The sequence below is a fragment of the Melanotaenia boesemani genome, chromosome 14 (assembly GCF_017639745.1).
Source record: "Melanotaenia boesemani isolate fMelBoe1 chromosome 14, fMelBoe1.pri, whole genome shotgun sequence".
NCBI classification, from domain to species: Eukaryota; Metazoa; Chordata; class Actinopteri; order Atheriniformes; family Melanotaeniidae; genus Melanotaenia; species Melanotaenia boesemani.
The window spans coordinates 29,684,048-29,747,739 of record NC_055695.1 but is presented as its reverse complement, the minus strand read 5'-3'; the positions used below and the strand labels follow the sequence as shown (position 1 = coordinate 29,747,739).

The 63,692-nt window shown below is 38.5% G+C and overlaps 3 protein-coding genes across 4 annotated transcripts; 2 read left to right on the top strand and 1 right to left on the bottom strand.

The window, feature by feature from the left end:
- Positions 1–9,852: 9,852 nt before the first annotated feature.
- LOC121653409 lies at positions 9,853–15,084 on the bottom strand. Of its 2 annotated transcripts, none has more exons than XM_042006884.1 (8): positions 14,874–15,084; positions 14,144–14,268; positions 13,404–13,487; positions 12,915–13,079; positions 11,253–11,349; positions 11,027–11,142; positions 10,493–10,697; positions 9,853–10,301 (listed from the first exon to the last, which is right to left on the bottom strand). In XM_042006884.1, the coding sequence occupies exons 1-8, from the start codon at positions 15,082–15,084 to the stop codon at positions 10,198–10,200; spliced, it is 1,107 nt and encodes a 368-aa protein (XP_041862818.1). In that variant the 3' UTR covers positions 9,853–10,197. The 2 variants fall into 2 exon arrangements, with proteins under 2 accessions (XP_041862818.1, XP_041862819.1); XM_042006885.1 differs by having other exon boundaries at positions 12,915–13,076.
- Positions 15,085–15,445: 361 nt separating this feature from the next.
- Positions 15,446–20,968, top strand: LOC121653393. The gene is made up of 7 exons (XM_042006852.1): positions 15,446–15,541; positions 15,642–15,722; positions 15,804–15,881; positions 16,061–16,195; positions 16,417–16,542; positions 17,477–17,551; positions 17,670–20,968. Exons 1-7 carry the CDS (start codon positions 15,446–15,448, stop codon positions 19,848–19,850), a joined length of 2,772 nt encoding a protein of 923 aa, XP_041862786.1. The 3' UTR covers positions 19,851–20,968.
- Positions 20,969–21,337: 369 nt separating this feature from the next.
- Positions 21,338–47,791, top strand: tprg1 (tumor protein p63 regulated 1). Its single transcript, XM_042006896.1, has 5 exons — positions 21,338–21,844; positions 24,528–24,619; positions 27,411–27,587; positions 41,728–41,881; positions 46,847–47,791. Exons 1-5 carry the CDS (start codon positions 21,638–21,640, stop codon positions 47,039–47,041), a joined length of 825 nt encoding a protein of 274 aa, XP_041862830.1. The 5' UTR covers positions 21,338–21,637; the 3' UTR covers positions 47,042–47,791.
- Positions 47,792–63,692: the final 15,901 nt, after the last annotated feature.

Below are 63,692 nucleotides of genomic sequence, written 5' to 3'. Positions count from 1 at the left end.
AACCATCACACACTCAAGTTTATTACAGTTTGGGAGACACACAAACACAATCATACTTTCTCCCCCTCTCTCTCTCCCTCTCTCTCTCTCTCTCTCTCTCTCACACACACACACACACACACACACACACACAAACACACTTATATACACAAGCACACACACACACACACACACACACACACACACATTAAGCAACAGTAGAACCCCCCCAAACCTATTCTAGACAAACTAGATGAATACAAAATCCAAAAAGAATAAACAAACCTGATATAACGGTACTTAAAAAGGTCATTTGACAAACAAACAACCAAATCAAACTCAACTGAAGAAACATGATGGCACGTAAGGGTAACTGCAGGCTCATTCACACGGTGTGGTATTACTCCGTGGAACGAGCCAGGTAAAGCAGAATATCTGTTTTCAGTCCTGGCCTGTTGATGAGGTTGGCTTTCTTCTTCTTCAGTAAAGGCAAAAGGCAAATTTATTTGTATAGCACATTTCATGTACAAGACAATTCAAAGTTCTTTACATAAATCATAACAGCAGGGTGCAGACAAGTGCATTAAAGAAAAAAATAAATAAATAAATAAAGATTAAAATAAATGCAATTAATGAAATAAAAGCAGAAAGAATATGCTAAAATAAAATAGATAAAATGCAAGAAATAAAGTTAAAGACAATATTAAAACATGATTCCAGCTTAAAAGAACCAGATATAGATTTTGATTTCTAAATAAAAACTAGTTCCATGCAGCAGAGAACAGGTGGGTCTTCAACCTGGATTTAAATAAACTGAGTGTTTCAGCTGATCTGAGGCTTTCTGGGAGTTTGTTCCAGACATGTGGAGCATAGATGCTGAATGCAGCTTCTCCATGTCTGGTTCTGACTCTGGGAACTGATAAGAAACTGGAACCAGATGACCTTAGGTTTCTGGCAGTTTCATAATGGGTCAAGAGGTCTCTGATGTATTTTGGTTCTAAACCATTCAGCGCTTTATAGACCAGCAGCGGAACTTTAAAATCTACTCTCTGACGAATAGGCAGCCAGTGTAAAGACCTCAGAGCTGGACTGATGTGGTCCACTTTCTTGGTCTTAGTGAGGACTCGAGCAGCAGAGTTCTGAATAAGCTGCAGGTGTCTAATTGATTTTTAGGTAGAGCCTGTAAAATCACTGTTACAATAATCAAGCCGGCTAAAGATGAAAGCTGGACTAGTTTTTCCAGGTCCTGCTGAGACATCAGATCTTTTACCCTTGATATGTTCTTAAGGTGATGGTAGGCTGACTTTGTAATTCCCTTAATGTGTTTTTCAAAGTTAAGGTCTGAGTCCATCAGTACACCCAGATTTCTGGCCTGGTTGGTGGTTTTTAGGTGTATAGACTGAAGCTCTGTGGAGATCTTTAATCGTTTCTCTTTGGCTCCAAAGACAATCACCTCAGTTTTGTTTTTGTTTAACTGAAGAAAGTTCAGACACATCCAGTCATTAATCTCCTCAATGCATTTACCAAGAGCCTGTATGGGGCCTCGGTCTCCTGGTGACATTGTAATATATATCTGTGTGTCATCTGCGTAGCTATAGTAACTAATTTTGTTTTTCCTCATGACCTGTGCCAGTGGGAGCATGTAGATGTTAAACAGAAGAGGCCCCAGGATGGAACCTTGGGGAACTCCACATGTAATTTTTGTCTGCTCAGATGTAAAGTTACTGATTGACACAAAGTACTTTCTATTCTCTAAATAAGATTTAAACCAGTGTAGCGCAGTGTCGGAGAGGCCCACCCAGTTCTCCAGTTGTTTAAGCAATATGTTGTGGTCGACTGTATCAAATGCAGCACTGAGATCTAGTAAGACTAAGACTGACATTTTTCCATCGTCTGTATTCAAACATATGTCATTAATGACTTTGGTCAGAGCATCTCAGTGCTGTTGTGCTGTCTAAAACCTGACTGGAAGACATCATAGTAGTTGTTTTGTGTTGAAAAGTCGTTGAGTTGATGAAAAACGGCTTTTTCAATTATCTTACTTAGAAAAGGAAGATTTGAGATCAGCCTGTAGTCAGGCACGGCGCCAGGATTTTTTTTCTCCTGGTGCTAATGAGGGACTTGACCAATACGTGGGGGTGCTAAGAAAATAACAGATTTCCATGACTTAGGTAACTTTTTACATAGGTTATCGATTTTTTCAATAAAAGTGGCTAAGATACACAGCAATTTAACTGAATTAGCCAAAGAACATTCAGCAAAATAACCAGGCCTACAACGAGCCACAAAGCAACGGCAAAAATGTTTTCACGTGGAAAGGTGCAAGATTCAGCACCAGACAGCGACCATGTGATAAACAAGCAACACATACAGAATGCAACGAACGCATTTATTCTACATGCATAATTAATGAAATCAACTATGCATTGCTTTTATTGCTTCGGATCACAACATAACTTAAGAAATTAAACTGATTGCGAGATAAATTTAACATACTACACAGTGCAGGCGCAACGAGAAGTGCAAACAATTTGTATCTAATGATTCGGACCACCTCAGCCTAGCGTGAGTTTCAACAAAAAGTTTCCGCCCGCCCTCTGTCCCCTCTTAATCAGTGCACAGAAGAAACATGCAAGCGGAGAATCTCCGCAAACTGTTTTTAAACTAATACATTCCTTTATTATAATATTATATATAAATTCATAATTATATTTTTTATAATCTAATTTCTTGGGGGGGCTTAATGGGGCTACACAGATTTATCACGGGGCTGTAGCACCCCCTAGCCCCGGTGTGGCGCCGTGGATGCCTGTAGTTGCTCATTTGTGTCTTGTCTAGGTTGTCCCTTTTTAGCAGAGGTTTGATTACAGCTGTTTTTAGAAGTTCTGGGAAGACACCTGAAATTAAGGACAAGTTCACAATCTGTAACAGATCTGGCTCCAGAGTCTTTGAGACCTTTTTGAAGAAACCTGTGGGCAGGATGTTCAGACAGCAAGAGGAGGAGTTTAGCTGACATAAGATGTCGCCCAGATCTTTGCTGTTAATGGGATTAAACTGTGTCATGGTGCTTAAACTGGTTTTCAATGGACACAGTATGTCTGTTGAACCTGCTGTTGATAAACCAACTACTTGTCTGATATTTTGGATTTTTTCCATGAAAAATTTGACAAACTCATTGCAGCCTTGGTGGAATAAATTTCAGGTGCTATTGACACAGGAGGGTTTGTTAACCTGTCAACAATAGCGAATAAGACCCGAGCATTATGATAGTTTTTGCAAATAATGTCAGAGAAATAGGACTTTCTTGCATTCTTCAGTTGTAGATTATAAGAGTGAAGTTTCTCTTTATACATGTCATAATGAACCCGTAGATTTGTTTTTCTCCATCTGCGCTCGGCTTTCCGACACTCTCTTTTTCCATGCTTTACCAGTGTGGAGTTTCTCCATGGATACTTTTTCTTTCCAGAGACAACTTTCACCTTAATAGGAGCAATAGCATCCATAATACTTAACATTTTAGCATTAAAACTAGTGACAAGCTCATTGGCTGAACCGCCTGACAGGGCAGGTGTTGAAGAGAAGACCTGGTTAAACATCCCAGTCGTGTTTTTAGTTATACATCGTATTGTGATCATCTCTGTTGAGACATTTGTGTGAACAGAAACTGTACACTCAAAGAAAACACAGTACTGATCAGACAGGCCCACATCACACACAGTAACCTTGGAAACATCCAAACCCTTCGAAATCACCAAGTCTAGAGTGTGTCCTTTAATGTGTGTGGACTCTGTTATATGCTGAGTCAGCCCAAAGTTCTCCAGACTGTTACCCAGATCTTTAGTCACTTTGTCCTGAGGATTGTCTACATGGATGTTAAAATCACCAACAATAATTACACAGTCAAAATCCAAACAGATTGTAGCCAGCAGTTCACTAAACTCTTCATAAAATTCTGCGCAGTGCCCTGGTGGTTTATAGAAATTTAGATATATTATTTTATAATAAGCTTTCAACTGAAGAGCCACATAGTCAAAAGAAGTAAAACTTCCAAGAGAAAACTGCTTACACTGAAATGATTCATTAAATAAATCTGCAACCCCCCCTCCTCTCCTGTTCAGTCTGACCTCACTGATAAAACTAAAGTTGGGAGGGGTTGACTTTATCAGAGCGGCTGCGTTATCTTGGTTTAACCAAGTTTCTGTTAAAAACATAAAATCAAGGTTGTGCTCAGTTATAAAATCATTAATTAAAAATGTTTTCCCTGCTAATGACCTAACATTTAATAAAGCTAACTTAATAGGTTTGGAATTGTTTACCCTATGTTTGGGCGCACGCTGTGGCTCACAGGGTATGTTAACTCTCCTTAGAAACCTTTTAGAAAGCAGCTCTCTGTGTTCTGACCGAGCTACTTTTCTCCTTCTGTTGCCAAACAGTACAGATATTTTTGAACCTTCTAATAAACAGGGATTCAGCTGGTCCTGGGAAAAATCACGACTGCCGTTATCGACACAGCCTGGAGTGGTTTCAGGGATCTACCAACTCTAACAGCCAGTTACTATAACGTTGTCCATGCAGTTTGGTCTGCTGGAGTAAAGTGCTGTGTGAAAGCAAACTGAACCAGGTCCCATGAACTATCCTGTGTTAATATGTTATCCAGAACATTAACTTTTTCACACAGCACATCTGGATTTTGCAGTAGGTTTTGCTCAATACATTTATATACAATGTAAAATATCACACACTGCTGGTCATTTGAGGTTGTATTTACATATATTTACAGATATTTTTTATTATGTTTTGATACATGCAAATGTGTACTTACTTCATACCATGACTTTCTATGTTGTGTCTGCAGGAAACACACAGGAAACCATCACGTGATATTAGGTTACTGGTAAAACAATAACTACACTCAGCTTAGAAAGAACACATGCTGCCATCATAATGACGAAATATGCCGTTGTTTCACCTAAAACATTCCCCGGCATTATGACATGTATTATTTAACCTATTATTAATTCATGGTCAGTTCCAGCTTTGATAAACATGTATGTCTTTGGAGAGCCCTGCAAAACTACGTGGAGAGGCTGAAACTTAAGGAGATGTGTCGCGCAGCAGTGGAAACTGAAATAAACACAAGAGTAAACACATCTAGATATGCAGTGTTGATTACTTGGCCTAGATACAACAATGCAGATTACTCTTATCTTCACTCCTCCGGATCACATGATGCATCACAGGGCAAAGTTGACTCATTAAATAAAGTGCACTTTAGCTGAAATCCCATGATGGTTTTCCTTGAAATGAACCACCAGACCTGTGATTAATTTATGGTCAGGTCTTTATGTTTATTATCACAGCATTAGCAAGCATATTTCAGCATTTAATGGGACTTTTTAAGAAATCCTTCCTGTGCTTCTCTTGAACATTCATTGCTGAAGTGAAGGACCCTGGACGTATTAGAAGTAATTACTTGACAGCAGACCAGAAATATATTCATTAAAAAAAAACAAATGATTTCTGGACTGAAAGCTAGTAGCCATTCACACAACACATATAAGCATGTTGATCTCAGCCTGCAGTCCGTGGGAGTAGCTAAGCAACCGTGCAGAAAGGACGCCTTAAGAAATCCGTCTAGATTCCTTTGACGACTGCAGATTATGACTGGATCAGTTTAAAACTCCCAACAGCACACAGGAAGAGCTCCCTGACAGAGCTGTGTTTGGGAATGAGTGGCCTTAACAGTATGCCATGTCAGAAAGCATTAGCACACACACAGCCTGATGTTTAAATGGTGATGCTATTCAAGGATTTGTGGGTGGAAAAAGTCTTATTCTCATTCAGTGGTCTGGTTCATCCTACAATTGTTTGATTGTGTTATTGTCCAGCTGAATCATCAGTGCCATTTACTGGTATTTTTAGGAAAATCTCAGGATAGAAACAAGTATTTAACTGAGGTAATTCAAAGCAAGCAAGACTGTAGAGTCCACAAATCTTTTTGGTTCATCTAAGCATCAGTCAGATTTTTGTTAGTAAAGCTTCAAATATAACCTCAAGCAATGTCAGTGTTCAGCTTTTGATTGAAATCAACTACATGCATCAAATGGTATAAATAAATCCGGTCCAGGCTGCATCTCCTGCCTCGTGCCTGGTGATGAATCGGATAGAGGAGGGATGGAAAATGAATACATGTGCTGTATTTTATAATTCTGTAGAACTTTGCGGCATCTTCTGGTTAAACATAGAAAAAATGTCTCAAGATTGATTTGGGTTAGTGAGAATGAGCATGCATCCAGAAAAGTGCAGAAAGGAATTGCACAGTTCTGCAAGTAATCTATTAATGTTACACGGATATTAACAGATGCAAACATTTCATATTCAGACCGAAGCAGCTCACTACAATGGCAGCTTGTAAGAGGAGGCAAGGGAGGCAATGCCTTCTCTGGAACCTCAGAGGAAAAGAGTAAAAAATGAAAACAAACCAAAACTTACACAATAAAAATATACATCATTTACTTTGATTTACTGTGTTTTTGCTCAGGTTATTGACAAGTGTCTGTGTAAAGCTGATATATTCATTAAGTTCAGATGAGCATCCTTAATAGGGGGGGGGGGGAACAAACAAACAAACATTGGAACAATAATTGTTCATTTTAAGAAGAAAATGTAATTTTAATACTCCAATAATCTCAGGTGATCACAGCCATTTGTTTAGAAGACATGAAGTTATGAATCTAGACCAGTAAAAGTGCAGAATGGGGCCCTGGAAGTCCCAAAGCCATGTCTCAAAATGCAAAACTAATTATAAAAGTTTGTCTCTACTTGATTACATGCATGTAAAGTTTCTTATGAACACAGACTTTCCTTTTGTATGAAGAGTACATGTATTAGTGAATGCAGTTACTCACCTAGAAACGTCTATCTGCTTTTAAGAAATAACTTGGGCTCAGGTCTGAGTATTTAATAATGGGCATGGTCCTAGCTAACAGTTCAAACCACTGCCCCAGGCAAAGCTAGTGGAGCTATTTTACTGTTGGAGACAGTGAAGCTAATGCTACAAGCCAACTTTTCCAAGAACGTCCGAATAATGAAATTGTGTACATTAGTCAAATAAGTTGATGAGTATCTTGAGGCAACTAGCAGAGGTTTTGCCCCCTGGATGCACACATGTTCAGTAGTAAGCCAGAAACTCTTAGCTTCATGTTTCAGTGGAAACTGACGAATTGTAGTGGTTCAATCAAAATATGAGTGGACTTGATGACTTTGAAACCCTGGGAAGCTATTGTACTGATCTTTCATTTAGTTTTAATAAAGAAGCTAATTTAACAATGTGGTCAAACCTCTCAAACTGATGCTTGTAGTGTTTTAGCTTAAAGTTTTTATTTACTTTTAAACTGGTGAAAAATACACTTACTTTATCAGGTCCAACTTCTAGTATAAAGTTTGACCACTTTTTCTTCAGAACTGCCTTAATTCTTGATGTCATAGATTCAACAAGGTGGTGACAGCATCACACCGTTACTGCTAAATCTCCCGTTCCACCACATCCCAAAGCTGCTCTACTGGACTGAGATCTGGTACTTCCAGAAAGTAGCTGTAGATGATCTGAGCTTTGTGACATGGTGCATTATCCTGCTGGAAGTAGCATCAGAAGATGCTCCACTGTGGTCATAAAGGGATGGACATGGTCAGCAACAATACTCAGGTAGGCTGTGGTGGTTAAACCAGACCATGTTGTTACTAAGGGACCCAAAGTAGGACAAGAAAATATCCCCCAAACCATCACACCACCATCCAAGGCAGGATGGATCCATGTTTTCATGATGTTTCCCCCAAATTCTGAGCCTGCCATCTGATTGTGGAGCTGAAATGGAGACTCATCAACGTTTCTCCATCTTCTATTGTCCAGTGTTGGTGAATGTGTGTGAATTGTAGCCTCAGTTTCCTGTTCTTAGCTGACAGGAGGCACCCGGTGTGGTCTTCTGCTGCTGTAGCCCATCTGCTTCAAGGTTGGACGTGTTGTGTGTTCAGAGATGCTGTTCTGCAGACCTTGGTAGGAACCAGTGCTTACTGGACTTCCTGCTTCCTTTAGCATAAAGACTGATAAACATGGCATGTTAAAGGGTGGAAAAAAAGTCTGGGTTTGCATTTAATTGTTTTTTATTCATATTCATAATTTCTGAAAAAAAAGAGGTTCCAGTGGCCACCACCCGATTACCAGTCCACCCTGCCAGTGAAGATTAGTGTTAAGTTGCAAATAACCAGAAGAAATTATCAACCAGCAAAAGCAGCAAAGCTGGTTTCTTATGCAAACACAGCAGGATATCAGCACAACAATGATTCTGTTCATCAGGAACTTGTTGCAGCTGTTTGACTGATTTAAAAAAAAAAAAAAAACTGATTGATGAGGTCGTTGTTTTTCTGGCTTTCATCGTTCTATCAATTCTTGCTTCCACATAACATCATAAGACTTCACTCTTCAGCTTAATGACATTTAAATCTCTCTTAATGTAATGTAATTGGGAGCATGCACAGGCACTGTAAGAAGTTTTGGTTTTATCTCTTCTTGTAAATCACTTTGTGACAGTTTTTTGGAGATTATTATTTTTATATTTTACTTACTGAGAAAAGGTGGCACATGTAGTATCTTTTAAAAAAGAAATATAGATTTTAAAAAACAATTAACCGATTATTACAATTATAGTGATAAACTAATATAAAATATAAAGCTAAATAAATAAATAGGTATTTTTTGAGGTTTTATCATGCGTTACATGCCTCTCATCACTGATGTACAAAAACATTTCTGTCTTTCCCCTCCTCCTCAGTGAGACTTCCACCTTCCACAGTCATGCCAAGACCATATCAAGAGCTAAATGTAGGATTGTATTTTATTTTATATTTAAATAATGATGCATTCAGCAGTAAAATTCCTTCTCAAAATCATTGTAAATCACATTTCTGACTAGTTTAAAACAACAGGACCAGCTACAAAATCACTCCCCTCTTGTGGGCCCTTCAACAGTAACTCTGTCTTCCATCTTAAAGTTATTCAGACCTGAGGTTATTACCCAGGCGAAAAAAAAGTATACTTGAACATACTAAATTTAAGTACACTTAGTGTACTTCATGAGCACAAAAGTATTGTACTCAAAGTGTGTTATTTTCGAGTACTAAAAACGTACTTAGTATACTAATGATATGTCATTATTGCTACTTAAGATATACTAAAATACAACTTAGTGTACTTGACTGTACTATTTTGAGACACCATTAAGATCAACTTAAATATACTTAAGTACACTTTCCTCTACTAATACTGTACTTATTTATAATGTTCTTTAGTTCGATTTAAAGTATACTTTAATCAACATCTCAGATTACTATTAATAAATTTAGAATATACTGGAAATGTATTTCTAATGTAATCATAATGTGTTGCCATTGCATTTTAAATACATTTACAAAAATTAAATAAAAATGTAAAAGTTGTACTTAAGTATACTATAGTTCATCTTAATGGTGTCTCAAAATAGTACAGATAATCACACTAAGTTGTACTTTAGTATGTCTAAAGTAGCACTCATGATATATCATTAGTATACTACTATACTACTACTACTATACTTTGCACATCAAAAGTAATATACTTTGAGTACACTAATTATGTGTGCAGAAAGTACACTAGATGTATTTCATTAAAGTACACTTCAACAGTACACAGAAAGTATATTTTTTATATAATTAATTTGAATTTTAAATTACTTTTAAGTAAACATAAAAAATAATTAGAACATACTTGAGATAGAAAAAAAGTTTATTTTTAACATGCACGGCATTACAGGGAAAATGTGCATAATAAAGTACATTTAAGTACATCTTTAAAAACATCTAAAACAACATTTTCAAACAGTTTCTCTTCATCGTAACATTTTTATTCAAATTTGGATCATCTGACCCCAGAGAATTCTTTTTAGTTTTAACAACTTAACTAAAAAACAATAATAAAAGTAAAAAATAAAAAGAAACAATAGCTGTGTAGCACTACCCTGCTAGCTGTGCACTGCAGAGAAGCTAGTAATGACAGGGATGAACATTAAACTGACTCTTGAAACTTTTACATGTGAAACATTGACACAGTTTGTTAAAACTCAAAATGTATGTCCACCAAAAAACAAACAAACAAAAACTATTACAAACAGTTACTGATGTTACTGCTTACTGTTTCTTTTTGCTCACAAAATTCTCATTGTTACATTTTCTCCGAATCACTGCCCTCACATCAGACACATTTGTTCCTGGAAATTCAGCAATAACTGTATCTGTAAAATAGAAAAGGACAAATAAAATGGTGTTACAAATCATGCTTTTCCAGAGTTATCACATTAGCAAGAAGGGGGCATACATACATGAGGACAACCTGAAACATGTTGCTTCTGGCTATGGCCAAGGCAAGGGTAGAGGCATAAAAACAAAATGATAATAAGGAAAAATAGACTTAACCAATACTTACCAACGAGGGCACTCAGCTTTTCCGGATTTAGCTGCTCTTTCGCTGTTCCAGTAGGCCCTGGTTTTCCTGTGAGAGTCGAGGATGCCAAAACATCCCGCCCAAAGATGAGCACAGCTAAGTCCTGTGTGAACAGGGACATTCTTGTTCGGTTTAGTCTTAGGAAACAGTTTTTGCTGATCTGCACCCCCGTGTTGCCCAAGGAAATCTGTGTCCAGGAAATAGAGTTAGTCAATTATTAGAAATGGTATTAGGAAAGCATTTCTTAAAAGACAAAGCCGAACTATTGAATGCCAAATATTAGTTGAGTTCTAATTTCTGCAAGTGGTCTTCAATGAATTAAAGTATAATTTCTGAACAACTGCATGCTGAAATGGAAAAAAAACAGTTTCTATCAAATACAGTTCGTGCAAAATGTGGGTCGAGACTACAGAGACAAAACTGCTAACAGTCAAGTAGTTTACAACAATTTTGGATGAAATGTTTCCTGTAATAAAAAGGCAGTATTTACAAAACGTGTATAAATGCAAAACATACCATTTCTGGAGCTGGACTGGAAGAACCAGAACTTGTACTGTCAGTGTCCATGACAGGTGGCATTCTCTTCATGGTTGTAATAAGATCTCTGACACACTTGACTAAGGCTGGAATTTCTGCATTAAGGAAAAAAAACACAAGTCACAGATATATGAGAGATAAGACTCCTATCGATACAATTACTGACAAAAAAAAAAACATAAGCAATTCTTCTTTGTATGAATACCTTTCAGAGCATCCATCACGTCCTGTTGCATGTCAACACTGGATCTGGACTGATCCATCAGGACACTCTCCTCTTCACTTTCCCCTTGGCCCAGGTCCTGCATAAATGAAAATGTCAACAATGCTATGTTAGTATGACTCACCTGGGGTCTCATTTATAACCGTTGCGTACGCACAAAACGAGGCTGAAAGTGGCGTACGTGACTTTTCACGCCAAGGTTGTGATCTCTAAAAAACAAACTTGACGGGAGAATGTGCGCAGCTCTAAGCTAACTCTGACCCATGCGTACTTATTTTGCGTCGGGCTGATGTTTCAGAAACATATTCTTAGAATCTAATTTAATCACCACCATCTCTCCGTCATATTGTCCACTCCCAGAGCGCAGGAGGAAAGGACAGCGTGGCTGTATGGAATAAATGCATGGTGTAAAATAACTATATGTTCCTGTGATACTGTGTGAACATATAATCCAGAGTCAATTAAATCTCAAAGCCTGGAAAAAAATTCCAGTAATCGTTCGCACAATTGTTACATTCTGTTTTCTTGTAGGAGAAGTGTCAACTGATTATTCAAAGTTTTATCAATTGGTCTAATTACTGTAATTTACAAATTACTAATTACTGTACTGTGAACTGTACTGTACACTTTGAAAGACGCAGAGACTCTTATTCATGCCTTTGTAACTTCAAGGTTAGATTATTGTAATGTGCTTTTATCTGGGCTGCCCAAAAAGAGCATTCGTGGTCTGCAATTAGTCCAAAACGCAGCAGCCCGTTTGCTGACTGGACTATCCCGCTATGAACATGTTAGCCCTGTATTGGCCTCTCTTCATTGGCTCCCTGTTCGGGTCAGAGCCGATTTCAAGGTGCTGTTGTTCACTTACAAAATTTTAAATGGTCTTGCTCCAGTCTATATGTCAGACCTTGTTAAGACTTATGTACCTGTACGACCTTTGCGCTCCCAGACGATTGATTATCTGAGTGTCCCAAAGGTGAATAAAAAAAACAGCAGGTGAGCGGGCTTTTTCCTTCCGCGCACCTATTTTGTGAACAGTCTTCCCTTGGACATCAGGCAGTCATGTTCAGTTGAGGTCTTTAAAGCCAAGCTTAAGACCCACTTGTATACTGTCACGTATGAGTAGGTGTTTTTGCCTTTTCTTTCATTCATTTCTGAATTGTTGTTATTGTTGTGTCTGTTTTCACATGTTTTTTAACCTTCTGTAACTGTACAGCACTTTGATGGAAAATGCTCTATAAATAAAAATTATTATAATTATTTTTATAAATGTATAAATACAGTGGAAAGCCCTGTGCGTAATTCTGCACCGTGGCACCGCTGGAGGAGAAAGGAGAGAGAGTAAGACCATAATGAATGGTTAATAACTCGTTTCAGATTAGAACTGTTGTCACTGTTGTAACTATGTGCCGAACCGGGTCCAGCATGTGAGAGGGCAGCGCACTGAAACAACACCGCGTGAGATCTGTGCCGCTGACACCGTTAACAGCATTTCAGTCAAATTATGTCATTTTCCGTGATATTCAGTGTTAAAAAGTAGATTCCGTTTTTATTGCTCAATTCCGCGATTCCGTCTGCAATTCTGTGATCGCGGAAACAATAGGGCCCTAATTCTAGTTTTATTTCTTGTGTTTTGTAAATACTTACAGTTGATTCTGAAGCCTGAGGTGGGTCAAATAAGTCCACATTGGTGTCTATGTCTGTATCAACATCACTTGTCAAGGAGGTGGAGGTTGTTGGATTTCTTCTCAGCAGCGAGGATTTCAGTTGGGAAAGGGCTCTGTCTCTTGCAGCTTTTGTCATCTTCGGCTTCTTAAACAAAGGGCAGAAAAAGTAAAATGTTAAACTGCAAAGGCAAGAGGGGTAAATATCCATCTTTGTAGATGTTTGTAGAATCTATCACCTACTGTACAGCTTATTAAGGTATTGTCAGACCATATTTCACTAGAGTAACAGTACTCACTACTCACAATTTTATCTTTTAATATCATACAATGTGTCAGTATTTCAAAACTAACACAGCTGGAGTGCCACAAGCCACTTCTGCAACTGCACTGCTGTCAAACCTAAAGCCACTTATAAAGGAAAATATGTCTTATCCTCCCACAATATTCCCTTATTCCCGTAAATACTTACATTTGTTTGAAAAACTTGTGATGGGTCAATCTGTGTTTCATCTTCATCTGAAGTGAGACTGGAAGTTGCAGTAATTCTTTTTTTCTGTACAGAAGAGAAAGAATGTATTACATGACAACAACATATGAACTTTACCATAGACGCTTTCTGGTGAAGAGATTTTTTAGAAAAACATTTCAACTAAAAAACATCATAGTATTACAGTGTCATAAATTCATTAACGATTTTATGTGTTACAATTAAAAATACTATTTGAGTTTAACTAGTTTACTAGTTAACAATAGTGAATTTATTCCAGTGCATGATCATCTATCTGTTCACGATACTTCAGTTACAGTCGATGCAACAGCCTGTATAAACAGTTTTTTAACATTAGAGGCAGATTTGGATGCACATTGAGGAGCCTCTTGAAATAAACGCTGGTCAGTCAGTTTAGTTTAACTTAATTTAAAATATTTTTTATATTTTGCATATATGTAATAAATTCATGCCATCATATATATGCAAATTAGCACATGACGTTATCTAGAGACATCCAGGACTTTTCCTGCAGGCTTTTGCTACTTCCCACTGAAAATAGTTGGCAACACTGTTATCGACTTTGTTATGGACAAAATTGGATGCCGTCAGAACTATCTATAAAATTAGTGGTATTGTGGCATCCCTAGTTGCAACACAATATAACTATTAATTAAAGTGTGTTTTCTAAAGAAACTACCAACACAAGCAACAAAAATAACCTTTGGTTTGCTTCCATCACGTGTTGTGGTACATGGTGTGGTCCTTCTCCTTGCAACTGCCATGTGCCAGATGTCCTCATCCTTGAGGAAGGCTTCTTTTTTCCCCATCAACTCCTTGTAGTTGTCTGTAACCACAACCATACATCAGACAAACTATCAAAACCATGTTTTTTTTCCCTCTTTTGCTCAATATTTTAGGTATTTTGTATGTCTCGTGAAATGCACCACAGTCAATCTAATATTATACACAAGTCACTTTAAGTCTTTTTTATAAACATAGTTACATAAAAATTAAATTACATACAAGGTTAACGTTAACAATCATTAGCATGAGCCCCTGGCAAATTATTCACTAACACTAACAGCACTAACAGTAGGCTAGTGGCTGGCAAGTGCTAGCATAACAAATTTGTACCAACAATTTTTTTCTTTTTATTTTCTTTACAGTGGGCAATTTTGCTAAACATTCTCCACACAGCACGCTCACAAATGTTCACACAAAATCTCATCTGAAGTTGCAGAAGTTACTAAGTTAGCACCATTTACGCTAGCATTAGCTGCCGTCTGCCGCTAACAGCTAGCTAGCTAGTTATTAGCTAATGCAGCTTGTGAATGATAAGTTTGCCTATTATCTTGTTGAACTTAGTCATTAGTAGAAAGAACAGTTATTCAAAAGATATTTTACACCATGTACGAGCAATACAAACCTCCGAGTACGAGCAATACAAACCTCCGAGTAAGAGCAGTTTCGCGGCCACCTTGTTTTTAGGTGCTTTCCTGGTGCCCCAGCACACTTGTATCCATCCGTCTTCACTGGAGAGGTCCGGCCGTTTTAATACCTGAACGAGCTGCTGTCTGTACTGAGGTGTCACAATGTCAGTACTTTCGACGTGAATTGTGTTGTCCCTAAAATAAAACATCCCGAACTTGAACTGCGCCATTGTAACTCAACTGCGACAACGCTTCCCTCAGCATCTACTGTACATTCAAGTGCGTTGCATTCGGGGGTAACCAATCAGCGGCAGCACAGCGCCACGAGTACTTTAGGGTCAATTGGGAAAATGTCCACCACATTCAAATTTTCCATTTTGACATTGAAAATGGTCTGTCAGACGCAGACGTTCTTGCAAAAAAAAATATATATATAATTACATTTTTTTTTAAAGTCTGTGTACACCGTAATGTCCATGCACGCATGCGCACGTTTACGATGACGTTTTATCCAGGACACTGCGCGCGCCCTCTGCACTTTACTTTACCCATGGATGTATTTTAGCGGGCTTAGAGAAACCGCCCGCAGACATGGCACCCAAAAGACATTACAAAGAATATCTGCTGAATGAGTCGAGCCAACCTTCAAAGGCAACCAAATACAGACGGCTAGCAAAGGAGAACGAGGTATTTGAGCTTTCACATTTATTATCAACAACAGCAGTGATTATAGAATAAGATGAATAATTCTTCATTTTAAACGCAAGAACTGTCTTGTTCATTGCAGAATACTTTAAACTGCAGAGGAAATTACAAGAAATACCTCAGTGCATCCTGTACAACTAACAATAGAGGAGTCTTGAAAGAGGTAGACCATTTTTTTCATTTGCAACAATATGAATTGCAGATAGTGTTACATGCAAGTTGACATTGCAACTGCTCTCCCCAGATTCCACTTTCAAATAACGGTGAACGAACATATTCTCTGGAGGAATATCCAGGAGACAATCCCACAACTAACAAACAGGTAAAAACAGTGATCATTATGTTTTATGTTTCCATTCTGAAATAAAATGAAGGGGTTCACAAAATACATATTACTTTCCTCTAAAGCTTTTATTCATCCATAATTTTATTTATGTTTATCATACCCTAAATGTTTACAGTATTATAGTTAAATAAATCGATGTGCTGTCTCATGATCAGAATGTTCCCGATGAGGGCCTTGTTGCAGAAGGACCAAGCGGTCAGTCATCTTTAGAATGTTTGAGAGGAAAGCATCTTGTCACTCCAATAACAGAGCATCTGCTTCAGGACAGACCAAACAGAGATTCATCAGAGGTATTAAAATACCAGCAATTGAAATTGTAGATATTAATTGCTGTGTTGTACTATATGTATAGTTTCTGTATAATAGTCATTTCAATTAAATTAAACGTGATGAAAATAATGATTGTCCTAGCCTCTATAGTGTATTTCCTTAAAATGAGACACATACATGTATTATTGTCATTAATACTTCACTTGAGAATTTCCATGTATTATATCTTCATTATATGCAGCCTGCCGGAGAGGGGGTCTCCAGAAATACCCACCCAGTGCTAGAATTGCCACCCTCCACCTACTCACACTGCACTTTTCAATTTTGTGGGGATCAACAAGATATGCAAATCGGACCAGAAGCACAGGTACTATAGTTACAAGTTACTAGTTTTATTTTTATCCTAAAAACAACCCCTTTAATTGATACAGAAAATGTGAATAGAGTACTTTTTATTTTTCTAAACCGACGTCTACAAATAGTAATATAGGCTACCGATAATAAACATGTATTGAAAGTGAACACCAGCAAGGTCTCATTTGGTCACAGAATTATAACTACAGTGTACATATAACTATTTAAAAGTATGATTGCATTATTCATTCATGTTTAATTTACATTGTGATTCAAGCAAATTAGTAGTTCCACATGAGGCTAACAAAGTTTCTAACAGGTGGCTGACTTATAGCCTACATTGGCACTTGATGGCTACAGTTCTTCAGTATGTGAAGCTGTAGTCACCATTTTCCTGGATATTATCCATCTGTTAGATCTTCACTGCACATATAATGCAAATGTGGCTTAACTTGCTTAATGTGACTTAAATCTGATGTTTTTTATTCCGCCAATACAACAATTTTGTTTTTTATTAAGCATTATTATGCAGTTTTGGCTTAATGTTTGAACTCACTGTCTTGATAGAAACAGATGCCCTGTCTTGCATCCACCCAAGGATTAGTGCTTTTCAGTATTCTTGTTTCTGATTTGTTAATAGAGTTAATTTGTTTTCTAGGTTTGGGCAAGGAGTTACACATTTTGTATATTTACTGAATACAGGCACTACATTCATCCTTTCCCCTGAAATCACATCAGTTTTATATGAAGCTAGTGTATATTCCATTTGCATAACTCTCTGCTAACAACCCCAGAAGGCAACATGGCAAATTCTTTAAATGTAAAAACTACCATATGACTTGTAGTACCTACCACTTATCTTTTGGAGCACTAGTATTGTTTTATATGTCAAAACTATAAAGGAAATGAAAATGAAAATATTTATGCTTCCATTTATATTTTGCCAGGACATGTTAGAGAAGCAACCAGGATGCAATGTGCCTGCTACTCCAACTGATCAGCAAGAGACACCAAACCAACAGGTTATTAACATGTATTATTGTACATTATGTTTTCTCTGTAAATCTGTAAGCAATCTTTTTTAATGCAGATGAATGTAACAGTTTTCTACAGTATCTTGTCTTTTTTATGTCTTCGCAGGCAGAGACATTTTTGTTGGATGGAGATGATCCAGCGTATCCTGGAGCTCCACTGACAAAGGGACAAAGTTTAATCTTACTGATGTCTTATGTACTAAGGCACAATGTGACAGGTGTGGCACTGGAACATCTACTGAAGATTGTTAATGAACATTTCCCTGGAATGGTACCAGTAACCACATACCTTTTTCACAAAGCTTATGGACAATATGGAAATTATGTCCCCCATTTTTACTGTCCAGCATGTGAAAACTACTTGGGGGTAAATAATACCAGTGAACTACAGTGTGGAGCTTGTAATGCAGTAACTGATTCAGAGAGCTGTCTCAAAAGTGGGTGTTTCTTTCTAGTGCTTAGTTTGGATTCACAAATCAAAACATTGCTTGAACAAAACCAAAGTTTAAAAAAAGACTGGCAATGTGCAGATGTCATGTCAGATATACAGTGTGGAGAAGAGTACCATAAACTCAAAGAATCAGGTGAATTAGGTGAGGATGACATAACTTTAATTTGGAACTGTGATGGAATTCCAGTTTTCAGGAGTTCAAAGTATCAAATTTGGCCCATTCAGTGCCAGGTTATAGAACTTGAACCTAAAGAACGGAAGGCAAATATCTGTCTTCCTTGTCTCTGGTTTGGCGAGAAGAAGCCAAACTTCTTAACATATTTGAAGCCATTTGTTGATGAACTGCAAATTTTAGAACAAAATGGTATTAAATGGAAGGACTCAGCAAATGTACAACATGTCTCCAAAGTGTATGCTCTGATATGCAGTTCAGATTCAGTTGCTCGCCCACTTCTAAGAAACACCAAACAGTTTAATGGCTTTTATGGATGTGATTTTTGTTACCATGTTGGTGGTGGTCCTTACACAAACAAAGGCCCAAAACCACATCTTAGAACTGAAGCTAAGCATTTTGATCACGCAATGGCTGCAACACCAGACAGTCCAGTAATGGGAGTAAAAGGACCTTCACCATTAATGAAACTCACAAAGTTTCAAATGATAAATGGATTTGTTCCAGAGTATCAGCATTGTGTCTGCCTTGGTGTGACAAGGCAATTAGCAAAACTGTGGTTTGACTCAAGAAATCATGACAAAGAGTGGTACTTAGGAGCAAAATCAGACCGCATTGACAAAGAGCTCATTGCAATTCAACCCCCTGTTGAGATAACAAGAGTACCACGATCTGTTGCAGACAGAAAATATTGGAAAGCATCAGAGTGGAGGTCATTCCTGTTATTCTATTGCCTGCCTTTACTGAATGGGGTCTTACTAAAGAAGTTCTGGAACCACCTTTTTCTGTTTGTGTTCGCTATGCACATTCTTTTGGGAGAAAAGGTGAAACGCTGTGATATTGAAGTAGCTGAAAGAGCTCTCAAGAAGTTCTCACTGCAGTTTGAGAAGTTATATGGTGCAGCAAATATGACATTTAATGTCCATCTTCTGACACACCTTGCAGCAAGTGTTAGGAACTGGGGCCCTTTGTGGGCCACATCAACCTTTTCCTTTGAATCATTTAATGGCACTTTGTTACAGTACTTCAATGGGACAACACATGTTCCAGAGCAAATAGTTAAAAGGTTTCTTTGCTGGAGGAGTCTAACACAAAAAGCCGAAAAGTACATGGTAGATGCTAATGAAGGGGTGAAATGCATTTTTTCACATCTCCTAAACAGCAATGTATCAAGTTCTAATTCATCTACCCTGAATGAAAATGTCAGGGTTTTTGGTAATCCCTGTCATCACAAACTGTCAGCATTAGAAAAACTTGCTATCAAAGACTTGCTAAGTGTTACAGTCGAACACTGTGTTTGTTTTCACCGTTTCATTGTAAAAGGCGTACTGTATCATTCCAGCAGTAACAGAAGTCTAAAAAAAAGGATCAACTCAACAGTGGAGTTACAGGATGGAAGATTATGTAGAATTCTTTGCATGTCAGTATTCAGAGCAGGCGATTTGTCATTGCACTGTATATTGGTAAAGGAGCTTGTGAAGACTGAGGGACAGCTCTGCAAGGATAGTCAACTGAACATTGCTTCCACTTTTATGTCTGAGGTGTCAGAATCTAGGAATGTTTATGCGGTGCCCACTGACCTGTTCCACAGGAAATGTGTTTTGATCCAATCAAGAGACAAACAATATGTTATTCCTCTACCAAATAATGTAGAGAGAGATTAAATAGTTACTGGGGAAGTTAGAGAAAAATTGCTGAAACCACTGCCAAATTGTAAGAAATAGGGATTACATATCAGTGTGTATTCTTGGTGTGCCTTAAAACTAGTGGACAATGTCCAAAAATGGCAACTTCAGAGGATTAAGTCTGTAAAAATGATAAGGCATACATGGGCAAGCACACAAAGACTGTGCTGTTAAACAGTTAGTATAACAGTTGTGGTATAACAAAACACAAACAAAATTGTAGGGGTGAATACTTTTGCAAGGCACTGTACCTGGCCTCAAAATGTTGAACTTTAACAGACTGTTTTCATGCAAAATCAAAGACTTTCAAAGGATTAATTTTTCTGTCAAGCAGCAAAGCAAATTTCCTGTTATCTACACATCTTAATATGTTCATAAGTGTAATGTGTTTTCTGATTGCTGTCAAATGTAAGTGAAACAATCCAAGCTTTGGAATATGTACTTTCCATGTGATGATAAGAAATACACAAGGTTGTACTGTTTTCTTATTAGAAATACTGGTGACTACTGCATTATATAAAAGCACATGGTCAATTGAAAGGAACTCTGTTGTTGATGTTCATGTTTATTCAAAACTCACCATTACATTTGGAGAATGGATGGATCTTTAAATATTGCATAAAAACAACTGTGCTGTTGAAATAGTCCAAATACTTTATAACACTAATTGCTAACATTTTAAAATTGAAATAGAAAAGTAAGGATATTTTTTCAATTAGAAAAGGTATTGTTACATAACAGCATTGTTGCATTTTGCTGGTAAAATACATTATTTTAAAATATTGAAGAGAAAAGGTCAGCTGCAGAAATTAACTGTTATTGTACATTATTTTAAAATGATCTTAGCACACTAAAAGAAATGGCTACATACTGATGAATTTGTTCTGGTTTATAGTGTACTTATCAAGAATACACTAATTTACCACTGAAGTAGTATTCAATTATTAATATACTTATTTTAAGTGCACTTTAACACTGCTGTGCTAACAATGATATAAAAAAAAGTATTATAAAAGTGAACTTATTGAAAGGGTGCTAAAAGTGCACTTGATAAAAGTAGATGCAAATACACTGACATTAAACTTATATTTAACACATTCGAAGTACATAATAAGTAAATATACTAATAAAACACTTATATATATTTCAGTGTTAGTATATTTTATATGAATATACTTAATATGAATTTAAGTATTAGTACTACATAGTGTACTTTATCTAAGTAAACTGAAGTACTACTGAGGGAATAATATATTTTTAATTAATACATTTATAATATATTTTTGGTTTACTTTATTTTAACACATAAAGTCAAAATGTGCTAGAAATGTACTTTCTGAAAATTAAGTACATTTTTAGTACATTAAAGTATATTACTTTTTTACCTGGGTATTGTCAGGATTTACTTCAGATCAGCTCTTTAATCTAGTATTTCAGAAGATGCAGACCGTAACCCAAAGCTGCTGCAATGCTGCACTTTTGCTGCTGCCTCTCTAAACAAATACAGGAGGACACGGAAGAAGGAAGTACACCTGCTGCTGCCGTCCGTTCATCCAGCTTCCAGCATCCGCCTGCCTCGGTAATCAGTGATTAAGCTGGCTGGTTGTTTTCCGCAACTTCAGTTAAGTTTCGATGCAGAGGAAGTCAGATAGTCTCGACAGGGAAACTTTCACTTTTGGAGAAGAGCCGTAAAGAAAGTTCAGAATCAGCCGTAAAATCCTGCTGATACCAGCCAGGTCAACTCGGAGTAGTTCTGAAGCCTGAACATGGCAGACAACGAGGAAGCAGCGCAAACTGAGGTCCAGCTCACAACCTCATCCAGCGGACCAGCGGACACTCAGCCAGCTGCTGGCCGCAAGGGAGATGCGGAGGAACCGCAGACGGATCAAGGAGCGGCCCAATCCCAGCGCGGTGACCCCGGCGTGGACTCATGTGTGTCGCAGTTCAAAACCAGGAAGTTCTTCGTGTTGCGGGTAAAAGAGCAGAAGCATCTAACTGTGTAAATACTGGTATTCCCTCATGTTACAGCCAGCTCGATTTGAATGACTGGTGATAAAAAAGGAATATTTTGGATGTCTGGTGTTTATGGGGTGATTTTTCCTAATTCAAAAACAACTTTTGCCACATTTGATGAGTAAAGAAAACAGATAAAACAGATGGCCGACATTTGGCCCTCAGATGAGACACAATTTCATTCACTTGAGATTTGATCTTTTAGGAGCCCCTTAGCGGACACAGGGACAGTTGTTTCTTTGTTACCACCATCTCACAACCTCCTCCAGCGGACACTCAGCCAGCTGCTGGCCGCAAGGGAGACGCGGAGCCTGTTCAAGCCGTTTAGCTCAGTTTTTTTTAGGTGTTTCTGGTCTGCATCTGTACATCACAGCACATACACATGACATTATGTCCATGTTAACAGAGGAAGTATGTTGTTGTGATGTAAAGGATTCATTATACGTGCAGATGAAGAGGTTTGCTGTAATCTGAAACAGTATCCAGCATCTTGCTGCTTTATGTTGTGGCTGCATATGTTTAGACTGTAAAGTGACATTTACATGATTTATTGGTAATGTAGGCTATTAAATAAACTCCACTTTCCATTCGTTTTCATGACTGTCAATTTATCTGCTTAGTACAGCTTATTAAGAACAAGACGTTAATTCTGTCAAAAAATCCATTTTAATACATAATGTCTTCTCTTTTAGATCTTCTGGCTCAAAAAGGATAATTTAATCTTCTTAAATTTAGTCTGCACTCAGAAGTGTCATCTGACCTGACATCAGCTGTTTTCGTCCCTGCCGCGAGTGTTTTTGACCCGCTTTCTGATTCTATTATTAATGTTTTGTGTTTGCTTGTTTCTTCTCCGCCCTGTCTGTCAGAAAACCCAAAACTAACGCAAAACTTAGGTCCTGTTTACACCGCAACGCTGAGGCAGTAAAGCGCAGAAGTTTTGTTGCGTTGTGGCCTCGTGTTTACACGGTAACAGACTTTTAGTGGATAAAACCGCAAAGATTTGACAACGGCCTCGCGATGCAAGCCGAGGCCCGTCAGTGTCAACTGTAAGTGGTGTTACCCATCAGAATCTGTGACCACAGGGGGGCGATAGTGTATATTTCTCTGCATGTACGTCTTGCAGACGAGCAAATAAGTTTAGGTCTGAGTTCATTGTAATGCATGTACAGTAAAGTCACACATTCTGATAGCTATCAGAGATGGTGACCTCTGTGTTCTTGGCTATATGAGGGTCACATATTATGTCAGAAGAGTCCAGAGTATCAGACGATAATTTCTAAAATCTATGAGAATGTGTGAGTTTACTGTACCTGCATTATAAAGAACTCCCACCTAAATAATATGCACATGCATAGAAGTGTACACTATCGCCCTCTGTAGTCACAGATGCTTATAGGGCACAGATTTTGCTGCACTAACAAACGTTCTGTGTGGTTTGGAAAGCAAACTGCGATTAAATGCTTTAATGTTTTTAACACATAATTTTTTTGTAATTAATTAATGTGTTGAAGTCATCAAGTCATCATTCATCAAAATCTAAGAAGATGTCTTATATATATACAATTTTAAACTGTTGCTTAAGTCCCGATTAAGAGCAGAAAAGTGGACCACATCAGTCCAGCTCTGAGGTCTTTACACTGGTTGCCGGTCCATCAGAGGATAGACTTTAAAGTTCTGCTGCTGGTCAATAAAGTTCTGAATGGTTTGGGACAAAAATACATCAGTGATCTCTTGGCCTAATATGAACCCAGCGGACCCCTCAGGTCATCTGGATCCGGTCTCTTATCAGTTCCCAGAGTCAGAACCAGACACGGAGAAGCTGCATTCAGCTTCTATGCTCCACATGTCTGGAACAAACTTCCAGAAAGCCTCAGATCAGCTGTGAAACACTCAGTTTATTTAAATCCAGGTAAAAGACTCACCTGTTCTCTGCTGCATGACAATAGTTCTTATTTAAGTTAAAATCTATATCTGTTTCTAGCTTGAGTATTTAAACTTGATTGTTTTAATACTGTTTTAATCTAATGTTATTTCTTTTCTTTTTTGTTTTTAATTTTAAAATATGCTTCTTATTCTGATGTTTCAATGTTTCCATAAAGCTCTTTGAGTCACTCTGTTGTTGAATTACACTATACAAATAAACTTACTTTGCTTTGCCTAGATTGCTTATGCAAACCTGCCAGCTCACAGGAACGTCCATCTCAAAAGAAAGCGTTTATTACAGACCTGGTGTATTTGACTGTAGTGGGAATACATCCTAAGTTAATCCGACTAGCTCAACAGCAGCATCAGATTATAGTCGTACAGCTGCAGGATCACAGTAGATCTTTAGAGTTCTCAAGCTTGTTATTGATATAATGAAACAAAGCTCCAGGACAGAAAAGTGGAAATAAATGCTTGTAGTTGACAGTTTTAATGTGTTGAACACAGATTTGTGCACGAAAGCTTCCCTGTGTGTGTTACTCGGGTTTGGCATTGTCAGCTTTCTTCCATATCAAAGTTTAGGTTTAGTGAGATATTTCTTTTTTTAACCCAGACACGTTGACATTGTACTTGTCACAGCTACATGTCTGCCCCAGAGATTACCCTTTAAGCTTTGTGTGCACTTATGATTGTGATACTTGTGCACTTGTGTCTCTGCAGCCTGGCACTCTGGATGAGGCCATCAAAGATGTCAAAGCTCTGGTGAATCAAGAGGAAGATGGCAACGTTCAAAGCATCTGGCTGATGGCAGAGTGAGTTCACCAAACCGTGTTTCTTTGTATTTGTGTCATCACCAGGTGAAATCCTCGAACGTGTCTTGCAGAACGGTATTTGCTTTCAGATTTTACCTTCTTTCTAACTAGCGCTGCGTTGTTGTGTCAGCCCACCCACACTCTGATCCTGGATTCCTGCAACACCTCTGTATTACAGCGCTCCTGCTCAGTCAAGGTTAACTCATTTCATTAGTCCCTTCAAAGCTTTTCACTCACACCTTCTCCATGATGCTTTAGCTGTTCAGTGAACTGTCCTCTCTGGCCTATCGCTGTCAGCTGCAATCAGGAGTGTTTCACTGGGAGACGGCCACGTGCAGCCGGCTCAGCAGGCTGTAAGAAAGAAGGCCACTCAGAGCGAATCCAGGCCAACGTGATTTCACTGTGTGTATACAACTGTCTGGGATGGAGTGTGTATTTGTGTGTGAAAAAGGCAAATTATGCTTTTTAGTGATTTTAATTATTACAGCAGAAATGTTTGAACACATTTTAAGATCAGATGAGAAAGCTAATTTTGCTGAGTTGCACTAGAGGGCGTTTCTAAATTATTATTTCTTTTTTCACCTTTTTCTGTAAAATTTTTAGTGATTTTTAAAGCTTGCATGTATATTGTATGATCCTTGCCCAGGGCACTTTTGGAAATTGTGAAACTTTTACTGTACATAATTGAGCAGCTTTGCAATACATGTTTTTGTATGTGTGTGAACTTTCAATAACCTTGAGCAGAATTTTACCACCAAAACCTCACCACAGAGTAAAACATTCCTCACAGCATCACTGTCCGGTTAGGTCTCTAACAATCTCTACAGCCATTTTCAGTTAATTCTCCTCACATAATATTTTTGATTGCTCTAAGATTATCACTTTTATTTTTCTTTCTTTGTTTCTATGTTTATTTTATTTTATTTTATTCATTATATACAGTTCAGGTGTTGGGCTTCTAACAATTTCTTGTCCCGTGATTAATTGATTATTATTAACTGACCACTTCAGTGCATCCTTTCAAAGAGGAGTGAATGTTTAATATACAAAAACTGAAATAAGAATGCTAGATACAAAGCACAAGTCGGCAGAATTTTTAAGAAGCAGGCAAAATCTAAGTGAAACAGTTTATTTATTAAACGTTGGCAGAAGAGATTGGAGGCAGATGCTGGTGGAGACTAGCTGTACCTGAGTTAGAGAAAAGGCTGGTAGAGGACCGTAAAGGAGTTCAGTTAATGACCAGGCACATTTCCTTAAAAGTTAGCAGCAAAAACAAAGTGCATGTCATGTCTAGAAAATAGGAATGATTTTTTTTTTTTTTTTTGGTGCTGCGTTCTTAACCCCTTAAAATGTGATTTTTCCTTAGAAGGACTGGAAAGGTTAAGCATATAATCATCTACTAAAAGATATAATAAAACTGAGGAATAGCATTTATGTTCAGCTGTTGCTCAATGTTTAGACAAAATGTTCATAAAGTGTATTTTTGTGCAAACATTAATCTTTAGAAAAAAATTTTTTTGCTAAAGGTGATCGATGGAATCTGTGTTAGCATGGTGACAGGCTAGCATAAAAATGTCACATATTGCAGTTCATGCAAGAAACACAACATTTCTGATACTGGAAATGCATTCTCTGATGTCTCTAGATGCCACTAAACACCAAGAACATGAATATTAACCTTGTTATTGCGGAGCAGTTCTTCATTGCTTTTTAAATTCGCATCCATGCAGGTAACTGGCTTTGTTGTTAGTACCCAGATAGCGGACACATTTGCCCTAATCTGCGCTACGTTTGACACTGATGGCTCAGGCAAGTGTTGTATGGACCAGATGTGGTCCAGATGTCAGTTGCCAGCGTGGATGTGGGTTGTGTAGAGCTGTCAAAATGAATGTATTAATCCACAGAGATTTTCTGTAATAAAAAAATGCATCGACATATGAACAACAAAGTTATTACTCATGCCATATTTATTTGGCATTATCTCGGTGAGAGAATCTGATTTTGGGCATGAAGGTGCCATGACCCGAATCCACCAACAAACTCATCCTCCTTGTTTATGAAGATTCTGGCAGCATTCAACATTTAGTTGATGGCTTTAGGATGACCATTTTTGTTTATTACATAATTACCTACTAGACCTTGTGGCCCACACTCCTTACCCGCTGCACAAGAAGGGAAGCAGGAGCAAGGCATGGTGCTCTTCGCTGTGGTAGAGGCATAGAAGGCAGACACAGAGAGCCAGGTGGCTTGTTGGAAATGCAGCAGCATGTACTGCATAGAGGAGAGTAACTGAAGCTAAAGTATCAATGTTATCTCATTGGTATCCATCGATATCAATCCATACGATGGTATCGATATTGTCGATATTTGGATCATTTTGCCCACTACTAGTCGTGAGCGTAATTGTGTGCACAGACTTGCTTGTGTACTAAGCTTGTTAGCAGGAGTCCACTCAGGGGCACATTAGAGAACTCAGACCAAATGGCTTTGCTGATTCTGAAAGAAAAAATAAAATTAATAAAATCATAATTCTGAAGGCTTTTATTTTGCCATGGTGATGCACCACGATCATCATGCAGCGGAAACCCTGAAGTAAATCCCATCTCTGTAATTAAGTTGTTTACTATCTGTTTTATGAATTAACAAATCTTGATGTAGTGATCTTCTTATCTTGCTTAACAGTGACATGTTCTGCCTTTAGTGAAGATTTAATCCGCTGCCCAGCTCTACTGCTCTCTGCCCTTACAGGGAACAAAGCATCAGCGTCTCACTCACTATCTGGTTGTTTCAGGGTGGATCACTGGAACAATGAAAAGGAACGTATGTCTGTCATCACAGACAACTCTCTGCTGGTCTTCAAGTACGACTTCATGATGCTGAACGTTGAGCAGATCCAGAGGATCCCGCTGAACTTCGTGGACCGCATCTGTCAAGGGACCTTCACTTTCCCAAAGCACTCCCTACTTCAGTAAGTCCTGTCTTGTTCCCATCCATCCATCCATCCATCCATCCATCCATCCATCCATCCATCCATCCATCCATCCATCCATCCATCCATCCATCCATCCATCCATCCATCCTGCCATCCTGCCATCCTGCCATCCATCCATCCTGCAGCTTTAAACTCAGAAAACAAAACTGAATTTGTGCTTGTCTCATAATGAGGAAGCTCAGACTCTGACACTTTTTAATTGCTCTTTTTTGGGTTTAGTTGGTAATTAAAAAACTAAAAACTCAGCTTGGAGTATTACAAATATTAACCCTAATTATCTGCGCTGTGCTCTAATTTGTTTCACAAAAGCTAAATTCCCTGTGAGAAAAGTTCTGGTAGGACTTGCTGCGATACATACCTAATCATATTTTTGGCCTGGATATTCTAGTTTTAGGTCTCATTTTCACTTTTTTCCATAGAAACATGTTGTCAAGTTTAAAGATACATTTGAGGATGCAATAAAAAATGTAAGATGTGTGTCGTGCAGAAGGGCAAACAGGAATAGGAGAGCTGAAACAGATGAAGGGGGAAAGCAAAGCTGTCACTTGGAGCTGTCTCTTAACTGATTAGTGGCTAAATTAATGTAGTCTCTTCATGTAAACCTTTTAAAGACGGCTCAGGGGATACCAAACCAACTAAAACTAATTTGATGGATAAAATGTAATGCACTGTGAAGAGCTTAGAGAGCGTAGCCTTTATTGGAGGTTTTATCTCTGCACATTGCATTAAATTATACATAAAACATCCGTGAAAGCCACCCGGGAGTCCAGCAGTAAAGAGAGGGTTTCAAATAGAAAAGACTGGAGCCTCAAACATTTCCTCTTTCTGTTTTCATCTTCAGATCCCTACTTTCCTCACATTCCTCCCCATCTCTCCCTCAGGAAGTGTCTTCTTTTTTTGTCGAGGTCATTTTGTCTTACTTTTGGCAGAAATTGATCCACACCAACGTTCGTTTATATTTGGAAATGAATCCTTTCTTCCTGTTTGAACACTATGCAAAACTTTCCTTTCACATCACAGAATCAGTGTGAGGAAAACTAAGAAGTTGGCTGAGGAGATGAGATTATTTATTTAATACCACATTCATTCATTTCTTTTCACTCCTCCTGTTTGTATCAAATAAACTCAGAGGAAAGACTCTGCACAAACAGATGCAAACAACCAACAAAAACCTCTGCTTTTGTGAAGTGTTTGTCTGCTCATTTCACTGGGTTTTTTTTCCATGCATGAGAGAAGAACTGCTGCAGTAGAGGGGCTAATAGTCTATACCAGGGCTACTCAGTTCAGTCCCACAAGGCCTGCAAACCTGCAGGTGTTCAGTGTTTCCCTGCTCCAACAGACTTGACTCAAATAAATACAACAGCCTATGATGTTCTGCAGAATGACTCTTTAATTTGAGTTCTTCCTTATTAAGATTTTAGCAAGCTTGTTAACAAGGCATTCATTTCATTCAGGTGTGTTGGAGTAGGGTTACCTCCAAAACATGCAGGGCAGCAGTAGGCCTGTCACGATAACAAATTTAGCTGTACGATAAATTTTCTCAGAAATTATCGCGATAAACGATAATATTGCGCAGAGCACTAATGTGTCATTTTGAGACCATTCTCAACTAATATAGTGACATATGCCGTAATAATGCAAGTACACATTTTCAAAGGTCAATAAACTAAATAAATAAAAGCGCCTTTTTCACTGTTGCATCTTCAAATAAACTCCAGACAAGTAGACAAGCATGCCGGTTTTAATGACGAACCAAACTTAAGCACTTTACATCGAACAAAAACCCGTGTTCTTCTTCTGCTCTTCAAAATCTACTGCTTGTGAAACAAAGTCATTCTGCCCTCTGTTGGCCTTATAAGTAACTACAACCCAGCAGTTAGCTGGGATACCACATTCACATACGCCGGGACACCGGCCCAAAAGTTATGCGGCCCACTGGGAATCCTCCCAAACCTCTCGATTAGCCGGCATTGCTCTTAATGTGTATTTTGTCATATACGGTAGTATATAGGCTGATTCTATTTGCGTAATGTGCCTGCGGATTACAGGGGTTATTACGGTAGACCAGGAAGTGGGGGCTTTGTACTGACGTCGTAAGCTAGAATGTGTGTGTTCTGCTTACATGTGGGAAGCAGCGAAACAATAAAAGAGGAGATGCTTGCATCTATTATTTACATATTTCAGCATGAGAATCGGAGGTTTAGCGCGAGAGCGTGAGAAGCCACTTAAATACGCAAGTCTCACGGCCATTGCGTGTTGGCAGCCGTGCAAAACAAATGCGGCTTACCGGCTCGTGCTGCAACATGCTGCAGTCAAGTGTGACACTAGAGAGATCACTCCGCAAGAAACCAGAGCGTTTAGTCGAAATACTCCATAGTGAAACCTATTGTCATACACAGTCTATGGTAAAGGGGGGACGAAAAAAAATTATCGCGGCCGGCAAACTTATCGTGCTCTTATTTTCTTATCGTTCAATTAATTGACTTATTGCTTATCGCGACAGGCCTAGGCAGCAGGTCCCGAGTAACACAGTTCTAAAGCATGCTAATGTAAAGGAGACGTGGGAGTATGTAGGCTGTGACGTTAGACATGGACGTACCGATAAACGCATGTAATTGAAGCATAAAGAAAGCTTATGGTGTTGCGTCTAGCGACAACTTTATTTGGACATCATGTTCAGTAACTAGTTGTTTGGTCCATGTCTGAGTTTTTATCTCCAGACAACAGATACTATGTCATCATGTTTAACCTCAATGTCTGCTACAGGTTCACTTTCTGAACTTTCTGTGTCCATATTTACCGCTCAGAATCTCCAGTAACAGCTGCTCTGCTGCAGGTTTACTGGTGCAGCAGTGAAAAATCATGCTTTATGACCTCTTGACTGGATTACTGTAATGCACTGTAAACTGGTTTGGATACTTTTTGTCTGTATCGTTCGCAGATTGTTCATAATGCTGGAGCTCGTCTTTTAAAAGCCTGAGAACATGACTCTTGTCTTGGCATCCCTTCACCAGCTTCCCTGTCCATTTGCAAATTAATTTTAAGATTGTATTGCTTACTTTTTAATTCTTAAATAGATTAGCTTTAAGTTATTCAGTAGATCTTCCACACTTTTATTTTTAAATGTGCTATGAAGAAACTTGACCATAACCTACTGGGTAGGAATGTCCGTTTCACTCTCATGTCTGTCCTTCATTAAGAAAAACTGTAGGACATCAAGACTGCTGGATCCATCCTGCCTTGGATCAACGCTTCAGGCTGCTGGTGGTGTAATAGTGTGGGGGGATATTTTCTGGGCCACTTTGTACCATCGTGGCCTGGTTTAACCACCACAGCCTACCTGAGTATTGTTGCTGACAATGTCCATCCCTTCATGACCACAGTGTAGCATCTTCTGATGCTACTTCCAGCAGGATAATGCACCATGTCACAAAGCTCAGATCATCTCCAGCTACCTTCTGGAAGTACCAGATCTCAGTCCAGTAGAGCAGCTTTGGGATGTGGTGGAACGGGAGATTCTCATCATGGACGCAGCCGACAAACCTGCAGCAACTGTGTGATGCTGTCATGTCAATATGGAGAAAACCTCTGAGAAATGTTTCCATCACTTTGTTTAATCTATGACACCAAGAAGTGAGACAGAAAAATTCAGAGTGAGCTGGACAGCACAACTTGTGATGAGGTTTTCCAGCAAATGGCTGAGTTGTTGTTCTGCGTAACACAAATAAGTGACTTCGCGATACTTACTAGCCGCCTGGTTAAGACGACCCCGCCCTCACTAAACTTGTCCACAATTGCCCTCTATTGTAATGTGAACAATTGAAACCAGGGTTGTGTGGTGTCGACTGAATTGTAGGGCTAAGATGGTACGAGTGGGAAAGGGCCATAAGTGGTTTTATGGATTTTTTCTCCTTTATTCCACACACAGCAGCCTGAGATCTGGGATGATCTCCTCACTTCAGGTCAAACCACACTGTATTATTTTCAGGACTTTAACCTCCAACATTAGAAGAAGGTTTTATACATTTCAGAGCTCATCATTACTCACCAGGCCAAATACAGCAGAACAGGCCAGAAACCATGATACTACCACCACATGTTTCATAGAAGGGATGGTTCTTTCCAACAGAAACTATGTTGGAAATGTTACTGACAATTCCAGCAGCTGATGTCAGTGTTATTTTTGGAATACTGTTTTTTTTCTCTAGAGCAATCAGCACTGCCATTTTTTTGTGTTCTCCTGAACTCTGACAGCTATTGGACTCCTCACCCTTGAATTATGTGCCTCACATTGTTCTCTGGGGGTTTTCTAACTTTTCAAACCTTCATTACAGCCACAATGCACTTTTATAAACTTGTGTTGTGAATGATATACTTTGATTTTACTTTGTTTAAAAGCTATTATAAGTCTAGAAATCAGACACATATGTATGGATGGAGTTGTTTGCTTATTCTCCCAGGCGGCGGACTAACACACCCACCTGAGCGGTTTTCTTTTGGTTCCTGCATCTCTGAGGATAAAAGCCAGCCGACAGTTGTCATTTGACCACTTGATGTCAGTGTGCACCCTTCATAGAGAAGGTTTAAGTTTATAGAGCCCCTCATCACTTTGTTTTGTGTCGTCACTGATGAAGATGGGATGTCATTGTGCGTCTGTTGCTATTTAGGAGCTGAGATAATTAATCTTTGTGCTTGTGTTTGTCTTATTGTTTGACAGTTGCTTTTAGAGGTGGGTAGTTTCTGCTTCTTGCTTATTTTCCAGTGAAAATGAGTTTGGTCTCAATTTAATTTGGCTGTTATATGTGTTCGTCAGAGGTTAGAGAATTGTTTCTACATCATATTTTTTAGCACAAATTAAACCAAACTTCCTCTGCTGAGCTCTTCCAGGGCATCAGTACACTTGCCTTGTTGTGTATCTGATTGTGTTGTTTATTTTCCCCAAACATCTTTGCTGATGCCAGTAGAATCTGTGTTTGTGATTTTAGTCCTGATTAGGTTTTTTTCTGCATTTCATTGCTTTGCATATTTTCCAGGTGTGCCTATGAAGAGATGAAATGCATTATATTTAGTATATGTGGGGAAATATGTTTTAATTGCCTTCTTTCCAAACTGTCTAGACTATATAATTACCAAACAAATCATCCTTTTTTCTTTTTTCTGTCTGAGGGAGTTGGGTGTGGAACTTTAAAGAAGATCTGCTTGAAGATTTCTTCAGCAACAGCTGTAAAAATGTTTATATAATAAATTTATATGTGATATATAATATGTAATAAGCAATCACAACGCTGCTGTTCTCTGTGTTCTTTGGGGTTTTTCTAATCAGCTGGAGTTTCATCTCTGAGTGTTTAGTAAAACTTCAGAAGAATATCTATTACAATTAAAGTCTTTCTTGGTCAGCTGTTATGTTCACACAAGTGAGGCCATTAACAGCTGTTTTAATAAATTAAAAGGTTGTCAAGGCTGGTTTATTGTAGCCGCGTGGTCATGCTGCTGTCTTTATGCGCACACTAAAGCAGCATCAGGCAGCACAGGGCAGTGAGTCAACACAAAGAGGCTGCCACCATTATGAGCGAAGTCATCAGCAAAGTGACCAGTTAGATTCCTCCAGAGTCAAACAGAGCAGCAGCTGTTACAGGGTCATTGTTAACATTTGACTTTAAAATTTTCTAAAACCTTCACATTTGTTATAAAGCACAAAAAAAGATCTCCCTTGAGCAAACAGTCTTACAAATATGAGGGAAAAAAAAAACTAAGAAAACATATTTTAAACATAAATTCTCCCATGTGTGTTGAAACCGGGGGACAGTTTCATCTTAATGGCTGCTCTGCTGCTCAGAAAGTGTTGGCTTAATGTCTGCTGGTGCTGCAGAAAACAGTCAGCCAGAGGCAGCCAGAGGCAGCCAGGCCATCTGGATCTCCTGGAAATGTCCAGACAGTCATCAACTAAGCAGATCAGAGAGCTAGGAAACTGTTTGAGGTAATTAATACAGCTATTAATGAATCTTTTCACCCACAAATCTAATAAACACTTTTATTTACACCTGCAAACCTTAATACTATAAATGCAGCCTGTTTTCAACTCTGTATTTGTTTTGCATGCCATAGTTTTTCAAATGGTTTCATAAGTAGCAAATCATTTGAAGGATAATTAAACACTGAGACGTTACAAACATAATCCTCTAGATGGAAGTGTTAACCCGTCCTCTGTAAGCACATAAGCAGCAACCTGAGCACAGTGAGGCATTCATGAAGTTAGTTCATCTGATTAAGTGGTCGGTTATGGCTGAGTGATGTATATTAACTTACCAGCAGTCAGAACCTCAGATATATATATGTGTGTGTGTGTGTGTGTGTGTGTGTGTGTGTGTGTGTGTGTGTGTGCATATACCCACATATACTGCACACAGATTCATATAAAAGTGGAGTATAATAAAAAGGAAAATAATGAATAAATAATGAGGGAGGGTGATGGTGAAAAGAAGAAGGTTGCACAAGCTGCTAAACACAAAGCGAATCTCTGCACAAAATACAAATAATAGAACAGAAGCACTTCAACTAGAGGCTTCTTCATCTCTGCTGCAGTAAGGACTGGTTCAGAGATCATTCCTGCCCACAACAAAAGTCTGGCATGATAAGTCTTTATAATGACTACATTATTTTGGTATGTAAAGTGTTTGTTCCTTTTTATAATTTATTTACTTTATTTAAAAATTATTTATACAGCTACATTTCTCTTTGCTTACAGGCTAACACAGACAAAATGATGCTCCAGATCTTTTATTTTTACACTGTGGGTGATCTAAATCCTAACAGAACTACAGCCTAACCCTAAAATCTACATTTATTTAAAAAGCAAGATTATAATTTCTTATTATAATAAGGTAAACACATAATATAATATATCTTTATGGTAACCTACTTTTTACATCATTGCTTCCTCCAAAAGCCAAACATGTATACGTGTTAAAAACCATTTGATGATCAACTGACTGTAAAAGCTTCTTAGCATTGAAAGATATTTATATTTTACTTTTGCTTAATGTCACATTTGTCATTTTCCACTCAGATTACTTCTGTTCAAATATGATAGTAAGAAGGTATTTTGATATAAAAATATTAATGTCTTTAATATAATTTCATGAAAGGATGTTTGTTTAGCTCATTGGATACTAGGTCTGTGGGGTTCACTTGTGCCTAATTCAGTAAAGCTAATTAATATTAGCTTTACTAATATTATTGTCTTGTATGTAGTTAAACTTATTCTAATATTATCTAGACTGATTATATAGTCACATCTTTACTTGGTAAAATGGAAACACAAGATGAGGGTTTTCATGTGGAAAATTTTATTCAGAATTTAAAGAACTTCACATAGAACCAAAGAACAAAAATTAAAATTAATAAAAAAAAATATAATTCATCAGTTCTAATTGTTATTATTCATTATCAGACCATGAACCCGAAACTGGATCTACCAAAACCACCCGATAACCGCTGCTCTACAATTTCCTTGGGAAAGAAAACTCAAAAAGTGGAATAGACTTCACTATGGAAACTTACACAACCAACACATTTGAACTTTTGGCAGTTTTCAGCCACACCACCTCTCTGGTTCTGTTAATGGCTCCATTTTGCATGTTGTTGGTGAAAATGTGTTTTTTTCGTCATAGAGATCCATCATGATGATGAGATCAAACACTGCTCTGATTTTACTTTTAGTCTCTCTCATTTCATCCACTTTTCATTCATCCATTCGTTTGGGACGGCACTAGTTTGAGTCTGACTCTTTCAGGTCTCTCTTTTTTAAAAGTCTTTTATGGAATCACTCCCATCTATTATCTATACATGCTTATTCTAATGCAGGGTTGCTGGGGGAGGGGGGCTGGAGCCTGTCTCAGCTGCGATAGACAAGGTTGACTCTGGACACCCAGTCCATCACAGGTCCAACGCTGAAAGACAAACAACCACTCTCACTCACCAGTTAAACTAACATTCATGATTATTGGACTGTGAAGCGCAGTGGAGGGACCTGTGGAGAACCAGCGCATACACGGGGAAAACATGCAAACTCCACACAGAAAACATACAACCTTCTTTTTGTATCAGCTGTACATTTGCATAAAGTACAGTGTGATAAAATGTGCTTAACACAGTCGACACCATCCATCAACTTTCCACATTTTATCGGTGTGAAAAGATCAACCTGTACCTTAAAAGATCCGACTTTCTTCTCACTATTTATGCTTTCAATCAGTACTGGAGCTCATGCTGACTTAAAGGTGGGAGTAGAAACATAGATTAACCGGTAAATAGACAGATTTACCTTTTGGCTCAGCTGTCTTAGGCAGGTCTGTATAAAGCTCCACATCACTGCAGATTCTTTTCAATCCCCTCATTTATTCTTCTCTCTCCCACTGACAGAATCCACATCTGTACTTGGAATCTAATTAGATTTTATTTCCATTCATTTCACTGGTTTGGCTTGTGTCCCATTTGCTAACATCGAGGTGTGGCTGGTTTTGACCTTGTTATGCATCTTACCACCACTTTCACTCCAGAATTTTCCACTGCAAAAGAACTGAATAAATAAATAAATAAATAAATAAAATAAAATAAATATTCTCTGGAGAATATTTTTTATCACCATTCTGGCTGCAACTGTATATCTAAGACAAACAAGGAATGCTAACAAGGCCCAAAAACAGGCATGGATGAAGTGTGCACACAGGCCGCTCCCATACAACGAACAGTATGAATTCCCAACCAGCAGTAGGTTCCTGATGTTTTAGGGTATGCATCTGTAGATTTGTGCACCCTTGGAGAGTTTCCAGCTTGTGGACTCTGCCTTTCTGAGGCAGATATGTCTGCCAACTGCCTGCAGCTATAATATCTCAGCCTTTTCACTGTGGTGTTACAAGCTTCACAGGTTGCAGAAGTAAGAATCACATAATTAAGTTGCATGCACCTCCTTAACTTGACTTCTTTTTTTCTTTATTGTAAACCTGTGGCATGTTGCATGTCGGAAGGTTGCATGTATGGATGGCTGACATCCCTGCAGGCTCTATTAAGCAATCGAAGCAGAGTTGTTTGTGTGTGCTGAGACAATGTGGGGCGCTTGCCATAACAACTAGAACTTGGCTTGATATTTATCTTGAATGTTGACTTATGAGTCCAGAAGTACTTGGAAACCAGAGGAGGATTTAACAAATGTTACTTGGCCTTAAGCGCAGTGTTTCTCTTACGCATTTGTGCGTTTTGCAAAAACATTTTGGATTAAATGAAACTGTTGTGAAGAGGTCAGCCGAAGGCGCCTCCCCAGTTTGACCTCTTGACTTTGATTTGACGCCAGCATGTATATAATCCTTGTGACCTGCTTTTAAGATTTCTGTACTTTTATGTATCAGAGTGAGGTGCAGTGAAAGTCCAAACCCCAGCTCTGCCACATAAACACAGTGAAAACTACCGAGGCCTCTGTCTGGAAAGCCCAGCCCTGCTCTGCCTGTTTGGGCTGGTCCTCTGAGTGATAGCTTCCCTGAGGAATTCACCAGAGCTTGTTTTTTTTTTTTTTTAATATCCCCGCTTATTCACGGGCAATAGCTGTGTGCTCTTACAAAAGACAGTGTGTACAAACGTAACTCCACCATCCTCACTGGCTTTTGCTGAAATACAATCAGTCTTTTAGGCTGGGATTTGCTTTTGTATCAGTTTTTTTTTCCAGGTTTTTGTCTTTCCTCCCTCTTATTCTCCCTGCACTACATTTGCTCTGGAGGGGGCACAAAATGTTCAGCATTCTCATTCTGAAAGCACTTGTGTAAACATGGATTGAATTATGGTGCAGCCCCTCCCTGGGACGGTGACATATCAACATCTACTCTGCTATTGTTTAGCCTCAGGTGTTTAATTCTGGTTGGCAGGAAGCGCTCTGTTTCACAAGGCGTATGGTAAAAATGAGCACATAACCATGGCAGGTCATTAAGAGAGTCAGAGCAGAGTTGGGAAATATCCTGCATCCTGATTTATTTGTCTTTTCTGGTTTATGCCGTGAAAACCAGCTGATACTTTACACCGTTGATCAACAAGGACCGGTGTGTGTGGGTTTAATGTTAGTCCATATTTTATATTTTCTGCTTTAGTTTAGTTTTTATTTAGTTATTGGACAGGGACCATATATGTACAGTAGCATTGATCACAGAGATAAATATGCTTTGTACCAGATTGTGGCTCTCTGAGCTAATTTCATCTGCAGTCCCAAAAACATGCAGAAATGCATTAAAAATAGAAAATACAAAGCACACATACAGATAGTAGCAAAGATAAAGTACATTGCATAGTAAAATACAGTAAAATAGCACAAAATAATTACCATTTTAAAATAAAATAAAAAACATAAACATAAGTAATAGTAGTTACATTAATAAACACGAGTTTACCAGATTTAACCCTCCGCCCACCATACTTGTCTGCTTTTTTGTTTCTGTGTAAAAATAAGTGTCGGCATATTTTTAATTCTGTTGGAAGTTTGTTTCATTGTGTTATTTTTTTTTTGATTGTCCTAATTCTGCTGATCGTGTTACTCTGCTCATCTTCTCAGATGTTAATTTAATAAACAAAGTGGTGGAGGGACCATATTATTGATTATCTTGCAAAGCAAATTTAAATTTGCGTATTTATTGTAACTTTGAAAGTTTAACATACTGTGTTTGGAGAGTATTTGACAGTGATGATATTGTCAGTGTGTGTCTTTATAGAGCGATTTCAGCAGTTCTACACACATTAACAGTGTGTAGAAGGTGAATTATTCATATGATGCAGATGTCTGGGGAAATGATATCATATATCATATCATATCTGTGTGTTGCATTAAGGTGTGGTGATTTTCTTTCCTCAAAGAAAATCTTTTTCTAAGAAAATGCTGTCTAAAAACTAAACTGGGAAGGAATCAGTTTGGTTTCAGTTTAGTTATGAGTTGGCCACTAATGTTGGCCTGTGACTAAGGAAGGAAAAATAGCATTAGAAGAGTGTTCGCCATGAAACCTCCACATGAATTAAACTGGGCTTTAACCACAACACAAATATATCTCAAGGTCCTTTTACATACACAGTCCTATTCAGTTAATGTGATTGTAGTACAATTAAAACAAATCCATTATATGATCCACATTAGTCCAATTTCTAGTTACTGTTTTTATATAAACCAATTAATTAAGATAATGACCTAGCATGTCTAGGTTTATTTTGTCTGTTAAAATTGTAGTGGTAAGAATTAATTTGATCAGACAGTTTTTAAGGAGTTGTATTTACCTTTTTGATATGTTTCAACTAAAACTTCAGTCTTCTTCAGAAGACGTTTTCTGAAACAATCAATGAGAAGTAGGTATGCAACTTATAAAAACACACACTTAACGAGACAGAAAAGAGAGTACTAGCTCGAAGGTTAAACATCCCTGACCAGGAATTCATCTTAGCCCGTCAAAAGATGCAAGAACCAGAAAGAAAGCAGAACTGTGTAACGTTGTTGCAGGAATTTTAAAAACTGCAAAATTACCACAAAGAAATATCCTTAAAAGAAGAAGAAAAGACAAAACAATCACTCAAAAAAGACAAAACTGTTCCTGTATTACCAGGAAATAAAGGCAGAACCACAGTGGTTATGGACACAAAACCCTACATAACCCAGATGGAAACTAAGTTAGGAGACAAGGACACACACAAGGTGCTCAAGAAAGACCCACAGAAGAAAAAAGAGAGATGAAAGCGCTCCTGAAACCCATGCTAGAACGAAAGAAAATAACTCCGGGTATGTATAACCATTTAATACCAACTACAGGCACTATCCCCAGGATTTATGGCACACCAAAAATTCACAAAAAGGCCACTTTACTACTGCCCCATTGTAGACAGTATTTGTTCCATCACATTCAACCTATCGAAAGCACCGGTGGAAAGAATTAAACCCATCCTCAGACTCACAGATCAACATTGCAAAAACGCAAAATAACTAGCCAGGAACTCAAAAACACAAAAGTAGAATCAGATGAGATTTTCATGTCACACAACATCATATCACAATTAACCAAACCTCCGTCAACACACTATAAATCATAAAAGAACGCCTCAGTAGTGTCAGGACCATACACTGCATATAAAAGATGGGCGGAGCCTCCGTGATGTCACCCGTAGGTTTCTGAAGAGCTGAATTGAAGCTCATTGGGCGGTTCCCACCATCGCCATCTTGGCAGCGTCACTCATGTTGTCATTCCCAGAAAATCCAAAAATGGGCAAAGAGTTGGAGCTGAGAGGTAGACTGTGAAGGTGGGGGTCGATGATTGACACCCATCAAACTCCGAGCTGCCTGTAGCTAAGAGCTAACTGAGCTAACCCCGAGCTAACGGTAGCTAACAAGCTAACGGAGGTAGGCGGGCTAAAACTAAGACGCCCTGTAAGCCGGCTAAAAGCCACGGTTGTGCTGCACTCTCCCTTCTTTCTTCAGATATTGGATACCCGTCAATCAAAAGGACACGCCCCTAATTATGCCGAATTTCAAGATTAAATTTTGCTGTGAAGTTGGTCTTTTTAACATGGGAGTCTAAGGGATTTGCTCTGTTTTGGAGCCAGCCCCTAGCGGATGAGGGGTGAACTGCAATTTTTTTGCAATTCCACTTAGGCTTCACATGTTACCGGTTGAAGTTGCCGCTTGGTCAGGACCTTTAGGAAAAGCACAAATCTCACAGTTGAAAACAGATCCCGCCTCCTGCGTTTTGTTGCCAAATCCACCTATTTCAGGGACAAGATTTACAGACAACAAAGTTTCGCAATGGGAGACCCATTGTCAGCCATCATGAGCAGTTTTTTATTTTTTATTTTTTTTTATGGAAAATCTGATTTAACAGACTAGAATAAACTAAATTAGCTCAACGTTTCTATAAGTGGTCCTACTTGGATCAATACACTATTTCTAAAATTTTCTGTGACTAATTATAAATGCTTGTATAGTTTTACTTGAATGGTCCCCAGAAAGGTAGCATTTCTTTGGAACATGATGTAGAGGATGGCTTTGGACCCTTCTATCAGCAGTAACAACTGTATTCACCTTGGATTTTCCACTTTCAGACAAATCAGAGCTGTTGAGTAGATTTGATAGACATACAGCAGATAGAGGTTTGTGAAGATCTTAACTACATGTAGATCAACACCAGCATCATTTCAAAGATGAGATCTGGGAGTGTTTTGAGGGCTGTTTGTACTCAGTCTTCTGAGGTTTCATTAGGATTAGAAAAGCTACGACCTGGGGCGGGATTCATTAAAACCTAATGTATTTACTTTAAAACTGAAGAAAGAACAGCAGAAGAAAGAGAATATGCTCAGCACGCTGTAGATTACCGCTAAACACGAGATTGCCCTACATTAAGTATTTACCCTGAGGACAGATTGGGGTCTTTTTTTATGTACTACTAAAACATTGTCTCCATGGAGACAACAGGTCTAGGCATCCCCTACATGACAAAAACTGAAATTAAACAAAATGATGCATGAAAATGTAGAAAAGAAAATTATATGCATATAAATAAATAAATACTCGCTGGTCACTTTATTAGGTACACTATTCACTTTTTGCATATGGACCAGATTTTGCTTCTAGGATCTGCATCAAAGTTCAGTTGCTCATGCACACCTTCCCTAAAGAACCAGACTTTTCAAACAAACAAACTAAGTTTTGAATAAGAAGGGGCAGCTATGAAATCATACTAAGTTAAGGTCCATTGGTCATTTGTCAGTATTCTTGCTTTAAATTGGAAAAAAAATGAGACTCACTAACATGTTACTGAGCCAAACACACTCACTGCAGCTACAGTTTGCAGTTACTGCCCTGTTTGTTTTACTTATTCTGTCCTTACCCAGAATAAAGCCTGTAGATAAAAACAAAAAAAATCCTTGTAACAACCTGCTGTATAAACAACTCGATAGTCAGAGAAGAGTTTCATACATGTAAGTGACTGATAAAGGAAAACAAAACAGGATCTTTGTTGTGAAAATTGGTGAGTGATGTAATTAATCTAAAATGTTAAAAGTTTAACTATGACTTCTAGTAAATCTTGTAAATTTTGGGTCTTTTCAGGAGAGAAGGAGAAGGGATGCGTGTCTTCTGGGACCGTCTGAGAGAACCCTCCTTTATCTCCAGATGGAACCCCTTCACCACCGACTTCCCCTTCATCACCTTCACGCACCACCCTGTCAGGAACATCAGCGACACGTTTGCTGCTCTCTGTGATGTAAGTTGACCTATAAATGATCACATGAATGCTTAGCTTGTTTTCCTTTTGGAGAAAAGGCAAGCTAAGTGTCTCCTGCTTTAAAATGCTTTTTTTATTATTCCTTTCTTTAATCCATGATTGTGTGCACTGTGGTGAGCATTGTCCATTAAAAACCAAGTGCTTTGAGAAAAGTGTTTTGCTAGCTGAGTCATCACAAAGAAATGATTAACTGGAATTTAGCATCAGATAGCATCTCTGATTATTGCAACACTCAGAACTGAAACACACCTGGATCCAGGTATGAGAGATAGTGGCTTGCAAAATTATTCAACCTTCTCGGCGTTTTTCCTATTTGTGTTACAACCTGTTATTTAAATAGATTGCTTTTGGACATTTTATGCAAAAAAATTTAAATAATCCAAACCGGAGAAGTGAAATGAAAAAGGAAAGTGCATATGTTCTGTAGGTGTTTTCATGCTCTTTGCAGTAAAGCCTCTAAATAAGATTTGGTACCACCAATTACCTTTTTTTTTATTTATTTAACCTTTATTTAACCAGGTAAAAAATGTTTGAGAACCAGTTCTCATTTGCAAACATGACCTGGCCAAGAGGCCCCAGCAGGAATAAATATTTTTATTTAACCTTTATTTAACCAGGTAAAAAATGTTTGAGAACCAGAACCTTCATAAGTCTTATAATCAGATCCACTTGTGTTTGTGATATCATATGCGCCTGTTCTGAAAGGCCCACAAAGCATTATTAAACAACACTATGGACTTTCTGACCCTAAAACTCTGTGGTGAGAAACCACTCTTCACAACCTTTTTTCCATCCCGGAACATCACTTTACAGCAGCATTTGGATTTACGGCACCCCATCACATGCCAGCAACACACTGGTTGTTTTGAAAGCACACCATGGCTGATTCAGCCAAGAAACACTAGAGGACATTAACATAGGAAGAAAGGAGAAGAAAGAGAGAAAGGAACAGAGCAAGACATAAAACAAGAATCATTTTCAGACTGACTTTTACTGGCTGGAGAAAGTTTAGAGAAGAGACAGGAAGAAGATGGATGCTGGATTAGCTGTTGTTAGAGGGCACCTCAGTGTTAAAATCTGCCAAAGTTCAATAGTGAGGCTAAAATCCATCATCACAACATGGAAAGAATATGACACTACAACACACCTGCATGAGAGGTCTGTCCACCAAAAGTCGCAGACCAGGCAAGGAGAGCATTGATCAGGGAGACAACAAAGAGACCAAAGGTAACCCTGAAGGATCTGGAAAGCTCCACAGAAGAGACTGTTGGATCTGTTTACAGAACCACTATAGGTTCAACACTCTGTGGAGATGGGCTTTGTGGAACAGTGGGCAGAAAAAAAGACTTCTTCTACAAACCTTTACCAAAATATATGTAGGAGACTCCTCAATCATCTGGAAGAAGGTCCTCTGGTCAGATGAGACAGATTAATCATTTATCACTAATGAAAAACACAATGTCTGACAAAAACCCAACACCTCTTCACCCTTATAACACCATCCTCACAGTGAAGCATGGTGTTGGCAGCATCATGATTGGGGGTGGTTTTCTTCAGCAGGTCCAATGAAATTGCTCAGAAATTGTTCATTTGGTGGATAGTGATAAATATGAGAAAACCTTTGAGGAAGATATGTTTCAGTTGTTCAGGGATTTGACACTGGGACAGAAGTTCACCTCTCAGCTGGATAATGACCCAAAAACATACTGCTAAAGAAACATTAACTCTGTGGCATGAGATATAGACTGATGGACATCAGCAGGATGAGTAGTTTTGTTTTAAATAATAGGCAAATGTCCTAAAAGCTAGAGACAACGCTGAAGACAAAATTAAAGACAAAGTTGCTTGTTAAGTAAATAAGTAAATTTGATTTATATAGCAATTTTTGAGAGCAAATGTCACAAAGTGCTTCACCATTGAAACCATTGTCAGACAATGAATAAAACAACTATAAAGCAATAATAAGAGCAAAGTAAATTAAATTAAATAAGATAAAAAAACAAAATTAATAAAATGAGAAAAAAAAATTATAAGTAGGCCTGTATAACACAAATATCTAATCAGCCAACCACATGGCAGCAACTCAACACATCTAGTCATGTAGACATGGTGAAGACAATTTGATGGTGTTTAAACTGAGCATCAGAATGAGGAAGAAAGGAGATTTAAGTGATTTTGAACGTAGCATTGTTGTTGGTCTGAGTATTTACTGGGATTTTTATACACAACCATCTCTAGGGTTTACAGAGAACGGTCTGAAGAAGAGAAAATATCCAGTGAGCAGCAGTTGTTTGGACCAGAATGTCTTGTTGATGTCAGAGGTCAGAGGAGAATGGACAGATTGGTTGGGCTACAGCAGCAGAAGACCACACCTGGTGCCTCCTGTCAGCTAAGAACAGGAAACTGAGGCTACAATTCACAAACACTCACCAACACTGGACAATAGAAGATGGAGAAACGTTGCTGGTCTGATGAGTCTCCATTTCAGCTCCACAATCAGATACTAGGCTCAGAATTTGGTGGAAACATCATGAAAACATGGATCCATCCGGCCTTGGATCAACGCTTCAGGCTGCTGGTGGTGTAATGGTGTGGGGGATATTTTCTTATCCCATTTTGGGCCCCTTAGTACCAACGTGGCCTGGTTTAACCACCACAGCCTACCTGAGTATTGTTGTTGCTGACCATGTCCATCCCTTTATGACCACAGTGGAGCATCTTCTGATGCTACTTCCAGCAGGATAATGCACCATGTCACAAAGCTCAGATCATCTCCACCTGCTTTCTAGAACATGACAATGAGTTCATTGGACTCCAACGGCCTCCACAGCCACCAGATCTCAATCCAAAAGAGCAGCTTTGGGATGTGGTGGAACGGGAGATTCTCATCATGGATGCAGCCGACAAACCTACAGCAACTGTGTGATGCCGTCATGTCAATATGGAGCAAAACCTCTGAGGGAAAAGTCCACATCTTGTTGAATCTGTGACACCAAGAACTATTGATATGTGTATTTAAGGACTTTTTTTCCCCTACGGTAAAGGGAATTAAGCCTTTAAAACCCAGGCCAAGAAAAAATGGGGAAAAAATGAACATTTTTAAGTCTTTATTTGGTCCTTTAACAAAATATAAATATATAAAAAAAATACAAATAAAAAAATTTAATATTTACTATTTATTTCCATGTGATATGTCAAAATGTTATGCAAAAAAGCTCCATCCGAGGGCAGAAGACACATGTTAGACTGTGTTCAACAGGATTTTTGTGCAGTTTTGTTTTTGTTTTTTTTACCATAAAGTGATGCAAAAGGTCTCAGAAACTGTATGTATTAAATATAATACATACAGCATTAAAGCGTTCAGGACTATTTTTATGACAGCTTATGATTAGGTGTAATGGCTCGCTTTCATGGTATCACAAAGGAGGTTGTAATAGTGGATTACATTCTGAAGTGTTTTAGCACCTGCTATGAATGTTTTAAAACTTATGTTTTAGTCGAACTTATCTGTCTCACTGTTTCCTTCAGCTAGAACTCTCCCAAGACATAAAGTGACATAAGCAAGAACCAGATGTAACCAGTGTTGGGCAAGTTACTTTAAATTAGTAACTTAGTTACAGTTACTAGTTACTCATTCCAACAGTAACTTAGTTACTTTGGTTACTCATTACTTTCAAAGTAACTAGTTACTAGAGAAAGTAACTTTTTTCCATCCTACTACAAGTGCAGTGCGCCATCTAGTGATATACATGTACAACTGCAGTAGAGCAGTGTAATAATAAATCAAACATGATAATGTCTCTTTTCCTCTCATTTATTTTATCCTTCTATTTTGATACTTTTCTATTGTTCCCCACCTTGTACAAATGCACACACATTATTTTGGAGTTGATGTGGCACATTGCTTGATTTAAAAAAAACTTGATTGTACCCAATAGTATTACGATGAAGATGTTTCTGAAGGTTGGAATTGCTAGTCTTCGACGTGGATAGAGTTTTTGAACCTCCACAAAGATTAACAGGTCACCAAAATATTCATGTTGTCTTTTGCTGACACAAAAGAAAAATAATGCGCATATTTCCATGATAGAAAGCCCACGCCTGGGCTGTGTTCACCTGCTGCCATGGTTGTTTTCTTGTTTTCATTCACCTGGATGTCGACTGGCGGTCACATGCTCTCTTTCTCTCTCTCTCTCTCTCTCTCTCTCTCTCTCTCTCTCTCTCTCTCTCTCTCTCTCTCTCTCTCTCTCATCCTCAAGTAGCGAATAACGAGTCTTTTTAAATCACAATAACGAGTAACGCGTTCCTGCTTTTTACAAACTAATTAGTTACAGCGCAAGTTACTGTAAAATTAACGTAGTTACTGTAACGCGTTACTAAATAACGCGTTAGTCCCAACACTGGATGTAACTAAGAATCATCAGTTAGATTTCAGTCAGGTCTGTTGCATTAGATACACGCCTCAATTCAACATTCATACACATCGAACAACACATCCAAAGCTATCGCATGAGCAGTGGTTGGCCTGCTCACGTCAGTGGTAACTGGCCAGTTACAGTGCTCGGGGCTCAGGCCAGAGATGATCTGTCCCTCTGAGCCCAGCACCTCATCGCTTTACCTGTGACCTGAATTTAAAATAAATTCCTGCCAAATTTGAAGAGATCCTCTCCTGATTTTTGTTCTCGGGCTTCCAATTAAAAGAATCAGGCTAAGACAGGCAGTTGCTGTAGATATGTTGTAGCCCTCAGCTCAATGAGGGTAAACACTGCTAAAGGTGACAGAGGATTTAAAATAAGGAATGGGAAGGCATGTTTTCACTTTACAGGTTGTTAAGCTTAGGACAATGGAGGCAGATGTGTAAGTGTAATCTATTTATAGCTAAATTTAAAAGCAAAGATGATTCACTGCTTTCAACAAGTGAATTTGGCATCTTCTTCTCCACAGATCGACAAGTTTTGTGAGCAGCTCAGGGAGGCAGCTCAGAAAGCCCACGCCATGAAACCAGTTCCTGGAAAAGCCAACGGTGTTATGCTCCTTAAGCAATCCATCCAAATCGAGGCTTACGTGGGCGCTATGTCTTTCCTCGGAAACCAGAACAAACTGGGCTACTGCATGGCTCGAGGAAACATTGGCTTTTAAACTAACACTTGTGCTGTTGTTCAGTTTGTTTGCACTTATTTGGAAGTCTTTAATTCTGTTCAGATTTGTTTACAGTGATTTAATAAACGTTCCACAAAGACTGGACACAGATGTATTCCTTTTTTTCTTCCTGTGTGAGGTTTAAACATCTGTCTGATAGCTCTCACTGCTCATTACCAGTGTGTGGTGTCTGAGTCCTCAGAAATATCCACATTTCAACACTGCTCTTCACTGGATGACAGATCCCCCGCTGCTTCCAAGGAGCTTTATATTTGCAGTGATATGGTAATTCAACTCTTTCGCAACGAGATTCCTTTCTTACTCCCCCGGTATCTCTGTTAAAAGCTCATTCCCATGCCATTTAGCCCCTTAGAAATTCACTGGAGCATAGGGGCACATTTGTCAGCTTAGTTTTATCATTCAGTGTATTTTTACAGTGCAAACAGTGGTGGAATTTCCCCTTGATTTATTTACATACTGCATGGAGCTCTCATGAGGCTAGAATAGACATAAAAATATATGATTTTATTCTTTGAGTTTTCCTTTTTTCCATTTACAATTCATTAATATCTCAACTTACTAGAGGTGTGTTTAATTCTGCTGAATTAGCTGTTATCTGAGGTTTCTGCCGGTAGCAGCAGGTTTAGCTTTTCTATATAGGAAATATTCACTGAGTACATACATTAGAGGAGAAACTTCTTGCAGTGCAACTAAAACGTGATATATTACACTGTCTTTGATTTATTAACATGCGCTTTGTATGTGTTTGTGAGTTTGTGTGTGATTTTGTGTGAACTATAATGAGGTGTGTGTTGTTATTTTTCTTTGTTATATTCTTTGCTGTGTGAAGGTTTTTAAATTTTGTTTTTAATATGCATAATTTGTTTTTATTATGTACAGCACTTTGTGTTGCTTTGTGCATGAAAAGTGCTCTATAAATAAAATTTGATTTGATTTGATCATTTTCCTGTTTCACCATCAAATTTCAGTCAATCTGTCAGACAGATGACCTCACATTTAACTCTGTAGTGCTTCGGTATCCAGAGGGTTCATGGTTCGCTCAGTGACTGCAGGGTGTTTAGGTCCTGTGGCTGCAGAGTGAACCCAGATCATCATCCTTCCACCACCATTCTTAACACTTGATATGAGATGTTGTTGCTGAAATACGGCTTGATTTTATAACAGGGCTGTGTGCAATCTGACCAGACATCTCCACTTTGGTCTCATCTGTCCAAAGGACATGGTTCCAAGTCCAGAGATGCAGCTTTTGAGTTTTTTCCAGTTTCTCTGAGTAGTTTGTGGTCTGAACTTGCTGGGGTGTCCACTACAAGGAATACTGGTGACTGTCTTGGATGTTTGCATTTATGAAAACTTTTTCACTGTATAATGATTAATACCAAGTTGCTTGCTATTAAAGACACACTACAAAACTTTTACAAATTTTCTGTGACACACCCCCTGCTGATGGCTAATTCGGCATCAAAATACATCGTACCTGTACTGTGAGATCTCTCCAGCCAGTAAGCTAGTCCTATCTTGACTCTTGCTTTGTTTCTTGCTCTGTCCCTTTCTCTCTTTCTTTACCTCTCTTTCTCTGATAATGTCAACTTGTGTTTTTTTGCTGAATCTGTCACGGAGTGTGTTTAAGACAGCTGGTGTGTTGAGGAATGTGGAGTTTTTAAGGTTCAGAAAGTTACATAGTGCGGCTTTAAAACATTTCCCAGATTGATGGACAGCAACAACTTTTTCTCTAAAATCATTACTGATGTCTTTCCTCCTTGGCATTGTGTTAACACTCATCTGAACATTCAGGACAATCAAACTGCTAAAATGTAAACATTTATAATGTTGGTCACTGATCAAGTTCATCTGACCGGCAGCTGCTTACTTTCTCAAATCCTGTGGAGAGGCTACTTAGTTTTGCTTAGACTTATTTTCACTTAAATACATGTTTGTATACGTTGTGACTTGGTTTCATCTTCAGCTTTTGTTGTTCATCTGAGGTTGTATTTACTTAATAATCAGACTTGGTAAAGAACAAATGTTTTTATTTATGTCCTGATTGGAAATACACTGATTGAGCAATTTCTTTGCTCTTTGGCGCCTCCTACCGCTGTAGGATGAAACAGCACTATCATAAAATCAAATGACAGCCCGGACAGTTAAACACGTGAGTTTGCTGACACGGTGAAGAGCAGCAACCAGTAAAAAATGTGGATCAACAGGGTTTGGTGATATTTCAGGACTAAACAACAATAAGCCTGCTGAGTTTGTAATCTGATGTTTGTGACAAACAGAAAAACACATTTATTATAGCATTCTAGCTTTTCTTAGCACTATTTGTTTTTTCTTAAATACATTATTGAAGCATCTAAATGTGAGAAATTCACATGTTGCTAACTTTCAATGATGTTCAATTTAGCCTAAAATTAAATTAAAATATTAGCCTAAAATGGGAATGAGGCTGCGAAGAGAACCAATAATGATAAAATTAACACAGCAGAGATGAAAATGTTTGCGAGCAAAGACCACGCTTCCACAGTATGAGTTCAGTGATTTTAAAAAGGTTAGGATGAGGTTAATTAGGGCACTGTGTCAGGACGTTGGAAGTCTAACTAGGAAGGACAAATGAGTTAATGGCAAAGAGGAATGGGAAGGAGAAAGGTGAAGAGGAAGGATGAATGGACAGACAGAGCGGACAGGAAGGTTGGATGAAGAGATGAGAGAGAGGGAAGTGAGTGAGGGATGGGGAGGATGGATTAACTGATAGGGTGAGGAAAGCAGGGAAGGCTAAATGGATGATGGATGAGAGCAGGGATGAGTAAGGGTGGGGTTGAGAGAACGAGACAGAGTTAAAAAAGTGAATTGAGTATAAGAAGGCTCCCCAGATAATGGCAATGCTCCCAAACTGAAGTTCACCCGTTAACTTTACCTGTTATAATGTGTTATTTTTATCCATGATACTGAATTAAATGTCTGGAGTCAATACAGGAATCAACCACAGCTTCAGTCCCTACTGACCTGCAGAGAGCAGAGAGAAATTATCATTATTATTATAAGCTCCAACCACTGAACCAAGCAAACAGACACAGAACCAGAGAGCTTCTTAGTTATTTACTGTTTGTAACAACAAGGCTAACTCAGCATCCGTCTGGCATCCTGTTGTTTTCACGGAGTTCTACACCAGTCAAATCAGTTCTGATGTTTGTTCTGGTCCTCTCTAATCTCTTTACCTGTATGTCTTTTTCCTTATTTTCAGGTGTGTTGGAGCAGGGAAACACTGAAAACCTGCAGGCCTGAGGCCCTTGTGGGACTAGATTGAGTAGCCCTGCTCTGTGGCATCATTTCAGTAAGCTTCTGCAATGTCACATTTATGTCTGTCCATTGTTCCATTGAATTTTCTCCAATTTCTCAATGAGGTTCAGCTCTGGACTCTGTGGAGGCCAATCCATGTGTGAAAATGATGTCTCCTGTTCCCTGAACCACTCTTTTACAATTCAAACCCTATGAATCCTGGCATTGTCATTTTGGAATAAGGCCGTGCCATCAGGGAAGCTGGAATAACCTGCTCATTCAATATATTCAGGTAACAGCTGATCTCATTCTTTGGACACATAATGTTGCTGAACTTGGACCTGAACCTAGACCTGACATTCTGCAGCAACCCCGGATCATAGACTGAACCCACAGACTTGTGCAGTAGGCAGTAGGCATGATAGCTGCATCACTTCATCTGCCTCTCTTCTCACCCTGATGCTCCCATCACTCTGGAAAAGGGTAAATCTGTAAACCTTGAGTTCACTTCACATTGTGTGTGTGGAGATGTTTTTATTTTCACTATTAAACATAATCCTGAGTTCTACTGGTGTTTTTCTTCCATTTGATTTCACCAAACATTTCAGTGATCACCATCATTCAGAACTTTTTCCAACCAATAGTGGTTCCCCACTATCCTTCCAGTTTATAATAATGCACTGGGCAGTTCTTAATACAGTTGTAGTAGTTTCAGCATCTCCTCCAATTATCTGAGCCTTCTGAAACAGACGTACTTCTTTTCCACAACCACTTGATGTTTCTTTCCACATGGATTTTTAAGAAATGAGAAGCTGTTCACTGCATCAGATGGGGTTAAATACCTTGTTGCCAACTCAAAGATAATAACATATGCAGTAATTATCCACTGAACGGATCTTACCTGTTTGCTTAGTTAAATCCTGATGACTTTTTTTTTTTTGTATTGCTGTTGGTGTGTGACGTGCTTCCATAAAGTAAACCAAGCTTAAAACCAAAGTTGTGGTATCGCAGCCCCGACAACAAATGTTGGTAGACTTAAAAATTAGTCATAAACACAGTTGTAAGGTTCGAAAACCTCTCTAAAGTTACTTTAAAAATAGTGATTGCTTTTATGTCAAACAGCCATTACTGATGGTTTTTGTCATTTATTTTCTCTTTCATGCCAGGGAATGAATAAAATATGGATGATAGAAAAGGATTTTACTGTTTTAAAGTTATTTGAATCCTTGTTTGTTTTTAACCCATAGTGTTAAAATCAAAATGCACAAGGAAATACTGTCACTGTTCTACAGAAGCCACACATCTTCACAAAATTCACACAGTAAATTGGTATGTTTTATTAGAACAACAAATCAGAAGAAAATCAAAACATAAAGATGTGGGAACACAGCTACCTCTGAGCAAAGAACAGTTTTAAAGTATGACTCACATTCCTGCATGTAGTCATCAGTCTGCTTACCTCCAGTGGCGGAGCCAGACAGCATTTATAGGGGTTGCTGAGACCATCACCTTCATGAGGAGATACAAAACATTAGGCCTACACATTGCCTTATGGTTTTTAGTTGTTTGATTTTTTCTTTTTTTGTTTGTTTGTTTGTTTTTTTTATTTTTTTCTTAGAGGGGGGCATTCATTCTTACTTGCATAGGCATGCATTCCTGCCACGTAAAGTGATGCCATCTTTATATAACTCTCAGTTGATCAAATGCGATTCAACTTTCAAACCACATAAAATGACTAAAGATAAGCATTATTTAGCTCATGTTTACTTATTTATCTATTTAACCTTGATAAATAGATAGGCAAATCAAATCAAACTTTATTCATAAAGCGCTTTCCATGCAACCAGCAACAGAAAGTGCTTTTTTTAATAAAACCAAAGTGTTATAGTATATAACACTAAAGCATATAACAGCAATTACAAAAAAAAACACACACACACACACCTCATGATAATCTGATTCAGACACACACACACACACTTACACACCCAACCTCTTACACAAACATGAACTCTGAAGCTGGATTTATACTAGTGCAGCGTCTACGTAAGGTCTGTTAAGGTGTCACTGCTGTAGGTGCCGCGTAGCTCCTCAGCTCCCTTGATTTTTATTACACTTTACCGGATCATCATTGTTTGTTCTGTGTGGTTCTGGAGCAACTGTAAACTAGAAATTCTCTTTTTAGGAAGACCAGAGAGCAGCATTACAACAATCTATTCTACTAGAAATAAAAGGACGGACGGACGGACGGACGGACGGACGGACGGACGGACGGACAGATAGATAGATAGATAGATAGATAGATAGATAGATAGATAGATAGATAGCCACACCCACCTCAAATGTCCGACCAATCACACAATACTTCTCGGAGCACCCTGAGAAGAAAGTTCTGCTCAGCTGATGCATCAAGAACAAGCAGCAAGATGTCCCCAAACACATCCATGAAAACAAAATGACATAATTTTGTTCTCTTGGCACCAAGAACAAGAAAAAAGTTCTTACTTCTCGTGGAATATGTAACAGCCTTTAATTTGACACTGACGATATTGTGCATTGGAGAAAAGCGTCTGCTAAATGACTGTAAAATAGAATAGATCATGCACTGCAGATATTATTGTTATTAACTCATGTTTTTGTTTTTCTTTCTCATCCAGTACCACCCCCGATGAGTAGGAGGTTAGGTTAAATGGTCACTCTAAATTCTCCCTAGGAGTGAGCGTGAATGGTAGTTTGTCTCTCTGTGTTGGCCCTGTGATGGACTGGCGACCTGACCAGTGTGTACCCTAACTCTCACCTGTTAATTGTTGGGATAATTCCAGCTTTCCCACTACCCTTAATTGGACGAAGCGATATAGATAATGGATGGATGGACGGATGGACTGTATCTGTAAAAGTGCCTTGTTGTGTCAATAAAGATTTATTGGACTAAATTGACCGTATGGTGAGTTTCGTGGCGCTGATGAAAATCATAAGTTTAAACCAAATGATGAAATTGACCCAGCTGTATTTATTTTAAGGCATTCTCACAGGGAGACAAGGTTGAGTAGTGAGTGACTCAGAAATACATGCAGCTGTAATTCCGTGAAGTAAATTATATAGCTGAGTTCAGCACCTTTGGTTTCATGTATCATGACCTGAGGGTCTGAAAGGGTTAACATGTTTCCTCCCAGAATGAGGACGTGTCTCTTATCCTTGATCGAGCTCTGCTCTGGCCTGGAGGGAAGCACCTCACTCATATTTCTGCTCTTAAAGTTGTAAAAGGTGTTCAGAAAACAGGATTAACTGGAAGAGAAGTGAGTGTTCATAAAGATCCCCAACGCCCTGAGGAGATTTGCATTTGAGTCCGCCAGCCATAGACTGGAGAAAACTCCACTATCTTTATATACTGTCTATGCATAACTTTGTTCCTGTAAAGTTTTCATTCTAAAATGATTTCATTTTTGCTGCATCTGAAGTAGCATTAAACCCTGTAATGTCATAATATAATCATTCTGAAATTATGATGGACTTTATTATCCAGTGTAGGTGATTATACATATCTGTTGTATGTTGGAGGGAGTTTACATGGTGTGTCGTGTTTGAAAGGAGCTCCTGTTTCTTGTCAACTTCCATGGAAGTTACAGTTAGTGAGACGCTGCACTTGGCTGATGTTCAGATGTGATGCCACTTGCTTTTCATACCAGTATACAGGATAAATATGAGTTGGTTAGAGTGTTGATTTGCATGAATGAGATAAAAGGGTGTGTTTCTGGGCGTGATTCACTTTTGTCCTCAAATGATCCTTGTGTTTTTTTTCTTTGTTTTTTTTTTTTGGCATTTTCCAATCATTATGCTCAGCCCTCAAGGTTAAACAGTTACATGAAAAACTTCTGATATAATTTTATGTTTGCATGTTCATTCTGAAGTCATGATGGAGACCAAAAAGGACTACAAACAATGTAAAAGTACAGAGTGATCACATGGAAATGCACATTAAATATGCTGTAAAACAACTCCAAAGAGATTCAGAATTACTGGAAAAAATCATGATAAAATTAATGGGGATACACAACAACCACTAAATAAAACTGAATTACAAAATGCAGAAAAAATAAAATAAAATAAAATAAAATTCCACTCACCATCCACTTCATCAGGTCTACCTTTTACTTCCAGGACTGCCTTAATGGTGTCATAGATTCATCAAGGTGTTGGAAACATTCCTCAGAGATTTTCTCCATATTGACATGACAGCATCACACAGTTGCTGCAGGTTTGTCTTCTGCATCCACGATGAGAATCTCCCGTTCCACCACATCCCAAAGCTGCTCTGTTGGATTGAGATCTGGTGACTGTGGAGGCCGTTGGAGTCCAGTGAACTCACTGTCATGCTCTAGAAAGCAGGTGGAGATGATCTGAGCTTTGTGACATGGTGCATTATCCTGCTGGAAGTAGCATCAGAAGATGCTACACTGTGGTCATAAAGGGATGGACATGGTCAGCAACAATACTCAGATAGGCTGTGGTGGTTAAACCAGGCCATGTTGGTACTAAGGGACCCAAAATGGGATAAAAAAAATATCCCCCTACCATTACACCACCAGCAACCTGAAGCATTGATCCAAGGCAGGATGGATCCATGTTTTCATGATGTTTCCAGCAGATTCTGATCCTAGCATCTGAATATGAAGCAGAAATGGAGACTCATCAGACCAGCAACCTTTCTCCATCTTCTATTGTCCAGTGTTGGTGAGTGTGTGTGAATTGTAGCCTCAGTTTCCTGTTCTTAGCTGACAGGAGACACCCGGTGTATCTTCTGCTGCTGTAGCCCATCTGCTTCAAAGTTGGACGTGTTGTGTGTTCAGAGATGCTGTTCTGCAGACCTTGGTTGGAACCAGTGATCATTAGACTTCCTGTTGTCTTTCTATCATCTCCAACCAGTCTGTCCATTCTCCTCTGACCTCTGACATCAACAAGACATTCTGGTCCAGACAACTGCTGCTCACTGGATAGTTTCTCTTCTTCAGACCATTCTCTGTAAACCCTAGAGATGGTTGTGTGTGAAAATCCCAGTAAATGCTCAGACCAACAACCATGCTTCATTCAGCTTGAACGTCATCAAGTCGTCTTCACCATGTCCACATGATTAGATATGTTGATTTGTTGCCATGCGATTGGCTAAGTAGATATTTGTGTTAGAAAGCAGTTGAACAGGTAACATTTTGCTGCTTTAATACATAGGGGGGCGGGGGGAGGGTACACACTGTAGTTTGAGATGAACTAGATTTATAGTATTATTTGTATTATTACTGTTTTATTATATAAGGTTCTCCATGGGCTTGCTTCTCCTCTTTTAAAAGAAAGGACCTTATGCTACCACATAGATGTACTGTAGTAAAAGTAAAATTAGGAATAGTTTACCTCCTATTTTCGGACAGTGCTCTGCATACTGCATCTTTAAGGCTCCTTTTAAAAAAAAATAGCCGAAAGAACATTAAGCAAATCAAACTGAGATTGCAGCATTTTATCCATAAACGTTTCTAATAAAACTCACAATGCAGCTCTGAGTAAGTGTACATCAACGCTTTGTCACTGTGGACTCACAAGATGAATGATTTCCAATTCCAGCGATTGCATTCCTTTCTGCAAAGGTAAGCTGCTGCCTCAGGCTAGATAATGTGGTTTGTGCTTCACTCCAATTATTTTCCCCCAGCAGAACATCAAAGCAATCTACTTTGCGGTTTGTGGCTATAGCCTGACAGAAGTGAACTTTTCTAATGAAGACTAACAGCCAGAATGACATGTGCGTTAAGTTTGACAGGTCCCAAAAGTGGTGAATTCTGTTTAAAAATCTTCCGGCTGTCTGGTGGTTTGTTTAGTCCAAGCATGATCTGAACAGAAAAGGCATCAAGACTATGCTAAATGAATGAGTTAACGTGATGCCTGTTGGAGAGATGGTAGGATACAAGTGGTTTTGTTGGGAGGTCAAGGCCACTGTAGCTCACAGCGGAAGTCTTCATGTCTGTCTCGACAGGCCCAAGTGGTTATTTTGCTTGATTGTGATAGGAGATGAGTTCCCTTCTGCCCTGAAGTGGAATCTGATCAGCAAAGTGAGAGGCTTAAAAACTGCCCATCAGTGCCTGTGACCCCAGATGGCCCCAGCCTAACAACCAGTGCTGCCTGGGATGCTTGGGGCGAGTAATATAAGACAGATTCTGCAAGACACTTGCAATCCTGGTGTGGCACGCAGTCTTCTCATCTCTCTGAAATACCCTCAAAGCCCTCATAGATATGCCAGCTTGGATACCAGGCTTCTTTTCACAGGTCATGCAACCTCAAGCCCCCATTTTCATTTCTCCAAAACCCGCATCGCTTGTTTGTTTGGTAAACATGTTACACCTGTCAAAGGAATGTTGGTTGCTAACAGGCTAAGTCCAACAGCATATCTTATATTCTGTGGTGCTTTCCTCTTCTTCTCACCTCACTTGTTTTTCCATCTGTTGCCCTTGCAGCAGTGAATACAGTAAGTGTGAAGGAGTGAATGTGTGAGGAAAAGTGTGTGTTTGCTCATGCATGTACTGTGCTGCATGCGGATGTGTTAGCACACAGAGACAACTGGGTTGTTGTCTGAATTGCTGTCTTGTAATGGAGCTAGAGACACTGTTTTTATTTATCCCTCCCCCAGCTGTCAGTGTTGTGTCTGGAGTGAGTTCGCTGAACTCAGGGCCATGGGACACTTGGAGAAATGTCAAATCCACTAACCCTCCCAACTATGCAGAATGTTACAGCCCAGAACACACCCTGGATTCTTGCTATGGAAAACAAAAGCTCTGGACATTTAATGAATGTACAACCTTTTTCCGACCCTCCTACCAATCAGTTTTAAGCAAACATTATTTATTTATTTATCTATTATATGTGGTAGGAATAAAAACTCGTAGCATTGATACGATATACCTGTCAGCTAACTAATTCCCTTATATTTCTTGGAATATTTTAACATGATAAAATATTTTAAGTACATAATGGAGATAAAATGTTAATCTAAGAATGATAAACTTCTACAGTGCTGTTTTACAGAAAGGCATAATGTCATGTCTTTCATTCATACAGTAGAGATCTTGAACAGGGCTAGAACAGAATTTGAGTGTGCAGAAGTAGACATCCATGCATATTCATCTAAAGTTGTGCATAAATGCAAATTTGTGAATTTTTGTCTGTGTAAAATTATAATAAAATTAAAATAGCCCAGGGAAAGATGTGCCTCATCATATTTTCTTGTCTTTTTTATGTTAGTTAAAATATCTGTTTTTTAATAAATCATTGTTTGCCCATTGGTACTTTCACAAATTCGTCCATGTTGTGTTAGCAGTGCCAAAACTGTTTTATTTAGCTCCGTGTTATAACTCTGAAAAAGTCCCCCTAGTCTGGGAACCAATGATTTAGTTTAAAAATGAGGGCAACTCCTTTTTAATGAATATTAACACAAAAACATAAACCTAGAAGCCAGATGAAAATCTATTTCTCAAAATTCAGCATCAGTACTCAATTCCACATTTTCTTCCTCAGTACCTGAAAAGTACCTGAAAGTACCTGAATAGTGATGAACTTGTGAAAAGATTACGAGAAGATAGGAAATAAAAAGCTTTTTCCTAACTTCTCGAGTGCCTCAGTAATCTTTTCATGAGTTTAACTTGATCCCAGAACTGAAGAGTACCAGAGGAATACCATATTTTATACCCAAGCAGCACTCCAGGCATTCTCCTTTTTCAGTACCTGGGTAGTATCTGGATGGTACCTGGATAAAACCTGGATATATGGATAGTACTTGGATGGTACCTTGATGGTAAATAGATGGTACCAGGATAGTACCTGAGTAGTAGCTGAATAGTACCTGGATGGTACCTGGATGGTACTTGGATAGTACCTGAATGGTACCTGGATGGTACCTCAATGGTACATGGATGGTACCTGGATAGTACCTGGATTGTACCTGGATGGTACATGGATGGTACCTGGATAGTACCTGGATTGTTCCTGTATGGTACATGGATGGTACCTGGATAGTACCTGAATGATACATTGATGGTACATGAATTGTACCTGCATGGTACCTCAGTTGTACATTGATGGTACCTGCATGGTACCTGGATAGTACCTGCATGGAACCTGGATGGTACCTACATGGAACCTGGATGGTACCTACATGGTACCTGGATGGTACCTACATGGTACCTGCAAGGCACCTCAGTTGTACATTGATGGTACCTGCCTGGGACCTGGATGGTACCTGGATGGTACCTGTATGGTACCTACATGGTACATAGATAGAACCTGGATGGTACCTGCATGGTACCTGGATAGTACCTGGATGGTGCCTGCATGGTACATTGATGGTACCTGCATGGTATCTGGATAGTATCTGGATGGTACCTGCATGGTACATTGATGGTACCTGCCTGGTACCTGGATGGTACCTGGATGGTACCTGCATGGTACCTTGATGGTACCTGCATGGTATCTGGATAGTACCTGGATGGTACCTGCATGGTACATAGATAGAACCTGGAGGGTACCTGCATGGTACATTGATGGTACCTGCATGGTATCTGGATAGTACCTGGATGGTACCTGCATGGTACCTTGATGGTACCTGGATTGTGCTTTCATGGTACCTGGATGGAACATGAATTGTACCTGCATGGTACCTCAGTTGTACATTGATGGTACCTGCATGGTACCTGGATAGTACCTGCATGGTACCTGGATGGTACCTGGATGGTACATGAATGGTACCTGCATGGCACCTCAGTTGTACATTGATGGTACCTGCCTGGTACCTGGATAGTATCTGGATGGTACCTGCTTGGTACATTGATGGTACATAGATGGTACCTAGAAATTTTAAATAGAGTTCAATATAGTGGATTTTATGACTCACTATACCAATAATAAAGATGTGTTTTTAATATTGAAGCTCATTAAAATGCTTTAATTTCAACATATAGTGAAACAGAAGTTTGAAACTTGATTGTAAGGATTAGAAATGGACTGAGATATAATGTCACAGACATTATATCTCATTATATTGTGGAGTCCCCCAGGGGTCAGTCCTTGGACCTCTTCTGTTCAACTTGTATATGCTCCCTTTGGGTCAAATATTACAGAACTATAGCATTAGTTATCAAAGTTATGCAGATGATACACAACTTTATGTGTCTCTGTCACCAGATGACTGCAGTCCAATAGACTTAATGTGTCAGTGTCTGGAGCAAATAAACACCTGGATGAGGGAGAATTTTCTACAATTAAATGAAGACAAAACTGAGATTATTCTGATTGGTAGCAAAGACAAGAGGGTCAGCATTGGTAAACACCTGGAGACTCGGGCTTTTAAAATCACCAACCAAGTTCGTAACCTGGGAGTGTTGATAGACTCAGATCTGACTTTCAGCTGCCACATCAAAGCTGTCACTAAGACAGCTTTTTACCAGCTCAGAAACATCAACAGAATTAAAAATTTAGTTTCCCAGAAAGACCAAGAGAAACTCATCCATGCATTCATCTCCAGTAGACTGGATTACTGTAATGGTCTTTTAACAGGACTTCCTAAAAAGAGCATTAAACATCTGCAGCTCATCCAGAACGCTGCTGCTAGAGTTTTAACCAGGACTAAGAGATCTGAACACATCACACCAGTTTTGAAATCTTTACACTGGCTTCCAGTCAGTCACAGAATAGATTTTAAAACCCTTCTGCTTGTTTACAAATCCCAGAATGGTTTAGGCCCAGAATACATCTGTGATATGTTCAGAGAATATAAACCTAGCAGAACTCTTAGATCCAAAGACTCTGGTCAACTAGTCCAGACCAGAGTCCAGACTAAACATGGAGAAGCAGCATTTAGCTGTTATGCTGCAAACAAATGGAACAAACTGCCAGTGGAGATTAAACTTTCCCCAAATGTAGACATTTTTAAATCCAGGTTAAAAACATTTCTTTTCTCATGTGCCTATGCATGAAATCTGCACGGTAACTTTTTTTTTTAACTTATCTTGCTTTTAATCATTTTAATGTAATTTATTATTTTATTGTGATTATGTGTTGATTATGTGTTGATGCCTTTTACTATTTCTAAATATCTGTAATATCTTTGTTTTATGTAAAGCACTTTGAATTGTCCTGTACATGAAATGTGCTATACAAATAAACTGCCTTGCCTTGATCCTACAGATTGAGGGGCTGTACAGCCTTTAAAAAAGACAAAACAAGACACCCTCAGAGCAAATAAAACACAAAATGTTTTAACAAATTAATAAATAATGTGACATCAATTTCACATTCTCTAGGAATGTTTCTATTTCAGACCCAATTCCTTATAGTCGTAATCACCGTAGACTGCCAATTCTCATGTTTTAAAGATAAACTTAATACCTTAAGTGAGTTTTCACATTAAAAACTTGTTTATAATAACTCATTAGTTAAACATTCTACAAACAGATGCCTTTTTCATGTCCATATGCCATTAGGTCTGTTATTATTACTTAAATAAACCCAACTGGAGTGATTATGTTATAAAATGTCAAGCTGAAAAGTGTGCTGACTGAGCTCCAGCTCCAGTCTGTACACGCAGCTGGTAAAAAAAATCACCACGCTGGCATCTATTCAACATCAGACAAGTGCTGCTCAATAATGACTCTGTAGCCTGTCATATTTTGCATTTCAGACAGAATATGAGAACAAGTCTGTGTTGCCATGTCAGTCATCCAGCCTCTTGTTTTAGGATGCCCCCATTAGACGCGGGGCAGACGGTCAGCAGCGGTGGACTAAGCGCTGATGACAAGCTGCTGGAAAGGCTGCAGTGGTGGAGAATGAGCAGAGTCTGCACGGGGACCGGCCTGAGCCTCAGACATGTACACACAACACACACTAAACACGCATCCACGTCCTCATACACATACACTTCATAGCTGTCTGCAATCTGATGCCCATGGTAATATTTTATTGCTGGAAAATATTTTATTAGACTAGAAAGTACGGTGTTTGATCTATGCAGACTAGTTTGCAGCACAAGTTATTAGCCATAATTAATATTTAACTCTTTGATATTATGTTTTGAGTTTAGTGTTTAACAGTCATCTACTTGCAGACAAGAAACACAACCACCTGACTTCTACTAACAGTTATTACAAGAAATACATGCTGTACTTAATGTATGATGGCGGGCTTTATTTAAACCCCTTGCTGCTCATCAGAATCTGTTATCAGAATACAGAAATTTACTAGGTTTTAACAGGTCTGCTTGTTGTTCTATGCAGCCAGACTCTATTTTAAGTCTTATTCTAAAGGTTTTTATTATGTTGTTAACATGTTCAAAATACATATTATTATGTGTGAAAATATTTAACAGAAAAACCACTTGTTTTTTCTATTTTTGTTCCCTAAACTAAAACGAAGAACCAGGCAACAAACCATTATCTGTTTTCCAATTTGTGCCCAAGGACAGGGTCAGAGGGGTGGTCTAGGGCAGCGATCCCCAACCCTGGTTCTCAAAGCATGAAAACATCTAATACCTGCAGTATATCCACACTATCCTGCCGGTATCAGAGGTTTTCCTGCTGCAACACACCTGATTATAATTAAATAAATGCTACTGACCCATTATTTCAGTCAGGTGTGTTGCAGCAGGGAAGCACGAAAGTCTGCAGGACAGTGGGTCTTGAGGACTGGAGTTGGGGATCCCTGGCCTAAGGAGCCATGATCCACCCCTGAAATATGACTGCGAAATACTCACTGTAAATTTAACTTTACCTGACCTTTACCCAAGTGCAAGTGAATGCAGCATGTAATGTTCTTGTATATGTTGTTCTACATCAACACTTCCATGTTTTTGCTCATAATGCAGCATTTCTCAGCATCATCTCACCAACTATATGTGAAGATATTTGAGCATCCAAAAGGTTCATATTTTATAAAGAGGATGACAAAAATCACAAAACCACTAGATATCATGATTGTACCAAGTTAATTGGGCAACAAGGATGAAGAAATACTGATAAAACTTGTGATTTGGCTTAAGGCAAATTTGTCTTGTTATCAGTGACGTATAAGTGTTTGTGTAGCTGTGATTAAAACCATACAATGCAGGATCTAAGTCAGTGGGGTGTTCAACCTGTGGCTCTGGAGCCGCAAGTGGCTCTCTGGACCTTCCACAATGCCTTTACAAACGTGGCTAGAATATTTTTTAAAATCTTTCTTGTCATTTGGTTAGAAACAAGGGACTTTTTGTTTGTTTGTTTTTTTGCTTTACATAATTTTCCCTTAGAAGAGAGTCTGTCTATTCCCTTTTTTATAAAAGTATTATGTTTTTCTTTATTTTAAAAATAAAAATGTGGTTCTTCAATAATATAAAAAATATTCTATGGTAGCTCTTTGTTAAAAAATATACATTAAGTTGTCTGGCAACATTTGCAGCTCTAAAGTAGTTTTATTTAGCTGGCTGAGGGAAAAATGGCTCTTTGGATTGGAAAGGCTGCAGACCCCTGCACTAAACACATAAACAGGTTTACCAGCAGTTTTCTCTTTAAACAGCAAAAGTTAAAATATTTCTTCATATATATTTATAAAATCAAATATTTATGAGAAAGAAGGATGAAATGTTCAGGATTTACTAACTTAAAGGTAAAAAGTCAGCAGGATGAATTTAAAGCTGTGAAGCTGCTTCCTTCTAAACACAGAAGGAACATTATGTGATGAATATCAGCATCAGGTGAACAGACAGAAAGCAGGATTAGAATCTCACAGCTTCTAGATGGTGAGGAGAGAGAAATATTCACAATATGCACAATAACTTCCATCCATGCACCTTCACTGCTTCATTATCCAGGTTTCTGATCTATAATTTCTCTAACCTTTCATTCTTAGCTTGACAGTTTAGCTTAACACACACAGTTAAGACAACAAACAATTACAAGACCAGGTACACAAAGTCCGAAAAATATGTAAACACAAACTGTTTCCCTGTGTCCACCCGACGGCATGAACATGGACAAACGACTCCTCTACTGAAAACTCACATCTCAGATTCCAGCTGGAAGTTTAATCTTGCTATGACCAAGTTTTACCGAACCAGAGGCAGAAGAAGGCACATATTATGCTTTACTTTTTTAAAAGTCAGAAAACATGTCTTACCTTTGCTGTCTTGCCTATTAAAACCGCATTTATAAAAATAATAATAATAACAAATAAAGTGTCATTGTCTTTTGGGAGCAGTTTCCCGTCCAAACATTACAATGTTCTGCCATCTGCATAGGTTTTAACAAAGAGACACGTCAGTTCTTTTTCTTCTTTCTTAAGGTCCAGACACAAAACATCT

Coding starts and splice junctions, on each gene's coding strand:
- LOC121653393 (XM_042006852.1), top strand. CDS start 15,446: ATGGCACCCAAAAGACATTACAAAGAATATCTGCTGAATGAGTCGAGC. Junction 15,882..16,060: donor ATCCCACAACTAACAAACAG/GTAAAAACAGTG, acceptor TCTCATGATCAG/AATGTTCCCGATGAGGGCCT. Junction 16,543..17,476: donor AAATCGGACCAGAAGCACAG/GTACTATAGTTA, acceptor ATATTTTGCCAG/GACATGTTAGAGAAGCAACC.
- tprg1 (XM_042006896.1), top strand. CDS start 21,638: ATGGCAGACAACGAGGAAGCAGCGCAAACTGAGGTCCAGCTCACAACC. Junction 21,845..24,527: donor GGAAGTTCTTCGTGTTGCGG/GTAAAAGAGCAG, acceptor GTGTCTCTGCAG/CCTGGCACTCTGGATGAGGC. Junction 27,588..41,727: donor CCAAAGCACTCCCTACTTCA/GTAAGTCCTGTC, acceptor GGGTCTTTTCAG/GAGAGAAGGAGAAGGGATGC.
- LOC121653409 (XM_042006884.1), bottom strand. CDS start 15,084: ATGGCGCAGTTCAAGTTCGGGATGTTTTATTTTAGGGACAACACAATT. Junction 13,488..14,143: donor GTGATGGAAGCAAACCAAAG/GTTATTTTTGTT, acceptor TCTTCTGTACAG/AAAAAAAGAATTACTGCAAC. Junction 10,698..11,026: donor CCAGTCCAGCTCCAGAAATG/GTATGTTTTGCA, acceptor TCCTGGACACAG/ATTTCCTTGGGCAACACGGG.